The following is a 72089-nucleotide window of genomic DNA, read 5'->3' as shown; positions in this document are numbered from 1 at the left end:
ACATACTATATGTTTAAGCGATAACCGAATTATATTCATTATGCACAATGCTTTATTCTCAAGATTTGAAGTTCTTCTACTTGAATATTTGCTTCAGAGAGCTCTTCACGCCTAGTCATGAGTTTGTTGTAATTCACATCTAGTACTTCAAACTTGTATATCATTTGTAGATAGCGTATGACATTTCCTGCAAAGCAACATTTTTGAGTCAACTTTCTTGGTTTGGTATGTTCCAAATGATGTTTCTATGCTAGGATAATTTGGATCTTGATGGTATTCTCTTAGTATAGGCACATTGATTGCGACATCCGCCACGCATCGATAGTTCTCAAATATTGAACTGGCCTAATCGGTTCTTCATAAATCTTTTCTTTTTGAAAATTTCTCTAAGTGCACTCTTCAATTGAAACATTGTGTTTTGTTTTGTACTCCACGATCTTCTTGTTGTATGTTTGATTCTTGTTGTATGTTTGATTATCTTATTTTTTATTATAGTAGTTTAATAAAAAACATATATTGTCATGGAATAAATTGTGTTTAGCACGTATGTGGTTGGTATATATATATTTCATAGGGTGAAGAGTCCATTTTGTTTTGTAATTTGACTGTAATTAGAAGTTTTTAATTACATCCGAAAAGGACGACTATGAGATAATGATACTATCCTAAAATATATAGTTATATGAATCTTATACGATTTTATTACAACATTACTTTTTCCACTGATTAATAACTATTTTAAGCATAAAAGAGTCATATCTCATGAGCTTCTCCATTTGAACTTGCAAATGGCACTATTGTAACCGGCTTTACAAAGACCGGCTGTTCCATTAATTTTGTTGTTTTGAGTGCTTTTTTGGTGGCTTTCTCGATCCTAGACTCCGAGAATTAGTCTTACTTAAGGTCTCTGTAAGAATTATCACCAAGTAGAATAGAGTCACCATGTCGCCTTTATTAAATTCTCGGTCCTAGACCATGGGCGATGTGCCCATTATATTTATAGTAATGAACCGCGGAGCTAATGTTCTCAGATAGAAGACATGAAACTTACATGGAGAACTTACATGAAAATAGTAGTCAACAAATAAACGTTTTCAAAACAAGAAGATCTTGGGGAAGAAATGAAAGAGCATTTTTGAAGTGTTGATGACTAAACAGGTTGAAACCGACAATCGGTGAATACGTAAAACACAACTTAAAAAGTAGACAGGGGTTTGCAATATCATATCAAGATATTAATGGAGTCACATCAACCGCCCGATTATAGATTACACTTGATGAATTAGAAATGGCAAACCCGCAAAACCGCCAAACCCCTAATTTAGAAATCCCGTGATTATCCGGGTTATATAATCCCCACAATCATTTCGATTTGCCTAATGGTCTTGTACAAAAACACGGTGCATCTTGCAACAAATGCAGATGCACCCACAACAACAATGACATCAGCTTTGTCCTCCAACCATAAGCCATGGCGGGGAGCCTTTATACGCCCCACTCGGGGAATTCGTTAGTTATATCCCTGCTCCAATTCGTGCAAGTGAAGATTCTTCATGTCATTTGAAGATTTCGACTAAAACTGTCGTTACCACCAAACATGGGGTTGATATTAGCCAAGGTCTTAAAGTCGTTGTTCCTATTCTCGCGATCTCATTGATAATACCGCCCGGAGCATTATCGCTTGTTCCTATTCTCAAGATCCCAACCATGCCTGTAAGAACACCCGCCCTTCATTGGCGGACCTCCATTTGTGGCCCCATTTAATACATTAAAGGTTGCCTCACCTATGTGTCCATTTGCATTATGCCCACTGTGTGATTGTTGTTGCACCCTTCCTCCATCTGTTATTCATCGTCTCATGAAGCAAACTGGCTGGATCATGTGTTGGCCGCAAATTCCGGGTCTGCCTTTGAGAAGATCAGAAGCTGGTTCACCAGTAGTGCACCATTTATTGGGTGCTGCTGCTTGAGGGCTGGCGTGGGGTTGACAATCCATTAACTGGAATGTTTTGCATTGATCCCCTGAATCGAAGATTCATGACCTTGAAATGGAGAAGTTTGTGTCCGAATTGGAGTATTGAAGGGAGAAGCCTCTTGTTGAAGCGCATTAGGATTCGAATTCATGGAGTTCGGCTTTACGCAAAGTTCGATAATTGCCGAGAGCCAAATGCGGTTACAGGCCGAAGTATTCAAGACTACACTTCCAACCATGTGGTTGTTATTGTTCATATGACTACTAAGACGGGGATGAATTGACATAGCATTACTCATCGGTGTGTTGCGATCATTTGGTAGACCATGAGCACCACCAACCTGCGCCCAATTTCCCGCAATTTTGCATTTGGAACTTAGCCGCAGCAGCCTTTCGAGGATAATTCTTCAAGCTCTCTCGCGATAATGCAAGTACAAAGTATTAAATTGTAAATCAAATGCCGGCTTTGTCTTGAAATTCGCCTGTCAAGTCCTCGAATTGCATCCTCAAAGATCTCGCTCATCATCCATATAGACAAAAGCAAATCCTATAACGAAAAATCATTCGCAGAGAGGGAAACTTAAATCATTTGTTTTACCGGTTTTCGCCTTTTCGTTCCATTTGTATCAAAAAGTCCGTTGGCAGCGTAGATGATGGCCGTGCTTTTAGGTAGTAACTCTACGAGGAGGCTCGGATTTTCTCGATATTCTCGCGCTTGTCCCGCTACCTCCATGTATAAAATCTTTGTTCCCTCGAACCCACCTCCATGGTGCAGTGAGCTCCCGGCCGAATAATAAGAGAGAAAAGGACAAACATCGGTGTGGTCGGTGAACCAACCGGTTCTTACAAACGACATGCACAATGATATAGAAAATAAATTAGATTTTGCCCAGATATGCTACTTCATGGTACTTTTAACATATTATGGTTCAAGTGTTCACTAACATACAGGTTTAAAGCTCAGAGTAATTTAATGCACCAGTGAATCCTCGTTTGATTGTATTTGTTTGCATAATAGTTGACATCCTCCTCGATAGCCAAGAGGGCAAGGTGTATGGTCCATCGGTTGTGAACCCTTTGTCTCTAGGTATAAAGATTGGACCTGAATCGCGTGGTGCGTAAGAAATTTATGCAAGCACATTTGATGTACCCGCATGAGAGAATCGAGCTTCTATTTCTCCAGGCTCCCGAACACAACCGGGAAACATTGGTTAGATATGAAAATTATAATTGATCCTTGTAACAGATTTCAGAAGGCAATATTCACAAAAAAGTGGTGATGCAATGGTATCTTTGTGAGCAAATGATACAAATACACAATATACTTATATAGAAACTATTACAAATCTGCTCTCGAAAATGCAAACATGTACTACACATTGCATTTTATTCCTTGGCGTCTTTGTCATCTTCATCTTCTTAGCTTGTTGTATCGTTATTGGTTGAGATCACGCCACGCATTATCGATCGTTTTAAAATTTTAGGACGACAATCCCCAACATATCCAAAGAAGAATAATTTCCCGGTCGGTTGAATGCTTCAATGAAATCTTTTTCACTTGAATTAACACCAACCGCAAACATAAAAATCCCTACCTGGTGCATAATACCACGAAAATTGTATTCCATCAATAAGACAGACAAAACAGAGTTGGTGACCGCATGAGAGCACAAAGGTCAAGTGCATAATTTTCAGCTTATCTCTAAAATTGAAAACTAAGTAAACAAATTGAATCATAAACGCAACCACTTCCAATAAAACAAATTTATTAACCTTGTTGTAAACCAAGTGAAAGAAGGTGGGAAAATAAGAGCCAACACTGTGCTTGCAAGAACTACATGAGGAATAAAAGAATTCACTCCCTTCAATATCTTCAACACCTGAAAGAAACTACATTATCATAAATTAATGAAACCGAAAAAAAACAATCAAACGGTCAACATGCATATAAAAAAATAATCTCACCTCACTGGTCCGATTGAAGGGTTTGGTGGAACCGGATCGGGTTCGTAAGAATCTAAACTCTATACACATCTAATTACTGCCGGGAGAAGAATAAGAGAGAAGTTTGAAGAGAGGAGATAAGATTTAAGAATGGAGATAAGATTTAAGAATGAGGTTTTTATCTACTTATCTATTTTGGGTTTTTATGTATTTTGGGCTACGAACAATTGAAATTGCTAAAAAAAGGGCGTAGAATTCATTTTTTTAGATAAAATCTGATGTGTCAGTCTGTGAGAAAAAAGGGGGGCTGACGTGGGTCACTGGGAGCATTCTCAACTACTCAGTATTAATGGTCTTTGATGAGAGACCTTTAAAGAAGGATTTTCTCTCTCCTATGTGGCACTCTAATATGAGAGTTAGCTTTTTTTTCTATCTTATGTGGCACTCTAATATGAAAGATCTTTGAAGAGTTTGAGTGTATTTCTAATTCTTATATTTGGAGAGTTTGAGTGTATTTCCAATTCTTATATATTTGATCAAATAAAAAAATATTACTAAAAAAATAGGTGATTTGGAGAGTTTGAGTGTATTTCTAATTCTTATATTTGGAGAGTTTTAGTGTTCCAATTCTTATATATTTGATCAAATAAAAAAAAATTGCTAAAAAATAGGTGATTAGTAAAAACTAATTTATATTTGATCAAATAAAAAAAAAATGCTAAAAAATAGGTGATTTGTATAAACTAATTTCCTATTACAAATCATACAATTTTAGTATCTATGATAAAACACCGACTTATTTCGAATATATCCTTAACATGACTTCAAAATATAGTTAAAAATAATTATACAAAAGATATAATAGAAAATAATAATAATAATAATAACGGCAAAGCAATAATGACAAATATTTTAAAATATATATAATATTTAATGAAATTAACGACAAAAAACAATTAATGGGGAACGGAAAACTGGATGCAAATGCATCAAACTAACCTCAAATAATATTTAACGGGAAATCGGAAACTGGATGCAAATGCAAGCATTAAACTAATCTTAAAAAGTAATCAATATAAAATCAGAATATGGATACAACTGCATTAAACTAATCTCAAAGAATAATTAACAGAAAATCAAAACTTGGATACAAATACATCAAACTAACATAAAAAAATAATTGTCGAAAAATCAGAAACTGGATGCAAATGCATTGAGCTAACCCTCAAAGATTAAATTAATGGGAAATCGAAAACTGGATGCAACTGTATTGAGCTAACCTCAAAGAAAAATTAATTATAAATTGAGAACATAATGCAAATGCGTGGAACTAATCTTAAAAAATAATTAACGGAAAATCGAAAATCGGATGCAACTGCATTGAACTAATCTCAAAAAATATACTGGATGCAAAACCTCAAGAAATAATTAACGGGAAATCGGAAACTAGATGCAAACTCATTGAACTAACCTCAAACAATAATTAACGGGAAATCGGAAACTAGATGCAAATGCAACTTTATCAGATAATAAACACGAGAAATCGAAAACTTGATGCAAATACATCAAACTAATCTCACAGAATAATTAACGGAAATCGTAAACCGGATGTAAATGCATTGAATCGACCTCAAAAACAATTAATAGAAAATTGGGAATTTGATGCAAATGTATTGAACTAACCGAAAAAGAATAATTAACGATCAATCGTAAACTGGATGCAACCGCATTAAACCGATCTCAAAAAATAAATAATGGGAATTGGAAATTGGATGCAACTGCATTGAACTAACCTCAAAATATAAATAACGAAAAATCAGAAACTAAATACAAATGCATTAAACTAACCTCAAAACATAGTTGGGTTATATGTTGTGGGAATGTCTCGATAAGTATAGTTTTGCATTTAAAATGATGTTTATTTTATCTCTTTCCGTATGATTGGGAACTCCTTGCTATTCAAGTAGCTTCAATATATATGAACTTCGCCTTATTAGGCAATCTCACAAAAATTCAATCAAACTTCTATTATTAAACAAAAAAATGAAGTTGAAGAATTTTATCAAAGGTGAGTTATTTTTTTTAATGGAGAGTGGGGTTTTCACGTTATAAGAAATTTGGTTGAGTGATCAATATAATATTAATATATAATAGTTATTCATATTTGCAAATATTTTTTAGAATAATTAATATAACAACACCCGTTCGTAGATAATCTTTGAAGATTCCACATAGTGAGTCATGCATAATTTAAAGAATAATTAACGAGAAATCGGAAACTAGATAATCTTCGATGATCCCACATAGTAAATTAAGTATAATTTACTTTTTTTATGTCATGTTTTCAATGACACTACTGAGATGGATCGATTAGAAGTTGGTATTACACACCACATTGGATAATTATAAGGAAATTGGAAACTAATTCAAATACATAACCGAGCTCAAGGAGTAATTAATGGGAAATCATAACCTTTATGCAAATTGCATTAAACTAATGATGAGAGTAACTAACGGATAATTAGAAATTGAATGCAAATCCTTGAAAAATATTTATTGGAAAATCGAAATGGTATGCAAATACATCAAACAAACCTCAAATAATAATTAATGGAAAACTGAAACCGAATGCTAATGCATTGAACTTAACTCAAAAAATAATTAACATAAAATCAAAACCGAAATAAAACCGCATTGAACTAACCTCATAAAATAATTGGTGGGAAATTGAAAACTAAATGCAAATACATTGAAATAACCTCAAAGAATAGTTAACGAAAAATAAAAAATTTGATATAATTATATCGAACTAACCTCAAAGCATAAATAATCAGAAACTAGATGCAGATGTATTGAACTAACCTTAAAGAGTTATTAATAGGAAATCGGAAATTGGATCCAAATGCAATGAACTAATCTCAAAGACTAATTAATGAAACATTAAAAAATGGATGAAACTACACTGAACTAACCTAAATGAATAATTAACGAAAAATTATAAATTTGATGTAACTGCATTGAACTAACCTCAAAAAATAATTAACCGGAAATCAGAAACTTGATGCAAATGCATTGAACTAACCTCAAATAACAATTAACATAAAATCTAAAATTATATGCAAATGCATTGAACTAACCTCAAAGAATAATTAATGGAAAACTAAAAACTGGATGCAACTGCATTAAACTAAAATCAGATATTAACTAACGGGAAATCAAAAATTGGATGCAAATGCATTGAAACAACATAAAAAAATGGTTAACTATAAATCGGAAGTCGGATGTAACTGCATCGCACTGACCTCAAGGCATAAATATCCACTTTTTTAGCCTTCTCATATGAGTAATTATGAACCCAAAACGAAAGTGAGTTTATAAAAATAGACTCTTACATGTATGCAAACTGTATAGAAATTGTAAACTATCGAACTAACCTAGAAAAATAATTAATGGGAAATCAGAAACTGGATGCAAATATATTGAACTAACCTCAAAGAGTAATTAACGGAGATTGGAACCCGGATGCAAATACAATGAACTAATCTCAAAGACTAATTAACGAAACATCAAAAACTGGATGCAAATCAGTATGCGTCTTCAATTAACTTTAATTAATAACTAACGGGAAATCATAAAGTGGATGTAATTGCACTGTACTAACCTCAAATAATAATTAACGGAAAATCGAAAACTTGATGCAACTGCATTGTACTAACTTCAAAGAATAATTAATGAGAAATTAGAAACGGGATGCAACATACTATATTAAACTAACCTCAAAGAATAATTAATGGAAAATCATAAACTTGGTGCAAATGCATTGAACTAATAACCCTAAAACATATTTGTATTTTATGTAGGGGGAATAAATGTCTCGACAAATATAGTTTTGCATTTTAAGTATTGTTTATTATAATTCTTTTTATTGTGATTGGGAATACCTTGCTATTCAAGTATCTTCAATATTATCTTCGCCGCATTGGGCATTCTCACAAAACTTCAATTATTAAACCTAACAATAAAAAAAGTCGATTAGTTTTATCAAGATTTGGTGCTTCATTTTTATAGAGAGTGGTGCAAGAAATTTAAATGAGTAATTAATATAATTTTCATATCTCATAACTATGCATAGTTGCTAATATTTTTTAGAATAATTTAATATAACGGCACCCGTTCGTAGGACACGTTCATATGATAAATCTTTTCAAGTGGGAGTAGTGTATTATTTGAGGATATGGAAACAATCAATCTGTTTTAGTGATTTGTACACATTAGTACGTAAGCCGAACGGTGATGATTTACCGCTAAATCACCATAAATCTAATAAAAACTATTATACAAGCTAGATCGAGTTTAAAATAATTTTATTTGAAAATTACAGATTAATATTCTAAACCACAAAGTGAATAGAATATCTCAATTTGATCCCTTAGTTTCCAAGTACTTATGCACCATAATTGCTGTTCATTAACGTATTTCGGTTTATTTTCAATAAAAATATATTCTGATTAAAAAATTTGCAGCTAAATCACCATAAATCTAAGAAAACTATTATACAAGCTAGATCGAGTTTAATATAATTCTATTTGAAAATTATAGATTAATATCCTAAACCACAAAGTGAATAGGCTATCTCAATTTGATCCCTTGGTTTCCAAGTACTTATGCATCATAATCGCTGCTCATTAACGTATTTCGGTTTATTTTTAATAAAAATATATTCTGATTCGAAAATTTGCCGCTAAACAACCATAAATATAATAAAACTATTATACAAGATAGATCGAGTTTAAGATAATTCTATCAGAAAATTACGGATTAATATCCTAAATCACAAAGTGATGAGGTTATCTCAATTTGATCTCTTAATTAGTTTATAAATACTTATGCACCATAATCGTTGGTCATTAATGTATTTCGGTTTATTTTCAATAAAAATATATTCTGATTCGAAAATGTGTGTGAGACATTTTGTAAAGCATTTTCAGCCCACAAAATATTTAATAGATCCCGGGCGTATGTCCGGGTCCAAAATCTAGTCTACTATCTACTATCTATATACTAAAGCAGAGACCTCTAATGAAGGATTTTCTCTCTCCTATGTGGCACTCTAATATGAGAGTTAGTTTTTTGCTCTCTCCTATGTGGCACTATAATATGAAAGATAATCTTTTCTAATAGTGTACAATCCCACATACATAGAACCTCTTTGGAGTTTGGAGAGTTTGAGTATATTTCTAATTCTTATATTTGGAGAGTTTGAGTGTATTTCCAATTTTTATATAATTGATAAAATAAAAAAAAAAATTGGTAAAAAATAGGTGATTTGTAAAAGGTAATTTCCTATTACGAATCAAACACTTTTAGTGCTCCAATTCTTATATATTTAATCAAATAAAAAAAATTGCTAAAAAATATGTGATTTGTATAAACTAATTTCCTATTACAAATCATACAATTTTAGTGTCTATGATAAAGCAACGACTTATTTCGAATATATCCTTAACACAGCCTCAAAACATAGTTAAAAACAATTATAAAAAAAATAACATCACAAAATATATAATAGAAAAAAAAAAAAAAAAAAAAAAAAAAAAAAAAAAAAAAAAAAAAGCAATAATGACAAATATTTAAAAATATATATAATATTGAATGAAACTAACGTCAAAAAATAATTAATGGGGAACCGAAAACTGGATGTAAATGCATCGAACTAACCTCAAATAATATTTAACGGGAAATTGAAAATTGGATGCAAATGCAAGTATTAAACTAATCTTAAAAAGTAATTAATAGAAAATTGGAATATGGATACAATCAGATTAAACTAACCTCAAATAATAATTAAAGGAAAATCAAAACTTGGATGCAAATATATCAAACTAACATAAAAAAATAATTGTCGAAAAATCGAAAACTGGATGCAAATACATTGAGCTAACCCTCAAAGATTAAATTAACGGAAAAATCAGAAACTGGATGCAACTGCATTGAACTAACCTCAAAGAAAAATTAATTATAAATTGGAAACATGATACAAATGCGTGGAACTAATGTTAAAAAATAATTAATGGGAAATCGGAAACCGGATGCAACTGCACTGAACTAATCTCAAAAAATAAACTGGATGCAAATGCATTGAACTAACCTCAAAACATAGTTGGGTTATATGTTGTGGGAATGTTTCAATAAGTATAGTTTTGCATTTAAAATGGTGTTTATCTTATCTCTTTCCGTATGATTGAGAACTCCTTGCTATTCAAGTAGCCTCAATATATATGAATTTTACCTTATTAGGCAATCTCACAAAACTTCAATCAAACTTATTTTATTAATTATAAACAACAAAATGAAGTTAAAAGGTTTATCAAAAGTGTGTTCTTTTTTTTTAATGGAGAGTGAGATTTTCACGTTATAAGAAATTTGATTGAGTGATCAATATAATATTAATATATAATAGTTATGCATATTTGCAAATATTTTTTCAGAATAATTAATATAACAACACCCGTTCGTAGATAATCTTTGAAGATTCTACATAGTGAGTCATGCATAATTTAAAGAATAATTAATGGGAAATCGGGAACTGGATAATCTTCGATGATCTCACATAGTAAATCAAGTATAATTTACTTTTTATGTCATGTTTGTAAGGACACTACAGATAGATCAGTAGAAGTTGGTATTACACACCACATTGGATAATTAAAAGGAAATCAGAATCTAGATTCAAATACATAACTGAGCTCAAAGAGTAATTAACGGAAAATCAGAAACTTTATGCAAATGCAATAAACTAAACTCAAAAAGTAATTAACTAAAAATCGAAAACTGGATGCAATTGTATTAAACTAACGTCAGATAACTAACGGGAAATCGGAAACGGTATGCAAATACATCAAACAAACCTCAAATAATAAATAATGGAAAATCGAAAACTGGATGCAAATGCATTGAACTAAACTCAAAAAATAATTAACATAAAATTAAAAACCAAATGCAATTGCATTGAACTAACCTAATAGAATAATTGGTGGGAAATCTGAAACTAAATGCAAATGCATTGAAATAATCTCAAAGAATAATTAGCGGGAAATCAGAAACCAAATATAATTGCATCAAACTAACCTTAAAGCATAAATAATCAGAAACTAGATGCAGATGTATTAAACTAACCTTAAAGAGTTATTAATGGGAAATCGAAAAATGGACCCAAATGCAATGAACTGATTAATCTCAAAGACTAATTAGCGAAACATTGAAAAATGGATGAAACTGCATTGAACTAACCTAAATGAATAATTAATGAGAAATTATAAATTTGATGTAACTGCATTGAACTAACCTCAAAAAATAATTAACGGGAAATCGAAAACTTGATGCAAATGCATTGAACTAACCTCAAAGAACAATTAACATAAAATCGGAAATTGGATGAAATTGCATTGAACTAACTTCAAAAAATAATTAACGGAAAATCAAAAACTGGGTGCAACTGCATTAAACTAAAATCAGAGATTAACTAATGGGAAATCAGAAATTGGATGCAAATGCATTGAAATAACCTCAAAAAATAGTTAAATGGAAATCGGAAGTCGGATGTAACTGCATCGCACTGACCTCAAAGCATAAATACGAGTAATTAGGAACCCAAAATGAAAGTGAGTTTATAAAAACAGACTCTTACATGTATGCAAACTGTATAGAAATTGTAAACTATCGAACTAACCTAGAAAAATAATTGACGGGAAATCAGAAACTGGATGCAGATGTATTGAACTAACCTTAAAGAGTAATTAACGAGAGATTGGAACCTGGATGTAAATGCAATAAACTAATCTCAAATACTAATTAACGAAACATTGAAAACTGGATGCAACTGTACTGAATTAACTTTAATGAATAACTAACGGAAAATCATAAAGTGGATGCAATTGTAATGAACTAACCTCAAATAATAATTAACGGGAAATTGGAAACTTGATGCAACTGCATTGAATTAACCTCAAAAAATAATTAATGAGAAATTGAAAAATGGATGCAACGTATTACATTAAACTAACCTCAAATAATAATTAATTTAAAATAAAAAATTGGATGCAAATGCATTGAACTAATAACCCTAAAACATATTTATATTATATGTAGGAGAAATAAATGTCTCGACAAATATAGTTTTGCATTTTAAGTAGTGTTTATCTTAATTCTTTTATCGTGATTGAAAATGTCTTGCTATTCAAGTAGCTTCAATATTATCTTCGCCACAATGGATATTCTCACAAAGCTTCAATCAAATTTCTATTGTTAAACCTAACAATAAAAAGAAGTCGATGAATTTTATCAAGGTCTGATGCTTCATTTTTATAGAAAGTGGTGCAAGAAATTTAAATGAGTAATTAATATAATTTTCATATCTCATAGCTATGCATAGTTGCTAATATTTTTTAGAATAATTTAATATAACGACACCCGTTAAGTAGGGACGTTCATGTGATAAATTTTTTCAAGTGGGAGTAGTGTATTCTTTGAGGATATGGAAACAATCAATCTCTTTTAGAGATTTGTACACATTAGTACGTAAGCCGAGCGGTGATAATTTACCGCTAAATCACTATAAATCTAATAAAACTATTATACAAGCTAGATCGAGTTTAAGATAATTTCATATGAAAATTACGAATTAATATCCTAAACCACAAAGTGAAGAGACTATCTCAATTTGATCCCTTAGTTTCCAAGTACTTATACACCATAATCGCTGCTCATTTACGTATTTCGGCTTATTTTCAATAAAAATATATCCTGATTCGAAAATTTGCCGCTAACTCACCATAAATCCAAGAAAACTATTATACAAGTTAGACCGTGTTTAAGATAATTCTATTTGAAAATTACAGATTAATATCCTAAACCACAAAGTGAAGAGGCTATCTCAATTCAATCCCTTAATTTCCAAGTACTTATACACCATAATCGCTGCTCATTAACGTATTTCGGTTTATTTTTAATAAAAATCTATTCTGATTCGAAAATTTGCCACTAAATTACTATAAATCTAAGAAAAATATTATACAAACTAGATCAAGTTTCAAGTTTGAGATAATTATATTTGAAAATTATGGATTAATATCCTAAACCACAAAGTAAAGAGGCTATCTCAATTTGATCCCTTAGTTCCCAAATACTTATGCACTATAATCGCTACTCACACAAAATATTTAATAGATCCCGAGCGTATGCCCGGGTCCAAAATCTAGTCTATATACTAAATCAGAGACCTCTAATGGAAGATTTTCTCTCTCCTATGTGGCACTCTAATATGAGAGTTAGTTTTTTGCTCTCTCCTATATGACACTATAATATGAAAGATAATCTTTTTTAATAGTGTACAATCCCACATACATAGAACCTCTTTGGAGTTTGGAGAGTTTGAGTATATTTCTAATTCTTATATTTGGAGAGTTTGAGTGTATTTCTAATTTTTATATAATTGATAAAATAAAAAAATTTGCTAAAAAATAGGTGATTTGTAAAAGTTAATTTCCTATTACGAATCAAACATTTTTAGTGCTCCAATTCTTATATATTTAATCAAATAAAAAAATTGCTAAAAAATATGTGATTTGTAGAAACTAATTCCCTATTACAAATCATACAATTTTAGTGTCTATGATAAAACAACAACTTATTTCAAATATATCCTTAACATAGTCTCAAAACATAGTTAAAAACAATTATACAAAAAATAACATCACAAAATATATAATAGAAAATGAAAACAAAAAAAAAACGACAAAGCAATAATGACAAATATAAATATTTAAAAAAATATATAATACTGAATGAAACTAACGTCAAAAAACAATTAATGGGGAACCGAAAACTGAATGTAAATACATCGAACTAACCTCAAATAATATTTAACGGGAAATTGGAAATTTGATGCAAATGCAAGCATTAAAGACTACCTCTTCCATCAAAATCTTGCTGGGAGGAACTGAAAACCCATTCCCATTTCCTGAATCATTTTCTTTCGTGACAGATGCTTTTTGTTTACCACCAAGGTTCTAACTAAGCTCGAAGGCCTTAATTTCTATATATATATATATATATATATATATATATATATATATATATATATATATATATATATATATATATATATAACCAAACAAACAATAAGACTACGGATAATGAATATTATTATATTATACAAAAAAAAATAATAATAATAAAGTTTAGAACGCACAGATAATCTTAGCTTTGTTGGAGGTTGAGAGAGTCGAAGTCCAGAAGTTGGTCCAAGAGGAAATAGGGATGATCTCCCGATTTTGCAGCAGTCCATTTGCAAAAAAAAAAAAATATGTGTGTGGGAGAGAGAAAGAGCGTAGTCACGTACTTATCACTTTATATATTTTGTTTTCGAAAGTCTCAAAGTTTTCTACGACACTCTGCCTATGGTGTGTCAGTGTGTGTATTTTATTTAATTATTAGTTATTCCCCGTGTCATCCTTAAACACAACAATTTAATTAGTTATTCCCCGTGTCATGGATCGTTAGAAATGACAAGCATATGCTAGGTAACTACTATCTATATACTAAATCAGAGACCTCTAATGGAAGATTTTCTCTCTCCTATGTGGCACTCTAATATGAGAGTTAGTTTTTTGCTCTCTCCTATATGACACTATAATATGAAAGATAATCTTTTTTAATAGTGTACAATCCCACATATATAGAACCTCTTTGGAGTTTGGAGAGTTTGAGTATATTTCTAATTCTTATATTTGGAGAGTTTGAGTGTATTTTTAATTTTTATATAATTGATAAAACAAAAAAATTGATTGATAAAAAAATAGGTGATTTGAAAAAAAGTTAATTTCCTATTACAAATATTTTTTAATCAAACATTTTTAGTGCTCCAATTCTTATATATTTAATCAAATAAAAAAATTGCTAAAAAATATGTGATTTGTAGAAACTAATTCCCTATTACAAATCATACAATTTTAGTGTCTATGATAAAACAACAACTTATTTCAAATATATCCTTAACATAGTCTCAAAACATAGTTAAAAACAATTATACAAAAAATAACATCACAAAATATATAATAGAAAATGAAAAAAAAAAAAAAAAACGACAAAGCAATAATGACAAATATAAATATTTAAAAAAAATATATAATACTGAATGAAACTAACGTCAAAAAACAATTAATGGGGAACCGAAAACTGAATGTAAATACATCGAACTAACCTCAAATAATATTTAACGGAAATTGGAAATTTGATGCAAATGCAAGCATTAAACTAATCTTAAAAAGTAATTAATAGAAAAATTAGAATATGGATACAACCTGCATTAAACTAACCTCAAATAATAATTAAAGGAAAATCAAAACTTGGATGCAAATATATCAAACTAACATAAAAAAAAAAATTGTGAAAAAATCGAAACTGGATGCAAAAAAACATTGAGCTAACCCTCAAAGATTAAATTAATAAAAAAATCGAAATTTGGATGCAAATGCATTGAACTAACCTCAAATAATAATTAATTATAAATTGGAAATATGATACAAATCGATGGGACTAATCTAAAAAATAATTAATAGGAAATCGAAACCGGATGCAACCACTTATTTGAACTAATCTCAAAAATAAAAACTGGATGCAAATGCATTGAACTAACCTCAAAAAACATAGTTGGGTTATATGTTGTGGGAATGTTTCAATAAGTATAGTTTTTCATTTAAAATGGTGTTCATCTTATCTCTTTCCGTATGATTGAGAACTCCTTGCTATTCAAGTAGCTTCAATATATATAAATTTCACCTTATTAGGCAATCTCAGAAAACTTCAATCAAACTTATTTTATTAATTATAAACAACAAAATGAAATTGAAAGGTTTATCAAAAGTGTGTGTGTGTTTTTTTTTAATGGAGAGTGAGGTTTTCACGTTATAAGAAATTTGGTATAGTGATCAATATAATATTAATATATAATAGTTATGCATATTTGCAAATATTTTTTTAGAATAATTAATATAACAACACCCGTTCGTAGATAATCTTTGAAGATTCCACATAGTGAGTCATGCATAATTTAAATAATAATTAATGGGAAATCGGGAACTGGATAATCTTCGATGATCTTACATAGTAAATCAAGCATAATTTACTTTTTATATCATGTTTGTGCACTACAGATAGATCAGTAGAAGTTGGTATTACACACCACATTGGATAATTAAAATGAAATTGGAATCTAGATTAAAATACATAACTGAGCTCAAAGAGTAATTAACGGAAAATCGAAAACTTTATGCAAATGCAATAAACTAAACAAAAAAAAGTAATTAACTAAAAATGAAAACTGGGTGAAACTTGATGCAATTGTATTAAACTAACGTCTTGATAACTATTTAATGGAAATCGGAAACGGTATGCAAATACATCAAACAAAACCTCATATAATAATTAATGAGAAATCGAAAGCTAGGTGCAAATGCATTGAACTAAACTCAAAAAATAATTAACATAACATCAAAAACCGAATGCAATTGCATTGAACTAACCTCATAGAATAATTGGTGGGAAATCGGAAACTAAATGCAAATGCATTGAAATAATCTCAAAGAATAATTAGCGAGAAATCAGAAACCAAATATAATTGCATCAAACTAACCTCAAATCATAAATAATCAGAAACTAGATGCATATGTATTAAACTAACCTTAATGAGTTATTAATGGGAAATCAGAAAATGGACCCAAATGTAATGAACTAATTAATCTCAAAGACTAATTAACAAAACATTGAAAAATGGATGAAACTGCATTGAACTAACCTAAATGAATAATTATCGAAATTATAAATTTGATGTAGCGCATTGAACTAACCTCAAAAATAATTAACGGAAATCAAAAACTTGATGTAAAATATATTGAACTAACCTCAAAGAACAATTAACAAAAATCAAAAATTGGATGAAATTGCATTGAACTAACCTCAAAAAATAATTAACAAAAACCAAAAACTGAATGCAATTGCATTAAACTAAAATAAGAGATTAACTAATGGGAAATCAAAAATTGGATGCAAATGCATTGAAATAACCTCAAAAAATAGTTAAGCTGGAAATCGAAGTCGGATGTAAGCTGCATCAGATTGACCTCAAAGCATAAATAGCCTTCTCACATGAGTAATTAGAGTAATTAAAACCCAAAATGAATGTGAGTTTATAAAACAGACTCTTACATGTATGCAAACTATATAGAAATTGTAAACTATCGAACTAACCTAGAAAAATAATTGACAAGAAATCAGAAACTGGATGCAGATGTATTGAACTAACCTTAAAGAGTAATTAACGGGAGATTGGATCCTGGATGCAAATGCAATGAACTAATCTCAAATACTAATTAACGAAACATTGAAAACTGGATGCAACTGTACTGAATTAACTTTAATGAATAACTAACGAAAAATCATAAAGTGGATGCAATTGCACTGAACTAACCTCAAATAATAATTAACGGGAAATCGAAAAGTTGATGCAACTGCATTGAATTAACTTCAAAGAATAATTAATGAGAAATTGAAAACTGGATGCAACGTATTACATTAAACTAACCTCAAAGAATAATTAATGGAAAATAAAAAACTTGATGCAAATGTATTGAACTAATAACCCTAAAACATATTTATATTATATGTAGGGGAAATAAATGTCTCGACAAATATAGTTTTGCATTTTAAGTAGTGTTTATCTTAATTCTTTTATTGTGATTGGGAATGTCTTGCTATTCAAGTAGCTTCAATATTATCTTCAGCAAATTGGACAATGGATATTCTCACAAAACTTCTATTGTTAAACCTAACAATAAAAAAAGTCGATGAATTTTATCAAGGTTTGATGATTCCTTTTTATAGAAAATGGTGCAAGAAATTTAAATGAGTAATTAATATAATTTTTTTAGAATAATTTAATATAACGACACCCGATTAAGTAGGACACGTTCATGTGATAAATCTTTTCAAGTGGGAGTAGTGTATTCTTTGAGGATATGGAAACAATCAATCTGTTTTAGAGATTTTTTAATACGTAAAGCCGGCGGTGATGATTTTGAGCTAAATCACCATAAATCTAATAAAACTATTATACAAGATAAATCGAGTTTAAGATAATTTCATCTGAAAATTATGGATTAATATCCTAAACCACAAAGTGAAAGGCTATCTCAATTTGATCCCTTAGTTTTAAAAGTACTTATACACCATAATAGATGCTCATTTAAGATTTTGGCTTATTTTCAATAAAAATATATCCCGATTAGAAAATTTCCTAACTCACCATAAATCTAAGAAAACTATTATACAAGTTAGATCGAGTTTAAGATAATTCTATTTGAAAATTACGGATTAATATCCTAAACCACAAAGTGAAAAGGCTATCTCAATTCAATCCCTTAGTTTTCAAGTACTTATGCACCATAATCGCTGCTCATTAACGTATTTTGTTTATTTTTAATAAAAATCTATTCTGATTCGAAAATTTGCCACTAAATTACTATAAATCTAAGAAAACTATTATACAAGCTAGATCAAGTTTGAGATAATTTTATTTGAAAATTATGGATTAATATCCTAAACCACAAAGTGAAGAGGCTATCTCAATTTGATCTCTTAGTTCCCAAGTACTTATGCACCATAATCGCTGCTCATTAACGTATTTTGGTTTATTTTCAATAAAAATATATTCTGATTCGAAAATTTGTATGTGACATTTTGTAAAGCCTTTTAAGCACACAAAATATTTAATAGATCCCGAGCGTATGCCCGGGTCCAAAATCTAGTTCTACCTAAATTAATATCCATTCTTTTAGGATGCTCATAATGAGCCACATCAGCAAAGTTTTTTAAATAGTCTCTATTTGAAAAATAATTACTTGCTTTCTTACCAAACTAATTTTGAATTTGGCCATCTCTCTAATATAATATAAGTTAAAATTGTCTTTTCATGTCTTTAGATATATATTATAGTTGTACTCTCTTGGCTCTATTTTTTGAGCATTCACAGAGTTTCCAATATTTGTAAAACTCGTTGACTAATTATGAAAAAGTATGAGACTAATATGGAAAAATCAGACAATTAGAGCACTCACTAGACTTCAATTTTTTCTAAACTCTATTATTAATTACTAAAAAAAATATGATATAAAGAAATAAACAATCCCATCTAGAGTTTCATAGATTCTCCAATTTTTTCTAAACACTATAACTAATTATGAAAAAATAGGACACAAAAAACTATATTGCTAAACACAATAGTTTCCACCGAAAACGATTTTCCTAAAACCCTTACGCCACGAAGAATAGTTTCTACACTAATCTTAAGTAAAGTTTAACATAACAAAGTTTTTTTTTAGAAAAAAACAATGAAATAACGAAGGAAAAAATAAATTGAGTTGCCTGAACATTTACTTCTTATATTTGTTAACTACACATGTGATTGGGACAAAAAAAGAAAAATAGAAATCAACTAATCATAAAATAAGTAATGGTGTACAATCAAAACTAAGCGGACAACAAATAAGATTGAATTGTATGCACTATATGTCTATATGGGCCTAAACAAATAAAGTTGGATAGATTTAATGCATCATCCACTTTAGATGCAAATTCATTGAACTAACCTCAAACAATAATTAACGGGAAATCGGAAACTAAATGCAAATGCAACCTTATCGAATAATAAACGAGAAATCAAAAATTGGATGCAAATGCATTAAAATAATCTCAAATAATAATTAACGGGAAATCGGAAATTGGATGCAAATGCATTGAACTAACATCAAAAATAAATAACGGAAAATCGGAAATTAGATACAACTGCATTGAACTAACATCAAAAAATAAATAATGGAATTGAAAATCAGAAACTGGATGCAAATGCAATAAACTAACATTTTTTTTTGCTCGATAAGTGTAAATTGAATTAAGAAAAGAAACGAAATAAAATAACTGTATAGGAGTAGTATAAACTACATGTTATACGATGTAGGCTCAAGATATTCTAAAATAGCAACCATATGGAACCTCCCATTCATATAGCCATGGGGGTCTGCCATTTGATACAAAAGTCTCATTCTCAACTAAGAAATATCCAAATTTTTCCGCCTAGTCTGCGATTAGGTTGGCCTCTCTCCAGTTGTGCGACACTTTCAAGTTTTGCACCTTCGTCGTGCAAATTTTCCATCTACATAGGAGTTGCCAAGGGATGCCCCCTGAGTTGAAAGTTGTGACAACTACTGCCGAATCTAATTCCACCCAGAGATTGCTCCATCTTTTTAAAAGGGCAAGCTCCACACTCTCCAATATATCCATACACTCGGCTGTATAGTTGTCTGCAATTCCGATACCCTTGCTCAAGAGTAAGACAAAATCACCATGAACATTTCTAAAGGATCCACCCAACCCAGTTGGACCTGGGTTTCCTCTAGAAGCCCCATCTGTGTTGACCTTAACTTCGATCACCAATTGGAGGAAGCATTAAGCTAACCTCAAAACATAGTTGTGTTATATGTTGTGGGAATGTCTCAATAAGTATTGTTTTGCATTTAAAATAGTGTTTATATTATCTCTTTTCATATGATTGGGAACGCCTTGCTATTCAAATAGCGTCAATATGAACTTCGCCTTATTAGGCAATCTCACAAAATTTTAATCAAACTTCTATTATTAAACAACAAAATGAAATTGAAGGGTTTTATCAAGGGTGAGTATTTTTTTAATGGATAGTTTTTTTAATGGATAGAAATTTGGATGAATGATTTTAATATTTATAAAGTTATAAATTTGGATGAATATATATATATATATAATATATATATATATATATATATATATTTGCAAATATTTTTCAGAATAATTAATATAACATCACACATTCGTAGATAATCTTTGAAGATCCCACATAGTGAGTCATGTATAATTTAAAAAATAATTAACGGGAAATCGGGAACTGGATAATTTTTTATGATCCCACATAGTAAATCAAACATAATTTATTTTTATGTCTTGTTTGAAGTTGATATTACACACCACATTGGATAATTAAAAGAAAATCGGAAACTGATTTCAAATACATTGAACTGAGCTCAAAGAGTAATTAACAGGAAATCGGAAACTTTATGTAAATACAATAAACCAGACTTAAAAAGTAATTAACTAAAAATAAAAAACTGGATGTAACTGCATTAAACTAACGTCAGAGAATAACTAACGAGAAATTAGAAATTGGATGCAAATCTTTGAAAAATATTTAACGGGAAATTAGAAATGGTATGCAAATACATCAAACAAACTTCAAATAATAATTAATGGGAAATCGAAAACTGGATGCAAATACATTGAACTAATCTCAAAAAATAATTAACATAAAATCAAAAACATAATGTAACTGTGTTGAACTAACCTCATAGAATAATTGGTGGGAAATCAGAAACTAGATGCAAATGCATCGAAATAACCTCAAAGAATAGTTAATGAAAAATCATAAACCATATGTAATTGTATCGAACTAACCTCAAAGCATAAATAATAAAAAAACTAGATACACATATATACATTTTTTGATGGTTGATGCATATATATTGAACTAATGTCATAGTTATTAATGGGAAGTCAAAAACTGTATGCAAATGCAATTAACTAATCTCGAAGACTAATTAACGAAACATGGAAAAATGGATGCAACTGCACTGAACTAATCTCAATGAATAATTAACATGAAATTATAAATTTGATGCAACTACATTGAACTAACCTAAAAAAATAATTAACGGGAAATCGAAAACTTGATATTAAACTAACCTCAAAGAACAATTAACTAGAAATCGAAAATTTGATGCAGCTACATTGAGCTAACCTTAAAGAATAATTAACGGAAAATCAGAAACTGGATGCAATTGCATAAAACTAAAATAAGAGATTAACTAATGATAAATCGGAAATTAGATGCAATATCTTGAGGAATATTTAACGGGAAATTATAAACTTGATACAAATGCAATGAAATAACCTCAAATAATAGTTAACTAGAAATCAGAAATCGAATGTAACTGGTCGAACTAACTTCAAAGCATAAATAACCACAAATTTGAAACTAGATGCAAATGCATTGAACATCGAACTAACCTATAAAAATAATTAACTGAAAATCATAAACTGGATGCAGATGTATTGAACTAATATGAAAGAGTAATTAATAAAAAAATTGGAACCTGGATGGAAATGCAATTAACTAATCTCAAAAACTAATTAACGAAACATCGAAAACTGGATGCAACTGTAATAAATTAACCTTAATGAATAACTAACGAGAAATCATAAACTTGATGCAACTGCACTGAATTAACCTCAAAGAATAATTAACGGAAAATCGAAAACTTGATGCAACTGCATTGAACTAACCTCAAAGAATAATTAATGGGAAATCAGAAACTAGATGCAATAACTACATTGAACTAATCTCAATGAATAATTAATAGAAAATCAGAAACTTGATGCAAATGCATTGAACTAACCTCGAAACATAATTGTATTATTTGTAGGGGGAATATAATGTCTCAACAAATATAGTTTTGCATTTTAAATAGTGTTTATCATAATTCTTTTATTATAATTGAGAGTGTCTTGCTATTCAAATAGTTTCAATATTATCTTCGTCACATTGAATATTCTCATAAAACTTCAATTATTAAACCTAACAACTAAAATAAGTCAATAGGTTTTATCAAGGTTTGGTGTTTTTTTTTTATTGAGAGTGGTGCAAGAAATTTGAATGAGTTATTAATATAATTATCATATATATCTCATAGTTATGTATAATTGCTAATATTTTTTAAAATAATTTAATATAACGACACCCGTTCATAGGACGGGTTCGAAAACTAGTGTTATGTTAAAACAAAAAACAAAGCTACGCATTATTTCATTATTTCAAATGTACGCATGGGATGAAAAAAAAAATTCTAAAAAACAATGGATTAGTTAATTGATATGTATTAGTTGTTGGATATGAATATGGAAGTTAATGGATCATGATATGTATTAGTTATTGGATATGGATATGGATTAGTTAATAGATACATAATTCTTATGCTGCATAACTGCCTGTGTAGACCACAGGTGAAGCCATTGATTTGTAAGTTTTTTTTATTAATTTATTTTTTGACAGAATTTGGATTTATTTTCTTTTTACTAATTTCTAAATTTAAATTTATAGTCCAGTAAACAAAATAGTAGCACATGCAAAAGCGTGTAAGCAAATCCCTTTGTTCTTAGCAAGTCTTTCTAATTGGGTCTTCTGGAATTCAACAGGGTTAGTTTTGAGTTGGAATCTCGAGCAGTTGGGACTTTAAGGAAGCAAATAAGAAACTTGAATGGGGCTTGAAGAAGGTATGTTTACTAGATATTGAAGATTATCCTTCCTTTTTCTTCGAGGGTTTTGCTTAACAAATAGGTGCTCCATTTATTTTTGAAATTAATTTTTGTGTGCATAACCTTTTAATTTTTTTGATGCAATATGTTGCAGATTGTGGGTGGATTTGAACATACTCTACGTGCAAAGCTCACATTTCCACAGGAATCACATGGTATTGGATAGTAATTTTTCAAAACCAAATTTCCATTTATATCAGGCTGTTTAGGAACTGAAACTCTGAGCTAATCCATGAAACTTTCATCTCCCTTAATTGTGAATTCAAACATCAGTATAAAGATAAAAATTGAAAGTTTAGGTGACTGAAAACAAGTAACACCATCAGGTGAAGCGATTTTGGGAGAAGTTTATTAGGAAGAATAAATAAGAGAAACAACTAATGGTTTTTGAGTTCAGTAAATTGAAATCAGCTCAGTGATAGTTACAGTAGGAATTGTAATTACTTAATTAACTAAGAGTAAGAATTGTTATCTTATTCCAATGCATGTGTAATTCTTTAGGTTGTGACAATACAATGAACGTTGTCAATCGAGTAGGCAAACTATCGCTGATTGATCTAGTAGGATCTAAGAGAGCTCTTGCCACAGATCAGAGAACACTTAGGTCCATTGAAGGTTCCAACATTAATCGCTCCTTACTTGCACTAAGTAGTTGCATCAATGCCCTGGTTGAAGGTAAGAAACACATCCTTTATCGTAACTCCAAACTCACTCAACTTCTCAAGGACTTCCTAGGTGGAGCCTGTAACACTGTCATGATTGCGAACATCAGTCCAAGCAATCTCTCCTTTGGTGAGACTCAGAACACTCTCCATTGGGCTGATCATGCTAAAGAAATCCGTACAAAGGTTCAGCCTCTAACTTTTGCAAACCAGCTCTTCATTCCTTTTCTACATAAAACTATCTAACTCAAGCTTTCGGTATATACTATTGTAGGCGTGTGAGGCAAATGAGGAAATATTGCAAGTTCCCACAACTGACACCAATAAGGCAAAATTGCTCCTCGAATTGCAAAAGAAAAACCGTGATCTGTGAGTCCAACTTGCTTGCCAACAGCAGAAGTTACTTAGTGTCCAAGCACAACCAGGTCTTCCATCCTAACAGGAAATTGCTTCAACACTCCCGAGTCAAAGAGAAGGGGTGCTGGGGAGACAGACCGAGGGCTTCAGCAAACAATGAAGGCATTAGAAGCCGAAATAGATAGGATGAAAAAGGACCATGCATTGCAGCTAAAGTAGAAAGACAATTTCATACTTGATCTTACACGAAAGTTATCCAAATCATCAGTAGTAGGAGGTGGAGGAGTAATAAAGAGAGTAGTTACACGTGCAAGCTTGCAACCCAAGGAGCCAGCAGCGGAAGGTGAATTGAAGAGCCCAAAACATCGATTTCATTCACCAAAGACACCCACGACTAAAAAAGCGGAGCTTCGGGATATAACCACGCAAAACGACCCATCATCGACATCATTAAGTGGTAGAAAAACCAGAAGCCATGTAGCAGAACCAACACGAGCTCCTTCAATGCTTCTTCAGGTATAGTGCATTCCTTTCTTGCATATTTCTCTCTGGATACTATTGGTTGCGAAATTTGATGAATGGCCTAATTTGTTTATGAATAATCGATTATAAATAATTGGTAAGCTATGCACACATCTGTCTACATTGCGTCTCATTCCATTTTTGGCATAAGCACCTTCTCCAACCGGTGAATGTGGTTTTGTTTAGTGGCATAGTATCAGAACTCTATCTTCTATTCTTGTTAGGATACGTGTGCATCCAACTAATAGAAAGGGCTGCCCTTAGCCCAATATGGATGGAAGGGAAAGAAACCGATGCAGCTACTTCTTCAGCAGGGTTCTCCTTCCTCTGCAATAGATCATTTTGATCCTGCCAGTTCTTTCACATTTCTTTCTTTTTTTCACTTAATATGTAATATTCTATTATATAGCATAATACCAATGAAGCAAGCAACCACAACGATTGCTAAAGCTTTGACTCTCACCCTAACATTGATCTTACTCCCATCCCTTATTAGGTAGGGGCTTATAACTTTAGTAAATTCTTTATAGCTGTCATCATTTGCTCATATCTTATTGTGAAATCTTCCGGTAAGATTTGAGATCCTTTTTTTTTGTCAAATTCATGTATGTTAACATTGTTTTCATTTTTCTATTTGTAACTATGGATATGTCTTTCTTATACACCATTTCGATTGAAGCATGTTAGATTTGTATTGATTATTAGTTTTTCATAGGACTTATGACTCCGGTGGTGGCCAAACGATGGGTTTTTATTCTTTTTAATGAACCAATATGATATATTAGACATAATTGGTGTAAACAAATGGAAGAGAAAGCTTCACAGCGTCATCCGTTGTTCAAACTATAAAAAAAGGTATTAATCATCCAAATTTGCCTAAAGCATTTTGTTGTATAAATTGTTTCAAAGAACTATCATAAAAATTAGGCAACTTATGTTTGATATAGATTATTCTGCTACATTGGATGGATTTAAAACATAACTTTGATGAAAACTAACTCTTTCATGCATCATTTTCATTACTTTGTTGCTTTTTACTATTCCCCTTTTATGATTTTTTATTTATGACTTTGCAGTAGTTGGTTTTTTTGTGGTAGTATTACATGATGTATAGATAGTTAGGACAATATGGAGAAGGGAAAATTTAGAAGATATTAGCATAAGCGAGAGCCCTTTTATGTGACACTGATTTTTGTGCCATTTTGCTAAGTTTGGTCATATGAATTTATTTGAATAATTTGAATGAGGAGTGTAGTTCATAACTTGCTTTTGTGCCTAGAACTGAGAAGCTTTATTATAGGCATGTCAGATGTGAATGAGTTTATCATACTGTTTTGTAGGGGAATGATTAATGTCTTTGAGATAGCTATATGTTGTTACAAACTGCCCAAAGAGACAAATATCTGCTTGCATGGCTAGTCCTTCCAAATTCTTGAGTGGTTATTCTTCAGGTATATTCCAAATTTCCAATTTAAATGTGCTTCACTGCAAAAGTTGGGTTATGGTGCCGTAGGTCCTCCTAATTTAAAAGGGTCGTAGTTGACACCCCAATTTATGTATGGGATTGGCACCATTTTGACTGATTTCAAGATATTGACACTACTCGATTAATCACATAAAAAAACACATACGGCAAGAAGTTGCTGCGAGATCGCACAATCCACGATATTGGATTGCCGCGAGATCCCAAATCCCATGGAAAGTTGTTGTCGTGGGTCTTTTTTTGTTTTAAATTTTTTAATAGCCACCATAAAAAAAATGTAGCTGCCGCGAGATGGTTGTGTTCACTAAAATGGAGTATTTGCATGTGTTAATTATCAAAACTCTTCTTCATTAATTTGATCACAAGTTTTTCTTATAGCATAGGAAAATATTTGCCGCGAGATAACAAAATTATGCCTCAATTGTATATATATATATATATATATTATTTATTTATTTATTTATTTATTTTTTTGGTTTTGGTGTTGTTCTTAGAGTGTATAAAAAAACTCTAAAGAAAAAAAATGATGTATCAATATGTCGTATATATTCAATATGCAAAATTTGAAGTGAAAAAAAAACAAAAAACACAAAAAATCCTCCGCGGCAACTCCTTGCCGTGGGATATAGGATATTGCGGCAATTTAATGTCGTGGATTGTGCGATATCGCAGCAACTACCTACCGTGGGATATAGTATTTCACGGCAACCTGATGTTGTAGAACTATTGGGCAAGTATGGTATAAAAAAAGATATAAGAGAACCATTATTGTTCTAACTTTTGTCAAAGGGTGCCAATCACATCCAGTGGAGTGTCAATACCGCGCCTCAATTTAAAAAGTGCCTATATTAGTCTAAAATGGTGCTTCACCCATATGAATTACGTGTGGCCTTTTATTTTCACCTGACAATGATGTACAATTGTACAAGGCCTCTGGCGTGTAAGTGTTGGATATATTGGAAGGTAGCTTGGAATCTTGGATCAGACATGTCAGACATCCATTAGCAGTTTAGGAGCGGAATATCCTGTCATTTCAATCAAGGAGACAAGTGTATGGGAGTTTGATTGCACAAGCGACATGAGGAAATGTAACTTTCAAGCTCAGTAACTTCAGAAAAAAAAATATTGGTTGAATATAAGCAAGTTCAGTTCCACTTTCACTAGCACATAGTTAAACTGTAACTGCAAGGCAGAGGCAACATGGTTGTCCCTGACCAGTAGGCCCTGCACTAGTACTGTTTTTAAGCTCAACAGTATATTCGCACTCGCAACAGAACTATAGCCCGATCTTCTATTGAACCATGTATAATTACCCACGTCGCACTCAATCCTTGAGTAGAATACAGAAAGTACCAGAGGCATGTGCAGTGCAACACTACACTGCTAGTGTATCAATGAATACCATATTTGAAATATTGTTGGGGAACAAAAAACTTATTGGCAGATCTTCTGAAAACCTTTAAAATAGAAATGGAGTATAATAGTCAATATGTAAAAAACTCTACATTGTCATCGCAAAATAGTATACACATCCCAAGTAACACCATGCCAAAAAGCACAAGGAAACAAAGATCAGTACAGTTTTCCTTTCTAAACAAGCTAGACTTCTTGCTCTATCAAAATATAAATTAGTTAAAAGTCCTAAAAAGATCTATGCACAATAGCCAAATGACTTGCCGTGAAGAGACAATGACTAACAAACCTCACTAGCCAAGTTCACCAACTGGAAAGAGAACACACAATTTGATTCAAACATTGTCCATTCAAATCTCTCAAGCATGATCAGTTAACCCAGTAGGGCGGGATGTACCTATACCAAAGAAAATGCTTCACTAGTGAATCCACATATGGCAAAGGAATTGCATTTGTAAAACAGAATATTTTAACAAATACCTTGCAGTAGTAGACTTGAAAACAACCTGAATTAGACCCCTTTAGTAACACAAATATACATAGGGAGAAAGAGGGGGGAGGTACCATTCATAGCCGTCAGAGTGTTGGGGGCTTCCAGAGCATTCTGAGTTAAACCAAGGATTATAGCTCTGTACTCCATGTAGAGCAAAAAAAAAACTTAGTACCCCATAAAGATGGATACAAAGAAGGGTAAAGACTGGTTTCAAAACTCAAAACAACAATAGCAAATACACACACCGCATCAAACTTCCCAACCATCTCAGAGTCTGCCTCATCATCATCCTGAAACAGAACATCACCTTGTTACCCCATACCTCAAGCAGTTAAAAGTTGATAATCAATATTATGCCAAAAAGGAATTAGCTTAAAGAAGATGATGATGAACTATGTTCAACCAATCCAAAGGCATAGCTATACATTCCAATACAAGGATAAAGGATACCTTAATAAACTTAAAAGGTAATCATGGTGATAAGTTAAACTAACATTTCAAAACGCAGAGTAGCAAATTACAGGTATTTGGTTATAGTCAATTGTCACATCTATTTACCAAAACGCAAAGTGGTTGTGCATCATATCTGTCACAAGGTATTGTAGAATCTACAGACCAATTGGATCTTCACGCAACTAGATGAATAAAAACACGCAAGACCAACCACGACGCTCCAGGGAGAGGTGGGTCAAAAGGAGCAAATATCAACTGATGGATGCAGGACAAATCAACCTATGCCGCTATTCGTACTAACACGTTTTCAGTATCTTAATGTTAAGATAATTAGTATGAACATCACAGCATAGTTTGCTGGTAGGCAGAAGCAGAACAAAGCAGATATTTCAGCATAACAAGTCCAGTTATCTATGTTTTTTTATGCGAAAAAGTCCAAATATAGTTCATAGGAAATGTATAATGTGCATAAATTCAACACTTTTTTTCCGTTCTCAAATTCCACGATACATACATTAAGTTCAAGGATAACCTCCATTACCTTTGCATCATCAATATCTTGAAGCAAGGTTCGCTCACATGCCAAATTCACCCTTTGGGCTTCATCAAAATAGCTCCTTCTTTCCTATTTGATTAGAGTTAATTAGTTATGTATGTCCAAATAACAGAATAGTATTCAATTGAATCAATCAGTAACGACTATATGACATTGCATGTTAATACCTCCTTTGCCATGTTTATCCATCCCTGGAAACCCCTCCTTTCTACATCAATGCAATTCTCACTCTTTTGGTTCTCCCTAAACTTTTCCCTGCAAATTTAGGTAACTAAACACAATGAGACATCTCATTCCCTCACAATAACCTGATTTTCCATTGCAACATCTATTAAAACATCCCATAATTGATAAAAACAAAGCACCATGTGGAATATGTTATAGGAAATATACTAAGGAGCTGCTCCATCAAATAGGTCCGCCATCACGTCCCCTAAAAGATAATGCATTAGTTCAAAGCCTCCACTTTTGGGCTTTTGACAAATACATTTCGAAAGGGTATATCTCTATGGAAATACATTAAACCTATAGATTAATTATGAGTATAAATGCATCTATATACATTTGCAGTCATGCTGATATGGCCTATGGGGCTAATAGTATAAAAATAATAAGTAGAGAGAAAGAGTATATTACATGAAGAAGCAGAAAGGAGATCTTGGCTGGTTAGAAAACTTCTCTTTATCAATGCTTGGATTACAAACATCACTTTTGCATTTCTTTTCCTTTCTTTCAAGCATACACTCATTAATATCTTCTTCAATGCTTTTCTGATTCTGGTATCATCCTTTAAATTTCTTAAACCTTGATTTTAAGTTACACTCATGCATATCATAAAGTGCCACTGCAACTGAAATGCCACATACATCACTGCAAACCAACCATGATAAATATCAAACATAAAAAAAAATCCTCCAAGCTAAAACAAAAAATGTAAAGTGGGTTTAGAGAAGCAGATATATACCAATGTTGAAAAGCGCTACCATCTGGAGCACGAAGAAGGCCAAAGACCCTTTTTCTAGTTCTAGGTAGATTGGCCATTAATGTTATTGTTATTCTCTTTATTGATTGATTAATAAGTGTGACTTCAGTTGCTTTGATTAGAAGTTTAGAACAGCACATTTGCTAAATTAGGCGCTTCTTTTGTAACTTTACCAATTTTGCGCGGGTGATATTAATTTGTGAAATATTTGGAGTAAAAGAGAGTGTGAAAAGTTTGGCGCCGCAGAGCAGGTTTTGATACTGAAAATATGACACGGTTTATTTATCTGTACGAAATCAAAATCATGGAATCTTTTTAGTGAGGTACTATGGTGTCAATGTGTCGTGCAAGTGCAAGTGCAAGTGCAAATTAGGGGTGTCTCTTTTTTTTTTTTTTTTTTTTTTCCGAAAAGCCAATTTTTTTGAATCCGATATTTTTCCGAATTTGGCAATGATATTTGTATTTCGATATCTGAAATTTTGATATCTAATTTTTTCGAAAAATAATTGACTCGAAATTAGATATATTTTCAAAATCCGATCCAATCTGTGTTTCCAATTAATTTATGAATTTATAACATATAGCGGTCTATTTCATATAGTTATTAAATTAAAACAATAAATTGGGCTAGAGAGTCTCATTTAAAAAAAAAACAACTCAAAAGCCCTATCTATAAATTTTTTGGGTTTTAATACCCCAACATTGTTTTTATCCGCCATAAGTGTTTTTTTATAGAAAATCTTTAAAATCTAAACTTTTGACTCGAGACCTGTTATTTTTTAATATAAATTATTCTCTTTTTCACCCTTCCAAGATAACTTTTTGTAGATAAGATAACTAGGAAAAGATTGAATAAGATTGAATAAGATGTTAGATAAGATAAACTATATAACAAAAAAAGTAGATTTTGGGTTTGAATATAATTTAGTAAAAAAAGTACCGTGTATTGCTCCAAAAGTTAAATTTGACACTACATGTGGGCGTTATAAACTTATACATTTTAAAATGAAGATGCACCATGTTATAAATTTATATATTTTAAAATACAGATGCATCCATGGCGTTATAAACTTATATATTTTAAAATGCAGATGCACCTAATGCGTTATAAACTTATACATTTTAAAATGCATACACCGTAAAGCATTATAAAATCTCAAAGATACAAAATGCATTTGATTATTTATTTTGTGGGTTTGATTAACTACTATTAAATGAGACGGGTTGGTTTAGGGTTTAATATTTATAAATTTAGGATATAGGGATTAGGGTTTAGTGTCTTAAGGTTTAGGCTTTAGGCTTAGGGTCTAGTTTATAGGGGTTAGGGTTTAGTGTCTTAAGATTTAGGGTTTAGGCTTAGGGTATAGTTTATAAATATTTTGGGTTTAGTGTCTAGTGGTTTGGAGTTTAGACTTAACGACTAGTGTCAAATGCGTCCACAAAATATTGAAGGCATAATATTTTTAGTTGCATAATATTTTTAGTTTTTTATTAGAAAAGCTATTGTGTTTAAATAAAAACAATTTCTTCATTATATAGCATCTCAAGTAAAATCATATATCCCAGTGCCACTTAATTTTTGGTGTAAAGAAAAGAATAATTGTTCAAGGGCTCTCATTCCTCAAGACTCATACATAAAAACAAAATGCAGTAGATTTTGGGTTTGAATAGAATTTAGATGCCCTATTTTCATTATATGCATTTTTAAATGTGAAGGCGGGTAGTTATAAAGTGAAATTTTTTTGTGTGAAATTAAATTTTTGTTTTGTATCCCACTATGGTACTTGGATAGATAGTCGGTTATGTTTGTTTTTTGAGGATATTTTTCGACCTATTCCCTGTGAAGTTGGATAACAGGTGGTTAGTTCCATATTCGGTCAAATTATGGGGTATTAAATTCTAAACAAATTTTCAAGAGAAGTCTTAAGACTATTAAATATTTATAATTAACTCCTCTAGACTAATTTTTTGTAAATTAAAACTACATATAATTTACAAACCAAATAAAAATCTTAGAGAATTAGAACATTGTCTCTCACAACTTCAAGAAATTAATATTGTAATTCTAGTAAATGTCTCAATTTATCTCATATTCCTATTTACTGAATTAATGCATTAACATGTAGAAAAAATTTACTTAATGAACATGTTAAAATATCTAGGTTGTTTGCTTAATTAATAAATTTCAAAATAATTACTAAATAAATATATTAACTGGATAAAAAAAAAAATGGTCATTCTAAAAGAGAATCCGATTATATAATTTAAATTTCTTATTTATTTTCATATTTTGCGGATTCTGAAATTTTCGAATTTTTTTCTATCGATCCGAAGTGCAAATTGCAATGGTCACAAATATCGGATTTGTTGAATTCCGATATATTGCACCGATACGATATTTTATTCTAAAATTCGGACATGTATATATCAATACAGAATTAGCGGTGGAACAAATTTCAAACTGATGAGTTCAGCAAATCAACTAATCTCCCTTGTCCAAAAAAACACTTTCCTCCTCAACTTGAACCAATTAAAACAAATCCACACTCAAATCATCACCAACAATTATTTCCACATATACCCTTTGCTCTCCCACTTTCTTTCTTCTTGCTGTCAATCTAAAAACTGGACTACGCATTACTTTTTCTTACAAAACATACACACACCCAATTCTTCATTATACAACACATTCATTAAAGACTCAATTAAATGCCAGGGACAATTTGTTGTTGGAATCTACAACACTATGAGAAGGTTTGGAAATGTTGAACCAGATAACACTACTTTTTCAATGATTCTTCGGGCTTCCGTTGGGTTTTCTTCAATTAAGATTGGAGAGTCGTTTCATTGTCATATTTTTAAGTTGGGTTTTGGATATGAGCTGTTTTTGCAAACTGGGTTGTTGGATTTTTACTCCAAGCTTGGTGATTTGAGTTCGGCGAAAAAATTGTTTGATGATATGCCGGAGAGAGATGTTGTAGCGTGTAATGCGATGATTAGTGCATTGGGTATGCATGGTTATTTGAATGAAGGAAGGGAATTGTTTGATCGGATGAGGGAGAAAACGTCTTCATCTTGGAATACTATGATAAGTTGTTATTGCAAGTTGGGTGATGTTGAATCGGCTCGCATGCTCTTTGATAGCAATCCGGTTAAAAATGTGATATCGTGGAATGCCATGATAGATGGTTACTGTAAGTTGAACCAGTTCACAATAGCTAGGGAGTTGTTTGATCATATGGGGTTCCTTAAAAATACCGTGACATGGAATACAATGATTTCGGGTTATGTTCAACATAGGGAATTTGGTAGAGCAATTTCTACATTTCAGGATATGCAAGCGGAGAGCGTGAAGCCTACTGTAGAAACCATGGTGAGCTTGTTATCTGCTTGTGCTCATCTTGGTGCATTGGATATGGGTTATTGGATTCATGGTTACATTCGACGCCAAAAGCTGAAAGTTGATGTATATTTGGGTAATGCCCTTGTAGATATGTACTGTAAATGTGGAAGTCTTGAGTCTGCTCTTGATGTCTTTCATAGGCTCTCTGTAAAGAACGTCTTTTGTTGGAGTTCACTTATTGTCGGTTTAGGGATGCATGGTTATGGAAAGCAAGCAATTGATGCGTTTGTTGAGATGCAGAAAGAGGGGATAAAACCTGATCGTGTTGCGTTCATTGGTCTTTTGAGTGGATGTAGCCATTCAGGTTTGGTCTATGAGGGTGGACAGTATTTCTCTCAAATGCATGGAGTGTATGGAATTAAGCCAGGAATTGAGCACTATGGTTGCATGGTTGACCTTCTTGGCAGATCTGGCCTCCTCACGAAGGCCTTAGAGCTCATATGGTCCATGCCCATCGCTCCAAATGCAGCTGTCTGGGGAAGCTTGCTCCGGTCATGCCAGCTTCATAAGGATACAAAATTAAGTGAACAAGTGACGGAACATCTATTAAAGTTGGACCCTGTTGACGGTGGAAATTATGTTTTTATCGAATGTATATGCATCTCTGAATCGTTGGAGCGATGTGGAGACTTGCAGGGAGTTGATGGCTGAGAGAGGTATCTCTAAAACAGCAGGGTGTAGTTCAATTGAGGTAGGGAATGTGATCCATGAATTTGTAGCAGGTGACACTTCACATCCGCAATTTGCACAGATCAACACATTTCTGGAGGAGCTTGCCAAGAAATTAAGTGGGATTGGACACAAACCTGACATGACCTTTGTGCTGCATGATATAAATGAAGAGGAGAAAGAGACTTCAGTGAGACATCATAGTGAGAAGATTGCTGTTGCTTTTGGGCTTATGAGCACACCTGAGGGAAAGTCAATTCGGGTGGTGAAGAATCTTCGATCATGTAATGATTGCCATTCTTTTATAAAGCTTATATCAAAGATATTTAAGAGAGAAATTATTGTGAGGGACCGGAACAGGTTTCACCATTTTCGAGACGGATTGTGTTCTTGTAGAGATTACTGGTGATTGTCCGTGTACTATTCCAGCCAAAATTTAAGGTTTCTACTATTCCAGCCCTTTTCAGTACATCGTGGGGGTAATTATAATTGATGACGATAACTGGATTTCTTCTTGGTGGAAATGAATAGAACCGTCTTGGTGTTAATGGAGGAAAAGGCATACTATGGCTGGAGCTATTTACACAATTACACCTACCTCTATATCAAACCTAAGGTTCAGGCGTTCAGCTATTCCAGCCAAAGTTTCAGAACAGTTCAGTGACTAAATATATTGTCTGGGCAAATGAATTGATCACCAGAATTTAAATGGTATGTGTGTATGCTGTCATTATGGTGATGATCAATGAGGAGCTCGTTCTTGATGTGGAGCCCGAAGAGCTATGGAAGGAGAAGTGTTTAAAATTGATTATTTATTCATCTGGAAAAGATTATTTTCTCTTCAAGAATAATAAGGCATATTAGCTGAAGCGATGCTCTGTGGAAGAAAGAATAGAAGTGGCCGGAATAACCTCACTTGCAGATTCTGTAGTTGTTTCTAATGAACAATTAGAAGTAATTGACGAACAGAACAGGACAATAAAGAAGAAGAATGAAGACCTGTCAGCATGGCAGCTGTTCACTGGCATCAACTGACACACTTTTGTAACTAACTAACTAACTAAAACTGTTTGTAAACCGACTAACTGAAGTCTATAAGTAGATTCTCTATACATGAAAATATTAAGACTTGTAATACCATTTCCCATTTTGAGCTGTAGTCTCATTTTATCAAATTCTATCCTTGGGAAATTAGAACAGAACTTATAAGCAATGGCCCCGTTTCTTTTCTTAGGCAGTCATTAATTCATTAATTATTATTATTAAACGCGGGAATACAATTCAAACCCTTGAATACCAATTTTCAAAAGATAGCGATGTCAAAAAATTCTCATCTCTCCCAGATTATCTAATCTTCCATCTCCAAAACTCTCTCCTTAAACCCAACCAACTAAAACAAATCCAAGCACAAATATTCACCAATGGTTTTCTCAACACTTGTTCCACAACTCTCCTCACTAACTTCCTCACTTGTTGTTTTCGATTCCGTAATCTCCGCTACCCTTTACTTTTCTTACAAACTTTACCCAACCCAAATACTTCTTTATGGAATTCAATCATTAAAGCTTCTATAGAACTCGGAAACAATCGAGAGTTTTTGTTCATGACTTATTACAAAACTATGCTTTGCGAAAATGTGGGTCCCGATAAGTCCACATTTGTTATGCTTCTTCGTGTTTGTGCTTTGAGTAATGAGAAAATAATGGGAGAGAGTTTTCACTGTCAGATTATAAAGATGGGTTTTGAGTTTGACTTGGTTTTGCAAACTGGGTTGCTTAATTTTTACTCCAAGGTTGGGAATTTGGAATTTGCGAAAAGGGTGTTTGTTGAAATGCCTGAAAGAGATGCAGTCGCGCATAATGTGATGATTTCTGCTTTGGGGAAACATGGGTTTGTGAGTGATGCTAAAAAATTGTTTGATGAGATGCCTGGGAAGAACTTGTTTTCGTGGAATTCTATGATATCTGGTTATTGCAAGTTGGGTGATATTAATGCTGCTCGGTCGACTTTTGATTGTAATCCAGTCAAGGATGTGGTATCGTGGAATACTATGATTGATGGGTATTGTAAATTAGGCAAGCTGACGATAGCTAGGGAGTTGTTTGATAGCATGGGATCGGTGAAGAATACTGTGACTTGGAATACTATGATCACTGGTTATGTTCAATGTAGGGATTTTCATAGAGCGATTTCCACTTTTCATGAGATGCAAGCGGAGAATGTGAGGCCTGATGATGTAACCATGATTAGTTTATTATCTGCTTCTGCTCATCTTGGTGCTTTAGATATGGGGAACTGGATTTATGCTTACATTAGGTGCCGAAACATCAGAATTAATGTGGTTTTAGGAAATGCATTGATTGATATGTTTTGCAAGTGTGGGAGTATAGAAGCTGCTCTTAGTGTCTTTCATGGGCTTTCTGTAAAGAACATCTTTTGTTGGAACTCAATCATATTAGGATTAGGATCGTTTGGTTATGGAGAGGAAGCTATGACCGCCTTTGCTGACATGAAGAAGGATGGCATAAAACCAGATGGTGTCACCTTTGTTGGGCTTTTTGAGTGGGTGTAGTCATTCAGGCTTAACCTCTGAAGGTAGGCACTATTTTTCTCAAATGCTTCCTGTTTATGGAGTTGAGCATGGAATTGAGCACTATGGTTGTATGGTCGACCTTCTTGGCAGAGCTGGTTTCCTTGAAGAGGCTTTAGAGCTGGTAAGGGCCATGCCCATGGCACCAAATGTGGTAGTATTGGGAAGCTTGCTCCATGCCTGCCAGGTTCACAAAGATACCAAACTAAGTGAGCAAGTGTCAAAGCAACTGTTAGAGTTAGACCCTCATGATGGAGGAAATTATGTGTTCTTGTCCAATTTTTATGCATCTGTAAATCGTTGGCATGACGTGGAAATTTGCAGGAAGTTGATGGTTGAGAAGGGAGTTCAGAAAACACCAGGTTGTTGTTCCATTGAGGTAGATAATGTTGTGCATGAATTTTTTGCTGGTGATTCTTTAGCATCCAAAATTCACACAGATCAGCAAATTTCTAGATGATATAGATATAAAGTTAAGAGGTATTGGGCATCAACCTGACATGAGCTACGTGCTACATGATGTAGATGTGGAGGAGAAACAGAGTGCAGTGAAATATCACTGTGAAAGACTTGCTGTTGCTTTTGGGCTTATGAGCACGCATACAGGAAATCCCATTCGATTGGTAAAAACCTCCGAACATGTGGTGATTGCCATGCTGCTATAAAGCTCATGTCTAAGTTGTTTGAAAGAGATATAATTGTGAGGGACAGGAGTCGGTTTCATCATTTTCGAGATGGATTATGTTCTTGCAGAGACTATTGGTAATTGTCTGATTCTTGGCGATGTCCCATGTTCTCCCATTTGTATCACCGAGTAATTTATTAACATGCAATGTCCACGTAACCATGTAAGTTCCCAGTATATTTGGTTGCATCTTCAAATATGATTATCCTGACTATATCTCAATAGAAGATCCATAATACTCCGTTTTATATCTGATCAGATCTTTTGAATTTGATCACATGATATTTCAAAATTGTCTTGGTTGTGATGGGATACACCAGTGTTTGTGTTTTCCCCAGCGTTGCTGAATCTGATGTGAAGAGAACAGCTCCTGTGGTGATGAATTTTACGGCTAAAGATTGCAGGGTAGGTTGTGGTTCGTGCGACATATGGTAGAGACATTACGGGCTTTTATACTGGTTGAGAAGAAACTGGTTTGGAGAATAAGAGGAACTAAAAAGATTTACCACCTCCATGATAAAGCCTTGAGAATCGAGATACGCTCCAGCCATGCAGTATACCTTTGTAAAACAAATTCACACCGGGAGATTCTGAGTAGCTATTGGAATAAGATAATGGCAGGTCTCTATTTCTCTTAATTAGAAATTCTTTTAATAATTCATTGCATATACAGCTATATGCGATTTTTCTTCAACTAAAAGAAAATTTTCAAGTCTGATCTTTTGATATTTTGCTTCGATGTATTTATTCCTTAAATAATTATCACTTACACTATTTTATTCATCATTTATTAGCAAAAGGAAACATGCATTCATTAGACTAGTTGTTTGTTTCACATTAAACTGTTAATGCCTTCATCAGGGTTGCATTCGTATTTTTAGCCAAACCCAGCAAGAAAGTAGAAAACCGGCATAGAATTTTGGTCCAAAATTCAGGCTCAGTTTTAACTCATCTTCAGTTTGACCAAAATATGAGTTTAATTTTAATGGCTTCACCAAGCCTAAAGCAGGGGAAGAAACCCCAAGAAAAAGTTTTGGTTAAGAGCTGATTTCTTTGATTAGAAGAAGACGAGAGGTCATCTTCTTTTGGATTTTGAGGTCTACGTCAGCCTGCTCTCAACAAAAACCTTTAGTCCTGAGTCCAACCTGATTGCCAACGGATCAGGGCAGATCCAGAATTGCCACTCAAGGAGGGGGTGCGACTACTAACATACACTACAAATATATTTTTTGGGGTGAATTATACACTCTTATAACTAGTATTTTTTTTTCAAGAAATTGGTCCGAAGTCTCAATTTTGGGGAAAAGAAAGTCTAGAAGACACCAATTTTGTAAAGTAACTCACAACACCAAATTCTAGCAATTAGTAATCCATGATTTCAAATTTAGTAACCCTCAAGGACAAAATAAGTTGGCTCGACTCTTTTACTTTTTTTAAATGTCAGTTATACCCTTCTGTGAAATTTTCTATTTTTTTAAAATATCAATTTAACCCTTCCGTATTATACCCTAATAATAGATATGAACAATGAGTGTTCATACCTATCAATGTATTAACATTAGGGTATGAATATTGAATCAACGTTAAGGTATGAGCAATCAATGTTCATACCTAAGGACTATGAACATCGAATATTCATACCGAATCAACGTTCATACCCAAAGACTATGAACATTCAATGTTCATACCCAATCAATTTTCATATTCAAAGAACTATGAACATTGAATGCTCATACCCAATCAATATTCATACCCAAGGGTATGAATATTGAATGTTACTACGAAAATTTATGAACATTCAATGTTCATATTAAATACACCGTCGTTTAGATGCGGGCGGAACATTAATTATTTCGTCGGGGTATACTTGACATTTCATCTACCCGATCCATTTTTTATTTCGCGTCAAGGGTATACTTGACATTTCATCTATCCGATCATTGTGAGTTACGAAAAAAAAAAGTGTCATTGAGAGTTACTTTTTCGACAGTTTTGTCCTTGAGAGTCACTCTCTGTTTTTTTTTTTGACGGAAAAGTTGGGTGTGCTGCCCGCCCCCTTTGGATCCACCCCCTGGATGATTGGCCCTAACTAGGACTTCATTCAACATTTCAAGAAAAAATTCGCTCCTAGGTGCTTAGGACTGAAAATCCTCTTAAGCACCCATCCACCACACATCCATCTTCTTTTAAAATAATCATTAACTCTAGTTAATTAAAATCTAGCCAAATATTTATTTTATTTTTTTCTCCTCAATTTTTGTTCTTTAATTTGTATTTCCATAAAAAAAAAAAAAAAAAAAAAAATTGTGTTGTAGATTTTTCAAGGGATTCTCCTTCATTCAATGTGAATTTTTTAATTTTATTTTGTATTGTCTATTATCATCAGTATTTTGGGTTTGTACTACAGTTACAATTTGTAATTGTATTTATGTTTCTTTCAAAATTATGATAAAATTTAAGAATTTTTTTCTATGAATGTTAGTGTAGTTTTCAATTTATTATACAAGGTTTTTTATTTTATTTTTTTATTCTTTTTGGTTTTACCACCAAAGTTGAAAGAAGAGGGAAAAATATATGAGAGAGAATAATATATTTGGAGTCTTATGAAGTTTTCATTATTGATATATATATATTTTTATGAAAACACAAAGAAAGGAAAGATATGTGGAGAAAAAAATGAATAGATTTGGAGAGAATAAAATAAATGTTTGGTATTTTAAATAACTAGAGTTAATCATTAGTTAAAAAGATGGTAGATGTGTGGTGGATGGGTGCTTAGAGCATCTTTAGGAGAGTTACAAAAAAAAAAACCAAAATTTTAAACCAAAAAAACATCAAGTAACTTTAAGAGTAACATCAAATTTTCGACATCAAACTACGCGGTTTTAGATAAACCGCGCCATATAGCCCACGCGGTTTTTCCAAAACCGCGCCATTAAAGCCCAACTGACAGGCCCAAGCTCACGCGGTTTTGAGAAAACCGCGTCATGTATCGTACATAATTTTTTTTTTTTTTTTTTCCCAATCTCTGGTGCGGTTTTGTGAAAACCGCGCCATATAAGCCCAATTAGAAGCCCAAGCCCACACGGTGTTGGCAAAACCGTGTGAGTGATTTGATACAACATCAAACTTGGAACCAAATATTGGCTGATTTTGTGTTTTCATCAACATGTGACTCTCCTGAAATTGAAAAAACACCAAATTGTTGGAAATTTGGTGTTTGATGCTAGATCGATATCACTCCTAAAGATGCTCTTAGGAGACTTTTCGCTCCTAAGTGAATTTTTTCTTCAACATTTCAACTTAACTGTCTATATACCTGTTCAAACCCAATAAACGCAAATTACAAACGTGTTCTATGAACTTTTTATTTTCGGGGTTTTTTTACTTGCACCCCATTTGAAAACGGAATTAAACTTGTCCCCCCAAATTCAGACCCCCCCCGCAGACTCACTCGCCGTCTCTGTCAACGTATTTTGACCGTTATCTCCGTAGTCAAGACAGTGAAATGTCTTGAATACCCTTTGTCGTTGTAAACTACCAAAATTACCTTGACTTCCCAATTCAAGATCCATTTATTTTCATGTTTGAGAAAAAAAAAAGACACGTGGCGACATCTCGTCCTATCTCGTCCTATCTAAAAAGGGTATTGGTAGTAAGAAAAGACAATTAAAATAAATCTTAATTTAGAAATTAGACATCCCCCCCCCACTGTTATATGCGTTATTAGACATGTCCCCAAATTGTCATTGCAAACAATCTCCATTATTAAACTCAAGATTTAGGACTTAATTACTAATGAGTGATGTGGACCGTTGGATGTGAGTAATTAGATTTTAATACATGTCATGTACATTAGGTTCGAGCCCCAGACTACTACTATCATCACCCAAAAGTTTTAACAATTTGGTAGTTGCCACTTGCAATATGTGAATTTTCACGTTCCCACAAGTCACAGTCCCATGTTTTCCTTTGAAAAGGAACTCAATGAAAAAGAGCTTAGATTGAGAGAAGGTAAACATTCACACTCTTTGAAAGTGTGGAAAAGAATCGTTTTCTACTCCCGATTAAATTAAGTGGCATATCTGAGTGCCATGTACCAACAATTTTTCTGATAAAGCTATGTACCAACAATCACACCTACTGAAAACAATAAACACAACAAATGCACCAAACCAATATACGATAGTTAATTACGTTCAATTCAATGGCGTATCTGAGTGCTATGTCAAAGAACAATTGATAATATTCAAGTACGTGATGTTTGTGACTTAGTTCTTCACTTCTTCTAATCAAAGCCATGAAGGTTGCAAAAGTAGTAACGTGTCTCAATTTCTCAAACCTCAAGGAGGCTGCAGGCCCGTTGAACTCGCATGAAGACACGCCTTATTAAGTTTTGAGTTTTGACCTTAGGTTCTCACCTTTCCCTTACTTGTGGAGATGGCACGTGAAACTCATATGAACTGCTTGTTTAGTTGTTTTGTTTCAATAATAACATAATAATTTTATCACACAGATACTGATTATCTTATGGCGGTTCTTGTGATAATAGGCCGGCTTCAAATTTTCTTATATATTGCAACAATTCAAGAACAAGCTTACGCTAGGCAAAAGCAACTCAAGCTATAGTTGCTTGATTAAATGATTAGTTAACTGTTTATTGTGACATATTGCATTCGACACCAGAAAACCTATAAACCAGATGAAAAATTTCTGAGAATCGAATAATTAGACACTGTTTTTCCTCATTAATATATACAAGTGAGTCGACTTTGTAAAATGAAAAATGTCATATGAGATATTAGCCGTGGTCGTATGACTTGTATCCATGCAACTCGTATTCTTATTACCTTTTTCCAGTATACTCGTTTATTTACACATTTTGATAACCTAGCAATTTTCTGTTAAAAACCATTTGATGATATGAGAAATGCAAATGTCATCCTACAACACAAACTCACAATTTTAAAATTGTTATATGGTCCAAATCAATCAACGCAAAAGTGCTTTGTTGATTAATCGAAATTTCAGGCTGATTTCTATATCCAGTGTATTATATAGTGTCCGGAAATCAGGTGTTCGTTATTTTCTCTTTTCCTAATTCTGCTATGAAGTCAAAGAATGTAACAATAGTTAACTCCTGTTCTTAATTTAATTTGGAGAGTGGACTATAAAACAAAACTTCCAGTTAGTATTAAAAAACAAAGATAAACATCTAGAGTAAATCTAGAGTGAAGTAATCAATGCTGGATCTTAGTCACACAAACCGTGGAAAGTGGTCATCGCTCTCAAACCGTGCTATAGCGATTCGAGAGACGAAGTGGTCATGTTGGAGTTGAGTAGTTTGTTGTTGTTGTTGTTGTTTTTTTTTTTTTTTTTTTTCGATAGAAACATGTCATATTATAGCATTAACATTGCTACACTCCAACAAATGTCCAGACAGCAGGCTCACATCTTGATTTTTGAAAGCCCACTTAGTTAGGTCGTGGGCTTCAAAATTTGAATCTCTGCTAATCCAGTTAAATTTACAAAAGAAAAAAGGCTGACATAAGCCCATAATCATATACCTAATAGAGTCTAATCTCCAGTTCATAGAACCTAAGTTACAGGAATTCTGTAGGTTCTGTACAACCTACTTACAGTCTTCCTCAAAAAGAAAATATATTTTCCCTGTTGTTCTAGCTAACTTGGCTGCCACTTCCATAGCCACCATCTTTGCCACTTCCATAGCCACCATCTTTGCCACTTCCATAGTCACTACCAGCATCAAAACTTCAAGTAGCTGCGTCCACCATCTTGCCTTCCCCATCCCAAGCCAAAGCACCCGGTGACGGCTCAAATCTAATTATTTTTGCGAAAAGCGACATCAAATCTAATTACCAAAGTATTTTCTTCAATCAGAAGGAAAGTCATGAGTATCGGTAAATACTTGGACGCATCTACTCCTCTTAGCATATGCTCTTCACAAGAGATCATCTCTGTTGGGTGTTTTACCCTCAAACTTGGTTTTGTTCCTCATCTCCCATATCTCTTGCATGAGAATAACAGCTAGCAGCCCCTTTTCAGCAAAACCAGGATCCTTGGCCTTAGTCCACTCTAGAAACTCATCCAACCAATCCCTGATAGTCATGGCTGCCCTATCTTCCACTCTTGCTCCCAACTCAGAAGCAAACCATACTACCTTAATCCATTCACATTGGAAAAATAAATGATGTGGGTTCTCTAGTTCAGTCAAGCAAAGAGGACAAGTATAGTCTCCATTAAGATTGTGTCTGGTCAGTACATCTCCTGTGGGGAGAATGTACATATATAGTTTCCAGAGAAAAAGCTAAGTGCTAGCTGGTAACTTTGCTCCCCAGAGAGTCATGATACTCTTATTAGTGTTAAAAGAGGATGTGCCTCCTTGCCATTCAGAGTTGGTCAGGAAATGGCAAGCAGACTTAATAGAGAGTTTACCATTCCTAATACCCCATCCGGTGAGTCAATTGCCAGAGTGGATGGTCTAATCACCACTTGCTTAATGAGGGTAGCTATTTCAGATGGGAACAACTTTTCAACCTTGTGGTTATCCCACCCAAAATCATCCCCTAGCATCAAGTCCCTCACCTTTAGGCCTTCAAGGTCTGGTCTGCCAGGTAATATCTCTTCCAGTTTAATGGGGGCATCATTTATGAGGATCCAAGGCTGCTTCATAATATTGACCTTGTCCCTCTTGCCAATGCTCCAAATAACCCCTGGTAGGATATTCCTGGCAGTCTTATGAACTCCCTTCCAGAACCAAGAGGCCCAAGGTGGGGGTTCAACTTTAATATCAAACGAGAACTTCCCATAAACAGCTAGAAAAGTTTTTGCCCATATAGAAATGTTATCTATAAGCGCTTTCCAGGCTAGCCAAGCATAGCCTTGTTCATATCACCAGTTTTCCTCAGTCCTAGGCCTTCCAAGGCTTTAGGTTTGCATATACTATCACACCCTGTGGTGTGGATACTGTTGCTATCTTCCTGCCCATGCCATCAGAAATTTCTACAAGCTTTATCAATCTTTTGACAAGTAGATCGAGGAAGTTTGTAGGTGGCCATAGCAAAAAGAGGTGTAGCCTGAACTACGTACAGCTTGTATGAGAGTAGTCCTCTCACCTTGAGCAAGGACTTTTGCCCTCCACCCCTTTATCTTATTATGCACTTTATCCACCACAAAGTCAAAATCTTCTTTCTTCTTTTGGGAAAAAACAATAAGAACCCCCAAATATTTGTCATTTCTATCAAAGAATCTCATATTCCAAAATCTATCAATAAGTCATGCTAGAGTTGAAGACAAAGGAAGGGAGAAATTGACTAGAATACTAATAAAGCTTGGGTCCCATAAAGCTTTAGAGAAAAAGAAGATAAATTATTAATATTTTTACTTTTTGGATCTTGTGTCTGGTTGAAGTCACAAGTCAGTACTTTATTAAGGATTTTACACGTAAACTATGAGATTGCTGCAATTGTATAAATGGGTTTTGATTTTTGTTTGGGCTCAATCTTAAACCAACCCAAATAAAGTATTATTCTCTTAATTATGCAACGCCGTGACAATATGGACATACTCATTACTCACATCAATATTGTTACGACCTAAAAAACCCTATCCCTTCCTCCTCTTCCTCTCTATTCGCTCACCTTATTCTTTTTATACTGCTGACTTCTGGGCCTCCTCTTTCGGACCTATGGGCCTTATAGGCCTAAATAAGGCCATAACAAATATAACTTTCCTTTTCATATGAAAAATTAAGATAATTCATATTTTTTTTTGTTTTTAATTCAAAATTTATTTGATTAATTTTTATGATAATATATACAAAACATATTATATTCAATATTTATTGGCACTTTGAAGGAAGACGCTCTAAAACACAGAGCTTCCTAACATAGGCGCTCTCACGATCCCGCTCTCGCTCAGCTCTACGATCTGGTGACTAAGTGCTGAACTCATGTCAGAAATAGCAAGTGTTCTGATATCTTCATGGGTCAACTCAATTTGCAATTAATATGAAAATAACAAGATTAGAGGAAGACAACTCCTGTAGGTTTGTAAAGCTGATCTCATTTTATACTGAGGAATGCTAGGCAACGCACTTTGTGAGCTGCATACACGTCCACTCACTGAAAGCAACATATTTCCTCTTGAGAGTTCATTGGGGGAAAAAAATCTTCTTGACAATAATCGAGATTTGGTACTTGATATTTCGAATTCAATACCCAAAGTGTATTTAGTGAAGTGGCAATTATGCAACATATTAGGTGCGCTCCCTGAATAATTCCCTCCATTCTGTTTTGAAAATGGAAAAATATGTTTGAGAAGGTAAAATCTTATACGAGAGCCAACGCAGTGTTGTGCTGATCTGAAGTAAATTTCAACATTTTTCACTTTAGAATTATCCAAAGTCCCCTCAAGTTAATTCAAAATTTATCATGTAGATGTCTATATGAAACTTGATCTTATTTGCATAATTTTCTTTGTCATATATGGTTTAGAACTTTAGATGTTAGAGAAAGTGAGAATAAATCATTGTCTTCTTTGTTCGAATTCGACATGTGTAGTCATGCCATTCTCCTAATCAGATCAGATTGATCCGTTGACCTTATTAGTCATTAATAATTACGTTATATTGCAAAAACGTATTTAACGTTTGGTATAGGATCAAATATTAATTCCATTAATTTGGTCATCATGCGATTATTAAGCAAAATAACAAAGAGATGGAATGCCATGGAGTCGAGTATTGGCATGCTCAAAATCTGCTGGTGGGTTTTGCGAGTCGAGCTTGAGCCAAGCTCAAACTTAATGTCGAGCTCCACTTTACGTTCAAACTCGGCTTGTTTGGAATTACAGTTAATTCGAACTCAATTCGTTTTACAAAATTTTGTGTTAAATTATGTGTTAGTGATGATGCTAGGAGAGTTGTGATATTGATATATTAAAGACACTAAGAAGAAGACCAAAGAAGACTAGAGATTTATTAGGGTTGGAGTTTAGAGGTTGAGAGAGTCCGAGAGATTGTTCTCACCCGAATTACATCTTTATACTAAAACTAAAACATGATAATAGAAACTACTAGATATGGATGTCCACACTTATAGAAACATGGGACTATCCATATTGGACATATTCTAATCTTGATTTATTCTAATCTTGATATATTCTAACACTCCCCTCAAGTCATGTAATTACATGAAACTATGCAAATACAGATTGGATTACAAAACAAAAGATAAGAATCTTGCTCCCTTTCGCGATAGAAACCGTCTTGGTTGAAGAACTTCGAACAACGGGTTGAGGCGTTCGAGGCGAACTTGTCGGTGTAGGCAATGACCTAACACGAATCTTGAAGGTGTACCTCGAGTCCAAAATCGAAATCATAACACCCGGTGTAGTGGCGTCTTTGCTTGGCTACTACTCACTTCATTTGTTGTTATGGCTGTCATAATATAAATTGAAAACAATACTTGGTGACTTGATGTAAGCTTCTTGGTGCGCTACTATCAATACCCATTAATGTCAACAAAATACTATTATGGGTACTCACGAAACATACGTCTGATTGAGGCTTGATTTGCTACACGAAACATACTACTGCGGTTGAGGCTTATTTGCTACACGAAATTTGTTTGCGGTTTAGGCTTGATCGCTACACGAATCTTGAAAGACTGCAGAGTGGGGATGTCATCAAGACCGAATAGTGGATTGCCTTGTCATGAAGAGTTCGTCAAAGGCTTGTTGGAATATGGAGACATGAGTACTCTTCCTCATACGTCTCCATATTCTCCTTCCTTCATATACTCTTGAATGTCTTCATATCTCCCTATTCCCCTCTCGAGTTGGAATATACAAGTCATTTGAAACATACAAAGGCTTGTCTATTCCGACTTGAACTTGAAACTGAGAAAACTAAATACCAACTTATACAACCAACCAATGCCCACTTCAAAAACAATACTTCATACTCTAATTCACAAAAAATTCTAATAGAACATGCATCAAACAAAACTCACGATAGAGGGTGGAGGGTGGTCGCGCTTTTATATTGCGAACTTCGCGGCGGTGGAAAATGGAAAGAATAATTCCTCGTGAGATAGAGGTCATGTGCCCTATAATACTTCAAACAAACAACTTGATCATGTTCTAGAAACCGAGACGAAGGCGGCATCAATACCAATTTCTTGGAAGCTAGAAACCCAAACATCGAGCGGCATACAAATAATACTACCCTCCAATCACGGATGAGAGTGATTGTGGAAGACGTAGATTGCGGAAGCGAAACAATACTAAGAAACCAATCTCGAGAAACTTGGATCTCTCTCTAGCATTCTTCAAACAAACTTTAAACACTAGCGAAATCTCAAAAACTTCCTTTAACATGACGATGAACAGTACCGTGAATAGTAACTATGAACAACGTTGGTGAACAGTAACCATGAATAGTAACAGTGAACAGTAAACCGTGAATAGTAACCGTGAACAGTAAACCGCCAGAGAAAAAAAAATTGAAACTTGAATTGAGATATAAGAACTTCTTCTTGTGAGAAATCATTTTTCTTCTTGAAACTTGACTTGAATACTATACCGAAAATTAAAACAAACTGATTTTGATTTTTTTTTTTTTTCTTGAGTGAGGTTTCCTCTCCTAGCATACCACTGAACCTCGCTCCGATACCATGTTAAATTCTGTGTTAGTGATGATGCTAGGAGAGTTGTGATATTGATATATTAAAGACACCAAGAAGAAGACCAAAGAAGACTAGAGATTTATTAGGGTTGGAGTTTAGAGGTTGAGAGAGTCTGAGAGAGATTGTTCTCTACCCAGAATTACATACTTATACTAAAACTAAAACATGATAATAGAAACTACTAGATATGGATGTCCACACTTATAGAAACATGGGACTATCCATATTGGACATATTCTAATACTGATTTATTCTAATACTGATATATTCTAACACTCCCCTCAAGTTGTAATTCACATAAACTATGCAAATTCTGGATTGGATTACAAAACAAAAGATAAGAATCTTGCTCCCCTTTTCAGATAGAACTGTCTTCGGTTGAAGAACTTCGAACAACGGTTGAGGCGTCGAGGCTGAAACTGTCGGTGTAGGCAATGACCTAACACGAATCTTGAAGGTGTACCTCGATTCACAAACTGAAATCATAACACCGGTGTAGTGGCGTCTTTGCTTGGCTACTACTCACTTCATTTGTTGTTATGGCATGTCATAATATAAATTGAAAACAATAACGGTGACTTGATGTGCTTCTTGCTACTATCAATCAATACAATTAATGTCAACAAAATACTATTATGGGTACTCTGAAACATACGATCTGATTGAGGCTTGGCTGCTACGAAACATACTTGCGATTGAGGCTTATTTGCTACACGAAACTTGTTTGTAGTTTAGGCTTATTTGCTACTGAATCTTGAAGGCTGCAGAGTGGGGATGTCATCTTGAAAATTTGAATAGTGGATTGCCTTGTCATGAAGAGTTCGTCAAGGCTTGTTGGAATATGGAGACATGAGTACTCTTCCTCATACGTCTCCATATTCTCCTTCCTTCATATACTACTGAATGTCTTCATATCTCCCTATTCCCCCTCTCAAGTTGGAATATACAAGTCTGTTGAAACATACAAAGGCTTGTCTATTTAATTTGAACTTGAACCTGAGAAAACTAAATACCAACTTATACAACCAACCAATGCCCACTTCAAAAAACAATACTTCATACTCTAATTCACAAAAAAAATTCTAATAGAACATGCATCAAACAAAACTCACGATAGAGGGTGGAGGGTGGGTCGCGCCTTTTTATGACTGCGAACTTCTGGAACAGTGGAAAATGGAAAGAATAATTCCTCGTGAGATAGAGGTCATGTGCCCTTATAATACTTCAAACAAACAACTTGATCATGTTCTAGAAACGGGGGCGAGAGAAGACGGCATCAATACCAATTGCGCGGAAGCTAGAAACCCAAACATCCAGAACGGCATACAAATAATACTACCCCTCCAATCCTGGATGAGAGTGATTGTGGAAGACGTAGATTGCGGAAGCGAAACAATACTAAGAAACCAATACTGAGAAACTTCGGATCTCTCTCCTAGCATTCTTCAAACAAACTTTAAACACTAGCGAAATCTCAAAAACTTCCTTTAACATGACGATGAACAGTACCGTGAATAGTAACTATGAACAACGTTGGTGAACAGTAACCATGAATAGTAACGATTGAGCGATAAACCGTGAATAGTAAGTGAGCGATGAAACCCGTGAGAAAAAAAAAATTGAAACTTGAATTGAGATATAAGAACTTTTGTGAGAAATCATTTTTCTTCTTGAAACTTGACTTGAATACTATCACGAAAATTAAAACAAACCGATTTTGATTTTTTTTTTTCTTGGTGAGGGTTTCCTCTCCTAAAGCATCCACTTGAACCATTTCCGATACAGTGTTAAATTCGTGTTAGTGATGATCTTTAGGAGAGTTGTGATATTGATATATTAAAGACACCCGAAGAAGACCCGAAAGACTAGAGATTTATTAGGGTTGGAGTTTAGAGGTTGAGAGAGTCACGAGAGAGATTGTTCTTCAGGAATTACATCTTTATATAAAAACTAAAACGTGATAATAGAAACTACTAGATATGGATGTCCACACTTATAGAAACATGGGACTATCCATATTGGACATATTCTAATACTGACTTATTCTAATACTGATATATTCTAACATTTTGAACTGTCAAAATCACAAATTCATTAGATGTTAGATCTAACAATTACTTAAAAGTAGAATTTAATTTGATGATTTCAAAAAAGAAAGATTTGTTTCAAATGGCACAAGATCAATAATAACAAAATTGCTATAAATCCACAAAAATTGTACATCATAAAAATAGATCCAACAAAGAAACCAAAAGTCTTCAGCAGTTTCGAGAAGCCTATTGTTCTTCGTCGTAATACTGATAGTTGATGAGGTTCTTCACCTTTTTGATTGGAGTGGTGGAGTTGGTGTGATGGCGTTTTACTCGTTTTACTCTGTTAGCCGCCTCTAAGTTTAGGATGACATAGAAGAGTGGAAAATGTGTTTTGATTTTTGAGATGTGATTATCCTTAAGGGTTTTGTATGGTCAATATGTTTATGGGCATGGGTATTTTTATTTTTATCTATGTTTCACATGTAACATCTTAAAAAATAAAAGATAAAAGAAAACTATTTGATAACGAAACTACTCAACTCGAATTCGAAACAAGCCTAAAACTAAGTTCATATTTGACTCATATTTTTTTACGAGCAAGCACACCGACCCGATCCCAAAATGAGCCGAGCACTGAGTTGCTACCGAGTTGCTCACGAGTACCGAGTCTGATGACCAGCCCTAACTGGACCCATGACTCAACGAGGTCGCTCACGTAATTAAAGTTTGAGGTCACTAGATCAACGTGTCATTTACTAGATTAAAGAGGACAAGTAGATCCAGAGAAGGATCGGTTATTTGACAAGATTTTCCTATATAGGAAAGACGAGTTCTCTCCTCATTAATCGCATTCCGAAACTGAGCTAAGCATCAATACCTAACCAACTCACCTTCACATCATACTTATTAATAACTTCGCTTGTGGATGGAGCCAGGGGCTAGAATGTGGCGACAGGGCAGCGGCCCAGAGAATTTGAAGGGACTCTTATGCTATAGAGACATAGAGTATAGGTGTTGCATACTATACTCTGCCCTGCACCCAGCTCGTCCCCTCTGTCTCTGGCTCTTTGCTATAATTGTTCGCCCATTATTAGAAACCTGTCAAGGAAGTTTGGTAGTTTTGCATCGATATTAGTAGATTATGCACCCGCTAACCTGTGACAATGTCACATATTCCAGAGTCATTAGATTTCTGAAGACATACTGCACCAGTAGACATAAGATGTCTGGTCAATAATCGTTCGATGCATTAAAATTCATGACAAAGGTGATACGGGGGACTAACAAAAACGACCGAAAAGTAGGTGAACATTATGTAGGCTCAAGACAATGATCGTACAGGCATACACGCATTGCAAATGCGCATCACATGGCAATATTTCACATTGCGGATCAAAATGCATGGCCAATACAAACTCTCTCAATCTAGTTCAAATCTTTCCGGGGTCACCAGCACCTCTCCGTTCAACGAAGGGCATGCAATAGTGTCTCGAAACTTTGCAACATGCCTTTCATCTTCCGGAATAGTATATATATTTCAGATTTCGACAAATCGACCAATGATGTTCTAGTATGTGCCAGAACTTTCTAATCTCGCAACTAAAATACCAAAAGAAAATTAGTAATAGGAGAAAGTAATGAGATAAAATTTCAAGGAATCGGGAATTCGGGAATTCGGTACTCATCAAAACATACCCACATAAATGGGGTAGGAATATATTTTTGATCCAATAATTGAATCAGTAAATGGTTTGTGTACTACTTGTCTTTTTTTTTTGTTAATCATCTCTATATATATATATATATATATGGTTTGTGTACTACTCGTCTTTGGTAGTGTTGCATCATAGTACTTTTGTGATGAAATTCAATTACTAAACAACTTTGCTCCAATGAGATTAGATAGCTTTAAAAGACTGTCGTTGAAGCCTACACCTACCCAAGAGACAAAATTTGAAGCTATATACATGATTGAGCTTATCCCTCCCCAATTTAATGAGCCTGTACAGTTAGGCCTTAAGCCTCACCACAACCCCACCACGAGAGCAACTTTTCGTGTCGTCATGGACCACCCACCCCTCCCATAACTTTCCTACTCTGTATTCCAAAATCTACACCACAAATCAACATCCTACCTTATGAAAACTTTTACATAACGATTAATTTGGACGGTTTGATCTTACGGATGCGTTGAACAGTTAGTAAACCTTTTACTTTATGATCAAATTTGGACGATATGATTTGCACAGGTGTTGCGAAGATGCTCTGAGGCTGTTGTCTTAGGTGAAAATATATCCCTAAAAGAGAAGCACCTGTAGTCCTACACTCGGAAAAGACTTGTTGCTTTGTGCTACGCCTCAGAAGGTAGTTCCTTAGCATTCCTCGTTACAAAAGCAAACAATTAATTTAAACTTGAAAAGTATCAATCTATTAATTAGTTCCAAGAATTACGATTTGATGTGGCGCCATAAAAAAAACTATCATTTTTCAGTATTTAATGTGCATGTGTTATCCTATATATTATATGCTTTAGTTTTTATGAGTTCGATGTATACGATCTTAAATCTGTCCACGACACCAAGGAGAACGTACTTGTTTCATTAGCGTCATTTTCTTCTTCTTCTTCCAATCTCTTTACACAAATTAAGCCCAAAAATCCAAAAATGTTCAGTGGTAACTCTGATGTTCCTCAAAAGTCTCTCCAAATCAAGCAAGATGATAAGTTCTACTCGAGGCTTTTGTCCAAGGAGTCTTCACTTGCAAATCCATCACTTAGAGTCTACTACGGAGGAGCTTCTGGTGCAATTCCATTCAATTGGGAATCTCAACCAGGTACACCTAAGAACAAATTTTGTGACAGCTCTCTCCCGCCTCTCACACCCCCTCCATCCTTCCACTCAAATTCCATCAAAGACTCCAAGAAATCTTCCAAGTACAAACTTATACACACTATATTCCCAAGGCTAAGTGTGAGAAAAACTCATGCAACTCCAGCATCTCCTATATCTTCATCACCTTCATGGTCATCATCAATGTCTTCATCACCTTCTACTTCCATGAATTCTAAGACGCATAGAAGACTTCCAAGTTCTCTGTCGACGTCATCTTTTGACTATAGGGGAGATTATGAAGAACCAACCTTGGGATCACCAACTTCAACTCTTTGCTTTAGCAATGTTAGTCGCAAATCAAGTGGTGGATTCAAAGGTTGTTACTCTATGGTGATCATTAAAAATGCTTTCTCCTCAATGATTGGTGGTCATGGATCTAATGGGCATCGCCAAGGTACTGCATAAGTGCATAGAGATTTTGTTTCCTGCTTAATTATGATCTTCTCTCTAATATCTTTGTGAGGGTCCCTGATTTTTCATGAAATGTATAATTATGGTACGGTAGTAGCTCAACTACCAGAAAAGCTAGGCAAAAATATTGTGAAACCGTCTGTATGGTAGTGAATCTTGTGATCCTATAAACGAAATAATGTTTGTCCAATCTTCACATTATTTTGGTTGTCTTTCTTTTGATCGATCTTCTTTGGATTTTGTCATTCAGCAAAATATTTGTATATATGTAAAAGGTAACACAGACTTTATGCAGAGAATCAACAATTGTAGCCTACTTAATTTGGGAGAATGATAAACTATTTAGATACACCGTGTATAATGACAACTCGGATTGAGCAATGGAAGGTTGCTCACAAGGTAACATCAGGAACTTTCCAACTCTCTTCAATCTTGTACTCTTGGCTCGTTGTTTTTCTTTTCCTACTAAAATATAGTTAGAGAATGGTACATGCAACTTTCGTAATTCCTATGCAGCAAGCTATCCTAATGCAACTTTCGCAGCTTAAATGATCAAATTCATTGGTACAAGTTGCCATTGATTTAGCTGTTAAAATATATTGGTGCTCCACAAAGTTGCTTCCTTCTGGACTCTTAGTTGATTTTGAAGCTTCAACAAAATTAAAACTAACAATATATAGGTCATTGTTTTCCAAGGCTTACTCTTTGCAACTAACTCCTGGCTACATTGTGATTTGTGATATAGATAAAAACTTGTATTTGGCATTGGAGCTCTTCCTTAGGAATTAGATATTTAGATGGTGGATGTGAGGGATACTTTGTACTTTGGAGTTAGCCTGTTCAATTGACAATATTCACTATCTCTATTGATGTATGATCCTAGATCCTAGATCCTAGGACCATAGTGATTGATGTCTGACAACGTCCAATCATGACATAACACTTTCTTTGTAATTTAGCTTGAGCTAATTTGCTTTTAATAAAAAAAAAAAGTAAATTTTTTTTTTTAAGTAGGTGAAAATGATAATACAGTTGCTTTTTTTTTGGTAACTGATAATACAGTTGCTCAAATGTGTAATATAACTATATAAGTATAGTTTGGGATTTCGGAATTATCGGAATTCTAGAAAACTGAAATTCACAATATTTTAACTAGTTTCGAAATTATTAATATTTTAATCTATTTTTTGAAAAATCGAAATATCTAATGGAATTCCGACAATCGGTTTGGAATCGTGAACACTGAATATAAATAACGAGAAGACAAAATACCTCCAGTGACAGTGACAGGTATGTAGATCCCTACAAGAAGACGAGCGCGCATCTCTGCCAGATTATCAATTTCACCTACTCAATTTAACAATGCCTAGTATGATAGTATCGAATAGAACTGGTGAAAATCCAGCAGGTACAACCGCACAATTATTTTAAAATGTTACATACTAATTTGGGATCAGTCTTGGTGGAAGATGGATCTTCCATGTTCCTCTCAAAGTGTGCACCTTATAATTTGGGCGGTATTTGGTAGTTGATTGTTGGAAAGAAAGGCATTGGGGTTGATGAAATATTTCCTTCAGAATTCATTGCAAAGAAAAAAGATGGATACAGGTTCTCGTACGTCTCACACTCTCACTACACTATTAAATGTTTTGGATCAAGATGTGGGCTACTCGGAATCATTTTTTGTTGTGAAATCCCTCGTGGGCACACATGTAGGTATGGACAGTTGAAAGAGAAGCTTCTCGTGGCATTAATTATACTGAATTAAATATGGACTCAGTTAGTTACATAGTTTCACTTACCACTTCTTATGCGCATTTAAATACTAAAGAGACTTATCGTGATGTTCTTCCTTCCATTTGTTTATGGTCTACTTGTTTTTCAATTGAATTCTGATTATTTTTATTTAGATCACAATGATATCTACTGATTTTGGGATAATCTAACTGTTGCACGTCTTGCTTCAAAGCACGAAGTTTGGTTATGTTCCCAACAAAAGAGAGTTTTACCTCAAGCTTATGCGAAAATGGTGTGTAGAAAGAGAGAGAATATCATGCTGCACACTCTTCTATTATCCCTTCCATAAGCTTATGCAAATTTGTAGAAAAGCTTGATTCATTTGTCTTGCACATTTAAATGACCGCAACAAACTCCTATATCTGCCTGGTTACGGGTCCCTACCATCAAAAAAAATATATCTGCCTGGGTACCCAACAAGTGGGCAAGGACAGAAGGTGGAAGGTGGTAAATGTAGGGCTGTCATGGTTTCGATAACCGATCCGAACGAAACCGATAAAAAATTATTTGGGTTTTGGTAATTTGGTTTGTTTTCCACCGATTAGAAACCGAACTAAACCGAAAGATATTAGTTTGGTTTTAGGTTTGTCCTCCATTGAACCAATATGAACTCGAACTGATAAGATGACATTTTAGTAATATTTATAATTAATTTTGTATATGTTTATCAATTGTGTGGCTAAAATTAATTAATTTAATTAATTTTATAGTTTTCAGTTCGGATCAGTTCGATTTCGATTTATAATATATTTTATCGGTTCAGTTTGGTTTTGGATTCTCAATTTTCTTATCAGTTCGGTTTGGTTTTGGGTTTCAAATTTTCTTATCAGTTCGGATTCGGATTTTCCATAATCTAATCCAAACCGATCCATTGACAACCCTAGGTAAAGGAGGGGCAGTCATTATATGCTAGTTTGTTTAGAAGTGTATTGCCCCTAGGAATCGAAGGACCTATTGTTAGAGATGGTATCTTGTTACTGAGAAAGTGAGTTGGATATGACATCTAGTTATCGAGCAAGTGAAGCTCATTCGGTATCTTGTTATCGAATTTGAGAAAACAACCTGACTAGTTGGATTTTTTCGGTATCCCAATGCTGAATGAAATATGACATTTTGGCATCCATATGTTAAAATGGATTGAAATTTCGTATCTCACCGAAATTTCAACTACACTATATAAACAAATTTAAGGTTTAGAAATTAGTATGTTAGACAAAATTGGTTGCTAGGGTTTGAAATTTGATGTCTCTCTTGATAATTTTGTTCATGCCCAAACTCATTAGTAGTTGTCTACACAATTGGTTGTTTATCAAATAAAAGATTTGTGAAGCTATAAATAAAGGGAAATTTGGGGTTCTATTGAACAAATGTGAGTGTGTAACACTATTTGGTTCTCTTTCAATTGGAGCTTATTTTTTGTTGTGGATCAGGTGCAAGCAAAACTACGTAAATCTTTTTATCTCTTATTTGGTTGATTGGTTTGCTATTTTGGTGAATAATTTATATTGTTTGCTACTTGTTTAGGAGTTATTTAGTTGATTTTATGTACCATAGTTGTGAGTTGTTGTTTCTACCACGTTTATCACTAGTTGTTTGCTTTTGTTGTATAGAATTGGTGTGCTCTATAATTTTTGGGGCACAACACCTATGGCTCTAAAGAATTGTTGATTAGTGTCAACATGAAAGCAACTTTCATAGTTAAGTAATTACCTATGCCAAACCCCTTTATTATTGATCCCTAGAATGTTTGGGAGCAGACTCATGGGCCTTAAATTCCTAACGGACTCTGAGTTCTTAATCAAATTCCTAAACGGCCTTGCTGACTGCTGAGAGTTGAAGTCATTTTGACAAAACCAGGACTGTGACTGTGACTGTGATATACTCAAATAAAAAGGATAGAATCATAGAATAGAAGAATTATAGATACCCACTCGGCCACTCTAACATCTTTCCTTGGCTATCTACGGTTCTAAGCTAAGGTCTACAAAGACTAGTTGAACTCTGATACTAAGTTCGTTTCCAGTTACTAATTAGCGAATTCCATACAGAAGTGCATGCTTCAAACAAACTAAACCATACCCTCTGTAAAAATTGGGGGAGGTTAAACATTCTACCTGGACTTGTCTGAAGCTTGGACATGAAAAGCTGAAAAGATATGCCAAATGTCCAGAAAATTTGTATTGGGTATTTGGGTTAAAACTTCTTGTCCAGTATCAATGTGTCATAAAGTCTGCAATTGCTGGGCCTATTTAGAGCTACAGTGAGTAGTTGAGCACAAGGCCCAAAGCATAGTATTTTAAACTGAGGCCTGTTATTTTGTGGCATGTGATTTTCGACTTTTCGTTCAGTCGCTTTTGCTGCCCAAAGATTGCATTTTACCCAACGATGACAACTTGTGTGGAACTGTGGATCACTCCCAAAATAAAATGGAGTTGCTGCATACAGCATACTACTCATCAGATTGCTGCACAAGAATAATGCGAAATATACTCAAATTTATGTCGATGTTGAAGCCATAAAATTTTCATGAACTGGGTTCACGACCACTCGACCAGCCCGTCACCCCCTCACCACTATTCCATCTTTACATTCCAAGGAGATGGACTGCTTGTACTAAAAATAAGTGGGTTTTAAAATACGGCCCAGTTTTAAAACATATGTATGGGCTTTGAAACATTTACAAAAGCTGAATGGCGAAACTTTTTCAACAGATTCCGACAAGTTTCAGAATTTTGTCAAGATATCGGCACTTCTCCAAAAATACGCCAGTTGCTCCCTAATATTTCGAGTTGGCACAAATTTTGCATGGCCCCCTTTTAGTCCTCTTTTTTTTGTTTTTCTTTGAGATTTTTGCCGGTCTTATAAATACCCTTGTTCTCAAGTGAAATGCTGCTCTGAGACTTCATTGTGTAGTTACATTCTTTTGTTTGGTGGTAGAGAGAATATATATCGTGAAAATTGCAAAAGTTCACAGAGAAAGAAACGTAAGATGAATAACGAACTGAAGAAAAGGTATAATTCCTATCAATTCTTTCACAGTAGCATGCATGTTACCTCGTGTGGTGATCTTTATTTTTATTATGCATGCTGTGTGTGAATTATATTATGGAGAATTTTGACTTAATTCCCCAAAGTTTGGTAGCACTTTGACTAAATTCTTCATTTTTAAAATCATTTGAGTTTGCCCCCCACTCTGTCAATTTTGTGTGTAACAGACGTTGATATTTTAGCTATTGACCATTTTCCCCTTATGAAATAGATATTGGATTCCCCCCCCACACACATTAACACGTTAAACCCAGCTGGCCAGCTTTGCAAAACCCCCCCAAAAATTGTCATTATTTAATTCTTGCTCTCTCTTTCTCTCTCTCGTATTTTACATATTGACCATTTTGCCTTTATATTGGGTTTCCCGCCACATTAAAATGTAATACCCATTTGGGAAAACCTCCCAAATGTTGCTCTCTCTCTCTCTCTCTCTCTCTCTCTCTCTCTCTATGTGGAGTACTTTAATTTAGTAATTGTTGGTAAGTCTCGTTTATCTACATTTAATTTAGTTTTGTTTAAAAAGATTGTATTTTTGTTTCGTTTTTTGCACACACAATCTCTCTCTCTCTCCCTCGATCTCTCTATCTTTCTCTCTCTGTTGTATGTTTCTCCCCTTTCTGTTTTTGGTTGGGTTGATTACTTGTAAGGGGAATTTTCATTTTGTTATATGCTGTATTTTCAGAGAAAATGACTGCTTTAAGGTATCGAGTTCTTAGATTGCATATTAATGGTGAATGGGGAGAAGCTACTAGGATGGTGTTAAACGTAATGTGTATATGGGTGGGCATGAACTAAATACAGAATTAGTTGATGGTGAGAAGGCAAACATGACAGAATTAGTTGAGTGGATCACAAAACATGTTGATTGCAACTGTAACCCTATATTGGAGATTATTTGGAACGAAAGAGGAAATCTAAGGCAGCTAGTTTCTGATGATGATTTAAAGTATATGTGGGTTCATGCAAAAGCCTATAGAAGTGGATACACTAATTTGTATGTGAAAATTACTGAGGTTAAGGAATTGTCGAGTAGTAGTGATGATGAGGAATAAGTAAGTGACGATGAGGAAGAAGTAAGTGATGATGATGTTGTAATTATAGGAGGGAAACTATGCAAGAAGGGGATTGAATTTGATCTTGATGAGTGGCCAACTGTGGAAAAAATTAATAGAATTGTGGACTTGACAAGTGGTCCATGTAAGGGTAAAACACCTTTAGAATACAATATTGATGGTAGTGGGTCTCGGCCCCAGACTTTAAGTAATGAATCACTTGGTGGGGACCATTTGGGTGGGGTGGAAACCCAACCTAGTTGGTCTATTGAAGGAGGACCAGAAAGCTTTAAGTCTCAAAATCAAAAGAAGAGTAAGGCAAACTATACTTCCAAAGCCTCTGCTTCTCAAGTTGCAGGTACATCTTCATTGGGCTTATGTAATGACCTAGAATTTTACCTAAGGACAATCCGGTCATTTCACGTGTTAGTTCAGTGCTACTATAGAATAATTGGTGTAGACTGATGTGGGTGACGAGTGTTGGTATATGTTTTATTTAAGTATTCTAGTAATTACAATTTTGGTATGGGTGTTCGACGCGGTAAATTCCAAAGTTAATGCAAATTTATTGTTGTTACCATTAAAATGGAACCGGTCAATTACCAGGTTTAACGTTTATCATTGGCGGAGTGGTAATGTATGTTATTGGCGGGGTTTGATAATTATGAGCTTTTCATTGACGGTTATTTTTATATTGGGCCTGCTCATTATATTAAGTTTGTTATTTTGTTGGGCCACTTGTTTACATAATTAGTCTGTTTTATTATATTAGTTAGGTTGTTTTATTCTATTGGGCCTATTGTATTTTGGGCCTGTTCTAATATTATTTGTTCTAATATTATTGGCATGTTCTACATTAAACATTTAAACCACGCTTGGTATATATGGGCTTGGGCCACAACAAGCCTACATTAAAGTTTAGTGGCGTAGACACATCTTGGAGGGAGCTTGACTTAGTAAAGGGTTAGCTTTGGATATATTCTGGAGATGCTAGCTGTCACATAGGGGGAGTGAGAGGTACACCTCCTGTTCAAACAAAAATCGGAGGGTTAAAATAATAATAAAAAAAAAACGGAACTCTCGGGGGGTTTTGGATTCTCTGCAATTCGATCTCTCTCTCTAAAATTGGGGGAAATAAAAAGGGATGAAATCTAGGGTTTTGTGGTATGGGGAGGCTAGCTGTTGCATGGCTTATGGAGGGAAGGGGATAAGCAGAAACACCTCCTGCTTCGAAAAGAGGATGCGTTGGTCACCGATTATTGAAGATTTTGGGGATGACTCTTTCTCTCGCTCTCTGGAATATCGGATCTCTGGCCTCACTTTGAGCGCCACCAGGTTAGATATATCGAAGGTAAGTTCAGGTAAGGAATCAAGTTAGTTATTATAGTATCTTATTATTATAGAGAGTTGCATGCAGTGGCAAAACAAAGGGGTTTCAAATTATATTCGTATATGAAGACACTTGTTCAGTTATATTGTTTGGGGTTGTTTGCTACTCTTTTCTAACTTTAATTGCTTTGAATGAGGAAAGCATTATAAACCATCAAAGAACTAAGTCGAGGTTTAACTGGTTCAAAACGCCCATTGAATTGTTAACTTGTCCATATTGGTCGGATTGGTTATGGTCGAAGCATATATTAATAAGTGAGTACATGATAATAAGTATAGTTTCTTGCGCTCAAGGCCAGTAACAAACTTGATTAATATGTAAGTGGTTGCTCTGGATATTGATGTTGGTTAAGCAACATGGATCGGGTTTATATAACCTGGTGGACTAATCAACCATAGATTAATTCGGTCTTGCTTAGTTGTTGCTTGGATTGCTGAACACATGAGGTGAAGGAACAATGACTTGGAAGAATGTCGGGTACAGGATAGAAGTAGGGTCTAGTTATTATTTTAATTGTCTATACATTGAAGTAGGTCACTCTTAGTACTTAATAGAGTGATATGGTTATCAGGTACTGATGAGGATACACTATATGCTCTAGTTAGTTTTATTAGCTTGCTAGGTTGATATAGAATCAAGTTTCTGATAGTATGTGAAAGTCTCACGTTTTACGCTAATAGTCAACGTATTATAGTTGAATTAGTAGCATTTTAACATAAGATAAATTCCGGTATTATTACTTGATAGTGAACTGGGATTCTAGTACGTAGCTAACAACCTTGCAAGTTAAGCACAATTCTTTTACTTTAATTAAGTCTGTGATAGTGTTTTCACTAGGTTGATGAATAAAGGGTTAAGTTGCTTATATTATTAATAATATCTTGGTAATATGATTCTTAGTCTCTTACAAAATTGGACGTTAGAATGAGAATATTTGGTATTATTATTAAATCAAATAGTAGTGCGATAATTTGCATAGGCGGAATAGTTGCGGTGGAGCCATAAATAGTTATAGCGGGTTCAATTAGTGTTTAGTTACGGTGGAACCGTGAATAGTTGTTAGCAGAGAAACATGATTAGAATAGAAGTGAAGAGCCTATGCCGCCTTCCTCATCGGAATGACTTAATCCATTCCCATATATCCTTACCCCAATAGGAGAACTAAGATTGGCTTGATCCCGAAATGGGTACGTAGGCAGCCACCCGGCTCAGCCGCTTCCATAAGAAAACCCCTACCCCTTTGAGAAAGGAAACCGAGCGTTTAATATTCTTTTATCACTGTTGAAGTTGGGCATGAGAAATATATAATTGTACGTGTTATGCCTTTATATTGAATTATATTGAATGCTAACGTTTTTCTTGAGATTATGTTAAACGATGCGTTCACGAAGATTTAATAAGGAAACGGTAAGTGGTATTAAGCAGCTAAAGGTATGTGTTAACCTGTCTTTTGTTTTCAATTTCATTTCAAGTTGATTATTATATATTGACTAAGTATCCAACGTTGAGCGTTGGAGTATCTTCACAGGGATGAACATGTGCTCCATAAGACAAGAAAAAGCGTACAAGCAAGTTAAGAACAATTTAACGTGAATGAAGCGCACTCTGAGCGATACAATAGTTCCTTTCCCTAATTATTTTAAATTCCAAAATTATTCATTCTAAGAGCGTGTTGTAATAAATTAGTATTTCTTTATTGTCTTTCTTTATAGTATTAGAATGCATCCATTAGGTAGGAATTATGACGTTGATGAGCGTTCCAAGTGTGAAAGACCGAGCTAGAGTAAGAGATTGGCTTCGAGGCCAGCGCTGCAGCTACTTGATTTAACTGGCATTTGTCGAGATGGTTAAGTAGCCGGTGCCACGAATCAATATCTTTTAGTAGTTGGGTTTACTACTGAGGTTTTAATATATTAAATAGAAGTATATTTTTTGATTTTCAGATTAGGACAGGTTTTAAATTTATGAAATGTTAGAAATACAGAGGAAATTCTGCCGAATTTTTCTAGAACGCGATGTTTAGAAGGGGTTTTATATTTTAGTTATAGTTTGGACTCGTGTGAGTCAAACCCGCTCACGTCTTGGTTTATTAGACGATGGAATATTTAGATCGAGCTCTTTCATCTGAATATTCAATTGTCTGGAAAATCGGGGCGCAACAGCTTACTTCTGAGCTTATTTTTTATTTCTTCTTCTTACATATTGCATTACCCCCTATTCATTAGATGAAGTTGTTGATGACTATTTCAACTTGGATTTTCCCAACTTTGGAGTGGATGACCATGCTGTTGGTACTGCTAATGTGACTACTGATAATGGTATATTAATAGTGTAAGTACCCTCCGTTCTACACTACAGAGGACGTGTCTACATGACAGGACGTCTTACTTCAGCTCGTCCCACAACATCAAATCGTACCAACGACCCAGCACCCAAGTCGTCACCAACAGCAATTACAACCATTCATGGAAATATATCAACTAGCACAATCTTGGAGCTCAATCAACGCCACAACCAAAGAAACATTAATTTTGTAACAACACATTAATGGTGAATCACCAAGATAGCACACAAGGTGGATCTGCAATCTATAACGGTTTAAGCACATATCTATAAATAGAGAGAGATGAACTACGTAAGGCTTGATTCAAGTTTACCCCGAGAAACTTGATACGTAGGCAACTCTTATCCCAAGAAGAGTGCAACCATTTCCTATCCAACAAATCATCAGGCCGTAGTCCCAAAATAACCAACATCTACATTGGCGCCGTCTATCGGTTCGTTTCCTTAAGAAAAGAACAACCATTTTTTTCTCAAGCCCATGAAGCTGGTAAGAAAAACCACAATGGAGCCTAACCTACAAGTATTGGCAAACCAGATGAAGACACTCCAAGAAGTCTTCATCACTTTGCAACAAGAAAACTAGACAATGCAAGAACATGCCAACTCCAACGCCAACAATGGCACCACAGAAGCCAGGGAGCCACAACATTCTGCATACACTAACCAACACCACTAATCGGTTTTTAGAAGACTTGGCGCAAAAACTAGAGGAGTCAAGTGAAAGAGCGGTAGCGATCCGGATTTCGAAGATGCTAGAAACGCGTACAAAGCATCACCATTCATCCAAGATATCCGAGACAAACAATCTCCCCAGAGTTCATCCAACCAAAGTTCGTTTATGCGATGGTCGGTACCTCCCCGCCTAAAGCGAAAGCACGTAGCTTCGCTTCAACCAAATCCTAGCACTCTACAGCCATCCTAACCACGACTACTACGAAGTGCAAACTTTTTCCAGCGGTTTAAAGGGCGGAGCAATAGATCGGTTTTACACACTCCCTCGATTTGATCAACAACCCGGATGACCTCATTGAGGCGTCAGTAGTAGAGTTCGATCCACAATGTAAAGAAGCGCGCCGACCTGGACTCCTTGTTTCAGCTCAAACAAGCTCATGGCGAAACAATCCGAGCCTTCCTAGGACGCTTTAAGAAGAACCTCCTCTCGCTGGAGTCAGGACTCAGCGACGGTTTTGCAATTTTTGCGTTCACAAATGCCCTTTTGGACGACTCTGACCTAGCAGGGTCCCTCATGCGCAACAAGCCAGACACCTCTGCCAACCTGTATCATAGAGTCGACAAATACATCAAGTACGAAGAGCGGATAGCCAAGCGCAAAGGCAAAGAGGTCTTCGCAGTTAGCAACGAGCCAGACCCCAAGGAAAGCAAGCAATATTCATACAACAACAACAACAACAACAACAAGAGATCCAACGCCAGCAAACCCTCATACACAAAGAGGGAATTCTCCAACTTCTCCAGGACGCCAAGTCAAATCCTGAAGAAAATATATACAACACCATACTTCAAACCAAACATCAACAAAGTGATAGCCATACCAGAGCATCTATATTGCCATTTCCACAAACTCCACCACCACGACACCAATGATTGCTGGAGCTTCAAGCACTACTTCCAAGACCTAGTAGAGGAAGGCAAATTAAAAGAGTTCTTGCCAGAAAGCGATCTGAGGCACAAGCTGGATGCCAAACGCCACAGAAACAGGAGTTGCAGCAATGAACGACCTGCCAACAATAGAAACAGAAGTAGAAGCAGATTAACTCGACGATCTAAGTCTCCAGGTTGGTCAAGGCATAACAAGAGACAGCACTCCTCCGACCAAGATGAGGAAAAAGTAATCAACATGATTACAGACACCTCAAACGACGAAACCTCAGGTTAGGAGAAGCGCAGAAGAGTGGGAGAAATCCAAGAAATCTACCACCTCTCACACAAAGATGAGATGATCAACCCCACCGACCCTAAGAGGACAACAACAATTTCATTCACAGGAGAGGATCTAGACAAGGTCAGCACTACACCAGGTCCTACGATATCCCAGTCCCAGAGGCATCATGGAGCTCAGAAGCAACCAACTAGAAGCTCACCGATGCAATCAGGTCAGCACTACAACGTCACCCAAGCCTCAGGTCGTCAAAGCCAAGGACGTCCCAAAAAGGGAGGATCCTCAAACATCCAGCCTTCCAGCAACGGCATCAGAAAAGCTCATAGGAAAACAAGCTCAGATAGAACCAGGAGAAAAAGTCAATTTGGGCACAACTGATGACCCAAAATTTGTTTATGTAGGGGCAGACTTAGACCCTAAGCTCAAGGAGCAGCTTGTCAAATTTCTATCTCTCAATAAAGATGTTTTTGCTTGGTCGTATATCGATATGCCAGGAATCGACCCTCAGGTCACTTGCCACAAGTTAAATGTAAATCCAACCATCAAGCCTATCAAACAACAACCTAGGAAGCTAGCACTCAAGTTTCAAAAAGCCATCAACGAAGAGATAGAAAAGTTCAAAAATGTTGGATTCATCAGAGAAGTCGAGTACCCGACCTGGCTTGCCAACATAGTAGCCGTTCCAAAGAAGAATGGTCATGTACGACTCTGCATAGATTTCACCAACGTCAATAAGCACTGCCCAAAAGACAGCTTCCCCCTACCAAGAATCGACATACTAGTAGACCAAACTTGCGGCCATGAGCTTTTGTCATTCATGGACGATATCAATGGTACAACCAAATACCGCTTTGTAGAAGAAGATCGAGAAAAGACGCGTCCTTCATAACCGAGAAAGGTACGTTCTGCTATAACGTCCTACCTTTCGGCTTGAAGAACACAGGAGCGACCTACCAAAGACTTGTCACCAAAATGTTCAAAGACTTGCTAGGAGACACTATGGAGGTCTACATAGAAGACATGGTGGTCAAAAGCGAAAAGGCAGGTGATCACATCGATCTCCCACTTACAAGAGGTTTTTGAACGACTTCGCCAAAATAAGATGAAGCTCAACCCAGCCAAATGCGTATTTGGAGTAGCCTCAGGAAACTTCTTAGGTTACCTCGTCTCACAAAGATGCATTGAAGCAAACCCAGAATAGATACGAGCTCTCCTTGAAATGCCAGAACCAACGACAAAGCAACAAATCCACAAGTTAGCTAGCATGGTTTCAGCCCTCAACAGGTTCATCTCAAGAGCATCTGACAAATGCAGACCATTCCTGCAAATACTAAAAAAGGGAGCAGCATTCACTTGGACAGACGAGTGCCATAAAGCCTTCACTGACCTGAAAGCCTATTTATCAACTCCACTCGTCCTGTCCAAACCAAAAGAAGGAGAAACACTAGAGCTATACCTTGCAACTACCGACTTTGCAATCAACTCAGTTCTCTTTCGCGAGCATGATGGAGTTGAAAAGCCAGTCTACTTCACTAGCAAGACGTTGGCAGATATAGAAAAGCACTACTCTCCGATGGAAAAATCAATGTTTTCTTTACTCTACTCAACTTGGAAGTTTCGACCTTACTTCCAATCTCACAACATCAAGGTCATCACTAACGTACCCATTAAACAGGTATTGAGTTCTAACAACAAAACAGCTCGCATTGCCAAATGGGTCAAGAACTCGAGGAGAACATCACATCGAAGTTCGTTCCGAGCGCCTCTAAAAGCCGTGTCGTTCTTGATTTCTTGGCAGATTTCCCCGTCGAAGACATCAACTGGGGACCCAAGCCAATCACTTCACTCCATCAACAAGCCACCCCAGACACATGGCACCTCCACGTAGATGGCGATGCAATAACAAATGGTAGTGGATTGGGGCTGTATTAACTTCACCGAGGGAGCCCAGTTACAGAAATCAATCAAAATCGATTTCGCAACGTCCAACAACGAAGCAGAATACGAAGCATTGATCACAAGCCTCCGAATGGCACAACAACTACAAGTCTCAAAGCTTAAAGCTTACAGCGATTCCCAGCTAATCGTCAAGCAGATCACCAAAGAATATGTCACGAACGGAGCAAACTTGGCAAAGTATGCTCAAGTCGTTTATGACATAATCAGCTCATTCAAAACATTCTCCTTAAACCATATTCCTCGAGAAGACAACAGACATGCAGACAGCTTGGCTTTCCTAGCCTCCAAAACACAAGAGGTATGTCCGACCATAGTCTACATTGACATTTTGGAACGACCTGCTTACCAGAAAGAAAATATCAACAGCCTCACAGATTTCCAGCCCTCATCTGAAGAAGAGATCAATCAATCTTGGATGGGCCCATTCCTCAAGTTCATTTTACATTGTGAGATCCCATCAAAAACAAAGCATGCTCGTGCAATACAACTCCGAGCCCTAAGATACACAGTGATCAAAAGAAGACTGTTCCACAAATCAGCAGGAGGACCTCTCCTAAGGTGCATAACTCCAAGGGAGGGACAACTCATTTTCGACGAAATCCACAAAGGTGAATGTGGCAACCACGCAGGAGCAAGATCACTAGCACACAAAGCAATTGTCCAAGGGTATTATTGGCCAGGCATGCATATCGAGGCAAAAAGGTACGTTCTTAAATGCCTCCAATGTCAAACTTTTGGCCACAATCACCTAAGTCCAGCAAGGGAATTGATCAACATAGCCAGCCTATGGTCGTTCCACATGTGGGGGCTAGACATAATGGGACCGTTCATCCCACAAAATCAGGGCTCAAATACGTCCTAGCAGCCACAGATTACTTCATTAAGTGGGTTAAAGCAATCTCACTAGTCCAAGTCAAGGAAGTCAAAGTAATCAACTTCATCTGAACTAATATCATCACTAGATTTGGTCTACCCCACACCCTAGTCATGGACAACGGAACACAATTTGCTGGCACACAAGTCAAGTATTTTCTACAAAAATGGCACATCACTCAAGCATTTTCTATACCTAGATATGCATAAATCAATGGCCAAGCAGAGGCCACCAACAAGGCCATCAAAGAAAACCTCCAAAAGAAGATGGAGAGCAAGAAAAACCAATGGCCAGAACAACTTGAAAACATTCTATGGGCATACAAAACAACAGCTAGAGCCAGTACAAATGAGTCTCCTTTCACATTTTGCTTTGGAAAAGAAGCAGTGATACCATCAGAACTCACAATCACAACTACACGTTCTAACATTGTTGAATCAGGAGTCAATGACAACATCTTGGCAAAAAAAGTTGATCTCCTAGAAGAACGTAGAGAAACTGCCGCAATATCCCTAGCTCGGTACCACCAAACAATTCAGCGTTCTTACAACAAGAAGGTCGTCCTAAGATCTTTCCAAGCTGGCGACTTAGTCCTCAAAAAGACTTTAGCACCAACCAAGCTCGACCCAACATGGGAGGGCCGCCCCTACATTGTTGACAAAGTCGTTGGAAATGGCGTACACTGGATCAAAACCCAGCTCGGTGATAGGCTTCCCTGACCTTAGAATACAGCTCTCCTCAAACGCTTTTATCAATAAGTTTTTCTCCAAGTACATAAGTCAATATGAATGAAATCTAATCAATATTTTGAGTGCAGCTATCATTTTTGCATTACATGAGCACCTTGCATTTTACACTACGCAACCTGACCTAAGACATCACAATGTCAGGTCGGACATCAAAGACGGAGTTCAGAACGACTCAACAACAATAGCCATATGGTGGTTAATTTCAATCAATTCAAATCAAGGTCCCCCAAAAGGACCCTAAACCAACTTAACACCAACGCCAGGGTTAAGTATGGTTCAACTGTTATTGCCAATCAAAGGCCAATTATCAGACAAATTCAATCTAGGGGACCTCCAAAAGGACCCCAAGTCAACTTACGACCTCACAAAGGGTTTAAGACAGACTCAAATATAATAGCCACTCAAAGGCTAATTATATCAATTAGAAGTTCCCCCAAAAGGAACGAATCAGGGCGTACACCTAGGGACAAGACGAAGCCTAGGTGCCAACTATGCAAATGGATCAGGTCGTACTCAAAAGCTCTACGACCTGTGACAAAAGACGACCTAGCAAAGGCAAGCAATCCATCAGGACTAGTGCTACGCAGCACAGGTCGTCAAACAACAAACCAGCAAAAAACAAAATCAATCACATGCATACTTCAAGCCGACTTCAGCAAGTAAGTAATTTAAATATTTCTAATTACAAGGTCGGTTAGATACCGAGTCCCCCAGGTTATCCTGGGAAAACGACCTCAGTATCCCTATCAAAAATAATATTGTATCAGTATCAAGAACAAAGAGCTGTTTAAATATTGTTCAAAGACCTCCCAACCCAAGAACAAACAAAAGACGTCCAGAATCAATTCACACAAGAAAGATTATCCACAATCAAAGGGTCCAGATCACCACCCTCTACAACACCAAAGCCGATAATCTGATCAACAACAACTTCAGAAACATCAAAACCAGAAACAACAGAAGGAACAGCTGGAGCAACTAGTGGCACAACAACTTGGTCAGATGGCAGATCAGATGGTCTACTAGCATCTACACCAGCATCTGCAACAAACACTGTTGCAACCCCACTTTCAACAGACATCTTAAGGCGATCATACTTATTCAATGCCTCAGTATAATCATCCATCAGCACATAAACATTGCCACTCTCCACTGTGTCCACCAAGTCGTTATATGCAGTTTCAGCTCGTTCAGCAACGGAGCGTAGTCTCTTGCACTCATCGACCCATTGCTGAACCTCCAGCTTTGCAGAATCTAGAGCAGGTTGCAACAGAGCCACTTTACCACCCAAATTGCAGACTTTGATCCCCTCACCGCAACTTCCGTTCTCTCCACTTGCTGTTCAGCCACCAGTCTGCTACAAGTTTGCTTGCTGACATCCAACTCCTTCTTGTAACGGTCGGAGATAGACGCCATATCCTTCAGCTTCCTATACATTGCCAGAACCTAGCAAACAAGATAACAAATATAGACATTAGAGTGGATCAAAATCAACAAGACCTAAAAGGAGCAAGCTCAGAACGGAAGAATACTCACATAGCATAACGACTGTTCCATCTCCACCAAGTTCACTTCTAGGCCCTTATTATCCAGCTTGCGCCTATCCCCGACAAGCACAATACTCTCCAACAATGCCCCACCAACCAAAGGGGACTTGAAGCTACAGTCACCATTCACAACAAACTTCGGCAGCAAACTGTAGGGGTCCTCATACATAACCATTCTATCAAGGACAACACTGTCACTTTTCTTACTTGGGTCCGTACTTTTCGACCCCTTGCCCTGCTCGACAATAGGCTCAGCCTCACCAACTTTTTTCTTTCCACAGAACTCAGCCAACCCAGCATCATCAGCCAAATCAATCAGGTTCATCCTCTTCAGAGGAACCCGACCTGAAGACGAACGACCTTCAACAGAACCAGGTCGGTCTTCAGACTCAGTTCAAGCCTTCTTAGCTCCCTCCGACTCAACCACTTTGGAACGCCTTTTCAGATTAGGCTTCCGGAACGAAGTAGGAGCATCACCCTCCTCACCAACACTCCCACCTGCAGCACCACCAGCACTTTTAGCACCCACATCTCCAGAGGAGAAGTAGTTGGATGCAGAACGATCTGCGTCACCAGAGGAGAAGTGGTTGGACGCAGAGCGCCCTTTACCCCCCAACTCGGAACGTTGGGGTGCCAAACAATTTGCATCACCCAACTCAGAATGTTGGGATAACAAACGATTTGCGTCACCCAACTCAAGACATCTGAAAGGCGTCACCCCTCCAACCGCCCTCACCGCTCCAGAACGGTGTTCAGCGACCCCACCAGACGTCCTAGCTCCACCAGAACGGCTGTCACCAGCACCTCCACTCCTTTTCACTCCAAAAACAGGTGTTTTCTTTTGACTCTCCCTTTCCATGGCAGATTCTGAGCTAGAATCAGAATGTTCAACCACTACCTTGCGAGCCCTAGCCTTTTGCTCTAGCCTCTTACGGTTGATTTTCTTCCCTCCACGCCTCTTAAAGTAATGCGCAACCTCACCTAACAAAGCCTACTTATCCTCCAAACTCAAACAAGCAAACCTTTCAATAACACCGTTCTTCATACGAAAATGGATTGTAACCTCTGCAAAAAAAAAAATAAAAATAAATAAGAACATCCAAATTATAATTTAAAACACACACATTACGACCTACAACCAACAACCTACCACGAGGTTGTACAACACGTTTATCAATCTCCAAACCAGGCGGGCAATATCTACCTACAGCCAACAGTGGCTTATGCCCTCATTCCTCCTTACTTACTGATAAACACGCATTTATACACGTTTTGGTTTTCAATTACTTATTTTCTTAAGTCCGAGATCCACAGTCCAAAGCCCGAAGTCCAAAGACCCAAGTCCAAAGTCCAAAGTCCAAATTCCAACGTCCGTATAGTCGTACGTTTTAGTCAAGTTACCTTACTCACGTGGGTTTGGTAGGATAGGTCGAGTAAGGGATCGTCCAAACCTTAGGGCTCGGATAGGTTCACAATTGGAATTACAACTTTTGGTGAGTAGGATTTTTAGGTTTCTTTTTAGTTGGTTTTAATTAAATTAACGGTAATGCAAATAATGTAAATTACTACGGCGATTATATGTAGGTAAACAAAAATAGAGAAACAGGGAGAGAGTTAATCATGCTCATGCAAGAATCATTTTTAACAGTTTATATTACCAAATCACTACATCTCTACTTCGCCTCGTTTTGGAG

At 35.1% G+C, this 72089-nt stretch overlaps 1 protein-coding gene, 1 long non-coding RNA gene and 3 pseudogenes across 3 annotated transcripts; 4 read left to right on the top strand and 1 right to left on the bottom strand.

Annotated features, from left to right (window-relative positions):
• Positions 1 to 27869: 27869 nt before the first annotated feature.
• On the bottom strand, positions 27870 to 30596 carry LOC147490178 (high mobility group B protein 7-like; annotated as a pseudogene). The gene is made up of 7 exons (XR_015202116.1): positions 30328 to 30596; positions 30000 to 30233; positions 29531 to 29618; positions 29349 to 29432; positions 28600 to 28644; positions 28426 to 28490; positions 27870 to 28258 (listed from the first exon to the last, which is right to left on the bottom strand). The product of XR_015202116.1 is annotated as a high mobility group B protein 7-like (transcript).
• Positions 30597 to 33091: 2495 nt separating this feature from the next.
• LOC147490177 (putative pentatricopeptide repeat-containing protein At5g40405 pseudogene) lies at positions 33092 to 34826 on the top strand (annotated as a pseudogene).
• A 2206-nt stretch (positions 34827 to 37032) lies between these two features.
• Positions 37033 to 37672, top strand: LOC147490176 (putative pentatricopeptide repeat-containing protein At3g13770, mitochondrial pseudogene; annotated as a pseudogene).
• A 15296-nt stretch (positions 37673 to 52968) lies between these two features.
• Positions 52969 to 53926, top strand: LOC147490175 (uncharacterized). The gene has a single exon (XM_086573070.1). It carries the CDS (start codon positions 53098 to 53100, stop codon positions 53728 to 53730), a length of 633 nt encoding a protein of 210 aa, XP_086429196.1. The 5' UTR covers positions 52969 to 53097; the 3' UTR covers positions 53731 to 53926.
• Positions 53927 to 54031: 105 nt separating this feature from the next.
• Positions 54032 to 54747, top strand: LOC147490174 (uncharacterized). Its single transcript, XR_015202409.1, has 2 exons — positions 54032 to 54135; positions 54482 to 54747. It is a non-coding gene; the product is annotated as an uncharacterized LOC147490174 (long non-coding RNA).
• Positions 54748 to 72089: the final 17342 nt, after the last annotated feature.

The sequence above is a fragment of the Coptis chinensis genome, chromosome 7, assembly GCF_015680905.1.
Source record: "Coptis chinensis isolate HL-2020 chromosome 7, ASM1568090v1, whole genome shotgun sequence".
Taxonomy (NCBI): Eukaryota; Viridiplantae; Streptophyta; class Magnoliopsida; order Ranunculales; family Ranunculaceae; genus Coptis; species Coptis chinensis.
Note: the sequence above shows the minus strand (reverse complement) of the source record. Positions and strands in the feature narration are given on the sequence as shown.

Excerpts from the sequence above, each read along its gene's own strand:
- LOC147490175 (XM_086573070.1), top strand. The coding sequence starts at position 53,098 with ATGTTCAGTGGTAACTCTGATGTTCCTCAAAAGTCTCTCCAAATCAAG.